This window comes from Anomaloglossus baeobatrachus, chromosome 2 (genome assembly GCF_048569485.1).
Source record: "Anomaloglossus baeobatrachus isolate aAnoBae1 chromosome 2, aAnoBae1.hap1, whole genome shotgun sequence".
Taxonomy (NCBI): Eukaryota; Metazoa; Chordata; class Amphibia; order Anura; family Aromobatidae; genus Anomaloglossus; species Anomaloglossus baeobatrachus.
Genome location: NC_134354.1, coordinates 470,961,110 through 471,033,198, shown reverse-complemented (window position 1 = coordinate 471,033,198; position 72,089 = coordinate 470,961,110). Strand labels below are relative to the sequence as shown.

Genomic DNA, 72,089 nt, shown 5'->3' with positions numbered 1-72,089 from the left:
TCTGGAAAGCCCTATCCACCTCGTTGCGCTAGTGCTTACGATCTCTGAGCTTTGTGGGAACAGTTCATAGAGATCCTGTTCTCCGCAGGTTATTTGCCGGGTCGCCTGAAGCTTCTCCCCGACCTAGGGTCCATGTACCCCGTCTTGCCTTCGGTCCCGGACCAGTGATTAGGCCCAGGCTGCTGACTGTCCTCCAAGCCAGGTCCCAGGTATCTAGCCTCAATCCCCTGCGACTCCTCTAGGTCCAGACCACCGTCTGCGACCTAGTCTGCTTCTCCCCTGGGAGCTACAACTCCCAGCTTCCTCAGAGCTCCTCACAGCTCGAGGGTTACCACTCAACTGACTTAACACCTCCCACATCCCTGCCTGATCCCTAGGTGGGCGACCCTATTCCTGCTTAAGCAGCCCACTGGTGTGCCTGACAGGTGTGGTGCAAGGTGTATCTAGGATTTGTGAATGCTGGTGGAGGCAGTACTGCAGGATGGAGAACCAGAACCATGGGGGGGTTGAATCCTGCACTGAAGAGAAAGAGCGTGCAGTACCCTGTGACGACTTGAATAGTCCAGGGACGTCACACATCCTAGCCACTTTGCACATGGGGTAAAGGCTTTTCAATCACACCCAGACCATGGAGACTAGAGGTGGCCGAAAGATTCCTTTGCCCTATATGAAAAGACTACCATATTACTATTAAAGGCCTGTGATAGTTGGGGACCCTACTGGACACTTTACATTGGGGCCCACAAGCTTCAAGTTATGCCACTTCACGAGCATTCAAGCACTATATAAGTGAGTAAAATAAATATAGTAAAAAACTTAATTACAGAGTAATTTCACCACCCCAAGAGGCAAGTGAAACGTACCTTTGCATTGCATTCTCTAAGATGACAACTTGTTTTCTCAAGGGGTTCTTCAGAAGACTATGTATAGAACATCAGCTGAGTCACTTGCGTCCATATAGTCCAGCATATACTAATACACGTACAGTGCTGGCCAAAAGTATTGGCACCCCTGCAATTCTGTCAGATAATACTCAGTTTCTTCCTGAAAATGATTGCAATCACAAATTCTTTGGTATTATTATCTTCATTTAATTTGTCTTCAATGAAAAAAAAAAGAAATTTGTCATAAAGCCAAATTGGATATAATTCCACACCAAACATAAAAAAGGGGGTGGACAAAAATATTGGCACTGTTTCAAAAATCCATGTGATGTTTCTCTAATTTGTGTAATTAACAGCACCTGTAACTTACCTGTGGCACCTAACAGGTGTTGGCAATAACTAAATCACACTTGCAGCCAGTTGACATGGATTCAAGTTGACTCAACCTCTGTCCTGTGTTCTTGTGTGTACCACATTGAGCATGGAGAAAAGAAAGAAGACCAAAGAACTGTCTGAGGACTTGAGAATCCAAATTGTGAGGAAGAATGATCAATCTCAAGGCTACAAGTCCATCTCCAAAGACCTGAAAGTTCCTGTGTCTACGGTGCGCAGTGTCATCAAGAAGTTTAAAGCCCATGGCACTGTGGTTAACCTCCCTAGATGTGGAAGGAAAAGAAACTTTGACAAGAGATTTCAACGCAAGATTGTGCGGATGGTGGATAAAGAACCTCGACTAAAGCGGGCTTTACACACTACGAGATCGCTACAGCGATCTCGTTGGGGTCACGGATTTTGTGACGCACATCCGGCCACTGTAGTGATGCCGTTGCGTGTGACACCTATGAGCGATTTCGCATCATTGCAAAAACGTGCAAAATCGCTCATCGGTGACATGGGGGTCCATTCTCAAATATCGTTACTGCAGCAGTAACGAAGTTGTTCCTCGTTCCTGCGGCAGCACACATCGCTCCGTGTGATACCGCAGGAACGAGGAAGCTCTCCTTACCTGCCTCCCTGCCACAATGCGGAAGGGAGGAGGTGGGCGGGATGTTCGTCCCGCTCATCTCCGCCCCTCCGCTTATATTGGGCAGCGGTTCAGTGACGCTGCTGTGACATCGCTGTGACGCCGAACGAACCACCCCCTTAGAAAGGAGGTGGTTTGCCGGTCACAGCGACGTCGCAGGGAAGGTAAGTCCATGTGACAGGTCCGGGCGATGTTGTGCGACATGGGCAGAGATTTGCCCATGTCGCACAACCGATGGGGGCGGGTACGCACACTGGCGATATCGGTACCGATATCGCAGTGTGTAAAGCGGCCTTAACATCCAAACAAGTTCAAGCTGCCCTGCAGTCTGAGGGTACAACAGTATCAACCCGTACTATCCGTCAGCATCTGAATGAAAAGGGACTGTATGGTAGGATACCCAGGAAGACCCCACTTCTTACCCCGAGACATAAAAGAAGCCAGGCTGGAGTTTGCCAAAACGTACCTGAGAAAGCCTAAAACGTTTTGGAAGAATGTTCTCTGGTCAGATGAGACGAAAGTAGAGCTTTTTGGGAAAAGCCATCAACATAGAGTTTACAGGGAAAAAAAAGAGACATTCAAAGAAAAGAACATGGTCCCTACAGTCAAATATGTTAGAGGTTCCCTGATGTTTTGAGGTTGCTTTGCTGCCTCTGGCACTGGACTGCTTGACCGTGTGCATGGCATTATGAAGTCTGAAGACTACCAACAAATTTTGCAGCATAATGTAGGGCCCAGTATGAGAAAGCTGGGTCTCCCTCAGAGGTCATGGGTCTTCCAGCAGGACAATGACCCAAAACACACTTCAAAAAGCACTAGAAAATGGTTTGAGAGAAAGCACTGGACACTACTAAAGTGGTCAGCAATGAGTCCAGACCTGATTCCCATAGAACACCTGTGGAGAGATCTCAAAATGGCAGTTTGGAGAACGCACCCTTCAAATCTCAGGGACCTGGAGCAGTTTGCCAAAGAAGAATGGTCTAAAATTCCAGCAGAGCATTGTAAGAAACTCATTGATTGTTACCGGAAGCGGTTGCTCGCAGTAATTTTGGCTAAAGGTTGTGCAACCAAGTATTAGGCTAAGGGGTACTTTGCACATTATGACATCGCAGCTGCGATGTCGGTGGGGTCAAATCGAAAGTGACGCACATCCGGTGTTGCTGTCGATATCGGAGTGTGTAAATCGTTTTTGATACGATTAACGAGCGCAAAAGCGTCGAAATCGTATCATCGGTGTAGTGTCGGTCATTTCCATAATTTCGGAAGGACCGATGATACGATGTTGTTCCTCGTTCCTACGGCAGCACACATTGCTGTGTGTGAAGCCGCAGGAGTGAGGAACATTGCCTTACCTGCATCCCGGCTGCAATGATGAAGGAAGGAGGTGGGCGGGATGTTTACGTCCCGCTCATCTCCGCCCCTCCGCTTCTATTGGCCGCCTACCGTGTGACGTCGCTGTGATGCCGCATGACCCGCCCCCTTAGGAAGGAGGCGGTTTGCCGGCCAGAACGACGTCGCAGGGCAGGTAAGTGCATGTGAAGCTGACGCAGCGATAATGTTCGCTACGGCAGCTATCACAAGATATCGCAGCTGCAACGGGGGCTGGGCTATCGCGCTCGGCATCGCTACCATCGGTACCATCTTGCGATGTCGTAGTGTGCAAAGTACTCCTTAGGGTGCCAATACTTTTGTCCCATTTTTGGAGTTTTGTGTGAAATGATCAATGATTTGATTTTTGTTTCATTCACTTTTGTGTTTTTTCATTGCAAGCAAAATAAATGAAGATAACAGTACCAAAGAATTTGTGATTACAATCATTTTCAGGAAGAAACTGAGTATTCTCTGACAGAATTGCAGGGGTGCCAATACGTTTGGCCAGCACTGTAGGTGAAGAGATAAGAACTCACCTGTGGGAGTGACACTGCTTCCAGTGCTGCCTTCTTCTAAAGCTGGGTTTACACACTGCAACATCGCAAAGGACATCGCTGTAACGTCACCGGTTTGGTGACGCAATAGCGACCTCCCTAAGTCTCTGCTAAGTCTCTGGTGAGCGTTCAAACAGGCAAACCTGGCCAACAACTCAACAGCGATCCGGACCTGCAGAGCGACCTAGCTGGTTGTTGGGGACGTTGATAAGCAGCCTTTTGAAAGGGAAGTTGCTAACAAAGTCGCTGCAAAGTCTTCACACACTGAAACTTCATGCTGCACAGCGGGAAACAAAGGACCTAGGAATGGTCCTGAACGATTTGTAACGATTACTTCACAGCAGGGGCCGGGTCGCTGATAGGTTTCACACACTGCAACATCGCAAACAACATCGCTATTGCGTCACAAAACCGGTGACGTTACAGCGATGTCGTTTGAGATGTTGCAGTGTGTAAACCCAGCTTTAGCAACTGTGGCAACCAGATTTAGGGTATGTGCGCACGTTGCTTTTTACCTGCTTTTTACCTGCTTTTTTGCTGCTTTTTCTTCTGCGCTGTTTAATGCCAAAATGGATGTGTTCTTCTATTCAAGCAAAGTCTATGGGAATTTGGGTTTCTTGTTCACACTATGTTGTTCAAAATGCTGCCTTTTTGTGGCAGAACTTTGGTCAAAAACTCAGCTTTTCAAAGAAGCAACATGTCAATTGTTTTTGCCATTTGGGTTTTGCACTGCAAAGCTGAGTTTTTGACCAAAGTTCTGCCACAAAAAGGCAGCATTTTGAACAACATAGTGTGAACAAGAAACCCAAATTCCCATAGACTTTGCTTGAATAGAAGAACACATCCATTTTGGCATTAAACAGCGCAGAAGAAAAAGCAGCAAAAAAGCAGGTAAAAAGCAGGTAAAAAGCAACGTGCGCACATACCCTAAGTTTGCTCTCCAACCCATGAGCTGTAACGTAGGTACTTGCGTCCCCACACTGTCCTGCCCTATTCCCCAGCAGGAACGCCGACACACTCCCCCTACCGGCAGCTCTGCGGTGGCTGATACTTCCATGCTTACTGCTGTTGGCTCCCAGGCTTAATCCTCCTGAGAGCATACTTCTAGCATGCACGTGCACTTATTTTTAAAGGGCCAATGTGCCCTATTCTGGAAGTATCTCTCAGACTATGGCTGAGAGGCATAGGTATTTAAGACACCCTTCCTTATGGGAGGTGCCTTGGCAACGTGGTCTATATGTTGATAGTTGTCAGGTCCCTTGTGCTGCGTCTCCTCTTACTGTATATCGCTATGCTGTATCACTAATATTAATCTGTGTTCCAGTACCTGACGTACCCGCTGCTGCATCAATCCGTACCAGCTGTATCTGCCGTACCTGTTGCTGCACCAATTCGTACAAGCTGTATCTGCCAAATTTGCTGCTGTATCCATAAATTCCAGCCGTGCCTGTCGCATCAGTCGTCACTGCTGCATCTGCCATTTCTGAGACTGTCCAGTGTCCATACCCCTGGGGTCAGCTGTCGCAGCACTGAGACTCCCTGACTAACACCTGATTGCTACATGTAGCCAAATCTATGCTGAGCATTAGAGGCTCTAGTGAAAACCTGGTGTGCACCATAGTCAAGTCCCGCAGGTGGACTGTGTGCTGCGCCCAGTGGGTCCACTCCCAGCATGCACCCTCAAGCATTACAGGAGTGACTCGCCCACCCCAGGGCTGTGGGACACCCGGTGCCGGGCCGGACTAGTCCGGTGGTAGTCAGTGGTGGCTGGGCCCGGCTCCGTGGCCCTGGTGGGTGTCAGTAGAATATGTGGCTAGATGAATAAAGTTTGTGTTCGTGACGCCACCTGTGGTATGCGGCTATTAAGCCGCCGCTGCTGTGTGAGGCCTCCGGGATGGTGTTATGGCAGCAATGGTGGTACTGCTCCCCACAGGTGGAGCAATGCCCGGGGCACATTTGGTGCTTGTGAATGTCTATGCAGCTGAAATAACAGAGACCACTCCAAGGGTGCAGTTCAAGCTCTTTACTCACAGTTCTTGTCACAGCTGTAGGGACCCTCAGACTGCTGGGACCGCTGTCAGGGACCTCCGCCGTTTCTGGGTGAATCCAAGAGTGAAAGCCGGTGTCCTTCTCTTAGTGTCTCCTTCTCTGCTGTCTTCGCTAGCCTTGCCTTAGTTAAGATGAACCTGGCTTGGCCTCCACTGCAGCCTCCAGGCTGGGGGGTCACCTGTCGGCTGATTACCCCTTTTCTGAAGGTCTGTTGTGGGTTCTGGCCCTGGGAGCTTGCAACGTCCCTGGGCCTCGGTTTTTACTGTTTGGAGATTGTCTTTGCACTCCTCCAGTCTCTAGGGACCGTCCCCTGTCGCAGCTTAATCACTCCACCGATGTCAATGTGGAACAGGCCACCGCAGCCTGCAACTACCCGTAGCTGCCTCTAGGCCCTCGGCTTCGGTACCTAACAAAGACTGCTCGTGGTACCTACAGGACTACCCGCGGCCCTGCGACCCTTTCTTCCTTTACTTTCTCCTTTTCCTTGCCTGCCTCCAGCAGGCCTCCTCCTCCCTCCTTGCTCTCGTTCTTCTTCTCCAACTACATGCTCACTCCTTACTCTCTCACTCCCTGAGGGAACTGACTAAACTTGACCTTCCCTTCTCTATCTACTCTCAGATGGCTCCTCCCACCTCCCCAGTTGCTAAGCTCCCACCCTATGGGAGCAGGGATGGGTCTTACAGCCCCTCTCAGCATGCAGCATGGGAGGGTTACGTGCCACTTTCCCTGGTCCCGTGTGTCCCTAGCAATGGGTGTAGTGTGGATTTACCAGGGGACCGGAGTTCACTCTCTTCCTCTCTCAGAATGGGGCATCACACCGCTGGTGGGGTGCAATGACCTGTGGCGACGGAAGCCTCAGGGGCGCCACACTCCCCCACAGCAAATCCCAGCACGTCCTCGGGCTGAAAAACAACAAAAACATGTGAAGAAACTGCAAAACATTTTTGTATGCAAAACATGAAACAATAAAACATTTCTTCCCTTTATGGGAGGCATAATCACTTTAACGTTGCAAACTTCTTATAAAGAAACTATGTGTGCACTTCCAGTTCATTGCACGGTTTGGGCACATCCCCCTTAATTCTGGTAGGGGGCACAACGGGTGCAACTATATACATTTTCGGCTACAAGTCCAGTAGCCTGGCATTTCGTTTCCTTTCAACACCAAAACGACACAATCAACCAGCCATTAAGTCCAATGGCCTGGTTACATAAGACACATACACATTCACCGGGGCCCACATTCCAGTTCAGTGGCCCGGTAACACACAAACATGGGGGGTGACGTCTTCAAAAAGCATGAGGGGCAGTACAGCAGGAAAGGCTGTCATCTTCGAAAAGAACATTGGGACAGAACACAAGGGACATCTTCAAAAAGAATGAGGGGCAGACAGGGGCTATTTACAGTTCAGCATCTCTTCTCCTTTACTCACGAGCGTAGATGCGAGGGTCCCACTCCGGCATTGCTCCTGGCAGCAGGTATGCCGACGAGATCATCGTCTGGGTCCCCTGGGCGCTGGTCCCCGACCTTCTGCGCTGTTCTGCAGCCTGGCTTGGAGTGGGACTGCTTGCAGGTTTTGTACGACGTTGCTGCAGAGGGCTGCTCGCCTGTAGGGGGCTGTTACTGTGGTCTTTATGGCCCTGTCTTGGCCGGGCTCCCTGCATCACACACGCCATGGAGATCCTGGTCTGCGTCTCCTGAGTGGCTGTTGCAGGACCTCTGCTCAGTTCTGTGGCCTGGGTCTGCCTTGAGGTGGTGCTGCTGCTAGGGGAGATGCTGCGCTCCTGCACTGTGCGGCGCCACTCTGGCTCTTCTGGGGCCGCTTCTTCCCGCAGGATATGTACATGCAGCGCGTACCATCCACGGTCCCCCATCAGCCGTGTATACTCCACCACATCACCCGGCTTGGCATCGCGCCCTGGGTGGCCTCTGGGCAGGTGCTCCTCGATGTCTCTTCGGGCTACAAACACGTCCTTGCCCAGGCCGGGCTCCCTGATGAAGCCCCAGCCACCAGCTTGTCGGAAGTCCACTACTAGGCCCCGTCGCACTGGGCCCTCGGATCCCTTCAGGGCCTTCCTGACCTCTTCTTTGGAGGCCAGATTAGCGACTTCTCTGGCCCGGCGTTTCTCCTCCCGGAGTTCCCGCTCCCTCTGATACTCGATCACCAGCCTCTGGCACGTTAGCTCGTTAGCCAGGGGGGTCGCCTTAGGGCGCAGCGGCCGCTGCAGCCACCTGCTTTCAATGGGCGCTGCGTCCCAATTCACTCCCGGGCCAGAACTCTCATTTCTTCCTGGAGTCGATCCAGCTTGCAATCCTCTCTGCCGGTCCCTGGCGCACCTCTCTGCAGCTCCTCCGTCATGCCTCCGACCTGGGGAATGCTGCCTGGAACACTGCTCGAGTGCTCGACCACGCCACTCGGCTGCTCCCTTTCCCTTCTCGGAGGCGGGGCCAGGGGCTGCACTAGCAACTGGCGCCAGACTGGCGCCCAGCCCATCACGGCCGGCATCACTCCGTTTGCGATAAGGTACATTTTCTTTATCTGCTGGTCTGGCATTCAGACTCTCTCTCTGCCAGCCGGCCAGCTTATCTGGTCGCCATCTCTTCTTCTTCCGCCTTCTCTGGCGGGCACCACTTCGCGCTCTTTTCTTGGACAAGGGGGCGGGGCTTCTCTTCGCGCCCTTTCTTCTTGCACGCCCCGCTTCTTCCCGCGCTCAGTGACTTCAATGGCGGCAGTTTCTCACAGTAAACACAGGCTATTTCACGATTCTTCAGGCGCACAGTACCCGGTGTGACCGGGCACGAAATCCTGTTCGTGACGCCAAAGTTGACTCGCCCACCCCAGGGCTGTGGGACACCCGGTGCCGGGCCGGACTAGTCCGGTGGTAGTCAGTGGTGGCTGGGCCCGGCTCCGTGGCCCTGGTGGGTGTCAGTAGAATATGTGGCTAGATGAATAAAGTTTGTGTTCGTGACGCCACCTGTGGTATGCGGCTATTAAGCCGCCGCTGCTGTGTGAGGCCTCCGGGATGGTGTTATGGCAGCAATGGTGGTACTGCTCCCCACAGGTGGAGCAATGCCCGGGGCACAGTTGGTGCTTGTGAATGTCTATGCAGCTGAAATAACAGAGACCACTCCAAGGGTGCAGTTCAAGCTCTTTACTCACAGTTCTTGTCACAGCTGTAGGGACCCTCAGACTGCTGGGACCGCTGTCAGGGACCTCCGCCGTTTCTGGGTGAATCCAAGAGTGAAAGCCGGTGTCCTTCTCTTAGTGTCTCCTTCTCTGCTGTCTTCGCTAGCCTTGCCTTAGTTAAGATGAACCTGGCTTGGCCTCCACTGCAGCCTCCAGGCTGGGGGGTCACCTGTCGGCTGATTACCCCTTTTCTGAAGGTCTGTTGTGGGTTCTGGCCCTGGGAGCTTGCAACGTCCCTGGGCCTCGGTTTTTACTGTTTGGAGATTGTCTTTGCACTCCTCCAGTCTCTAGGGACCGTCCCCTGTCGCAGCTTAATCACTCCACCGATATCAATGTGGAACAGGCCACCGCAGCCTGCAACTACCCGTAGCTGCCTCTAGGCCCTCGGCTTCGGTACCTAACAAGGACTGCTCGTGGTACCTACAGGACTACCCGCGGCCCTGCGACCCTTTCTTCCTTTACTTTCTCCTTTTCCTTGCCTGCCTCCAGCAGGCCTCCTCCTCCCTCCTTGCTCTCGTTCTTCTTCTCCAACTACATGCTCACTCCTTACTCTCTCACTCCCTGAGGGAACTGACTAAACTTGACCTTCCCTTCTCTATCTACTCTCAGATGGCTCCTCCCACCTCCCCAGTTGCTAAGCTCCCACCCTATGGGAGCAGGGATGGGTCTTACAGCCCCTCTCAGCATGCAGCATGGGAGGGTTACCTGCCACTTTCCCTGGTCCCGTGTGTCCCTAGCAATGGGTGTAGTGTGGATTTACCAGGGGACCGGAGTTCACTCTCTTCCTCTCTCAGAATGGGGCATCACACCGCTGGTGGGGTGCAATGACCTGTGGCGACGGAAGCCTCAGGGGCGCCACAGGAGCACCAAGAAGAAGTTGCATTACTATCATCACTAGCACAACCATGGCAAATGGGTGCTAGATACTCATTATAAGCAAATAAAGTATATGTCAAGCTGATTAAAATCAGTCTACCGTCATACATGTCCAAGAGCCACATAAAAGTTAAAAGCGCATAAAAATTTAGTTATGTTGTCTTGTTATAAATAAACCTTTATTAAAATATAGCATAGGAAAGGTTTGAAGAACATTGATTTATAATTAATAAGCTTGTTTGTCAGCAGTAATAGTAACATGATGGTGTCCAGATTACAGGAATAATCTTCATTAATCTCTATAGATCACTGTATAGTTGAGGAATAAATGATACTACTTGCCAACAGGCAGGGCCGGTGTTAAGAGAGGGCATTGGGGGCACACTGGGCTATTGCCCAGGGCTCCAACTCTACAATGGTCCACCAGTGTTTACAGCCAAAGCGACATTGATAATAGCAATTCTGAATTTCCAATATTGATAGTGCTTCTGAACTTTTGGTGACATCATGGTGATGTGACTGTGTTGTTCCACCAGCTCCTATGCCAGTGATGGTGAACCTATGGCACGCGTGCCACCAGGGGCACGCAGAGCCCATTCTGCTGGCACGCGTGCTGTCGCCTGATCCTGCCGCTTTGATCTGTTGGTGCAGTCACGCCGGTAGATCAAAGCTGTGTTGGAGCAGAGGAGACATTTCTCCTCGCTCTGACACTCCTCCTCCCCCAGGCTGCAGGTGTGTTGCCTAGGAGATGGAGGAGCGTTAGTGAGCGGCGCCGACGTAATGACGTCTTCTGGCCGCGTGGGAACTGAGGACCCAGCGGCGCGCAGCGGGGGAACGTGTGCAGGAAGGTGAGTTGTGTGTTGCTTTTTTTTTATAAAATAAATAAATAAATCTTTATTTTTATATAGCACTAACATATTCCGCAGCGTTTCACATACATCAGGAACGCTGTCCCCATTGGGGCTCACAATCTAGAGTCCCTAACTGTATGTCTTTGGAGTGTGGGAGGAAACCGGAGTACCCGGAGGAAACCCACGCAAACACAGGGAGAACATACAAACTCCTTGCAGATGGTGTCCTTGCTGGGATTTGAACCCAGGACCCCAGCACTGCAAGACTGCAGTGCTAATCACTGAGCCACCGTGCCGCCAAGGTGGGGATGGAGGGGCCAGTGCCAGCATCGGGTGGGGGAGGGGGAACACACATGCCAGCATGGGGTGGGGGAGAAACACACATGCCAGCATGGGGGGGAAACAATGCATGCCAGGATGGAGGAAACAATGCATGCCAGGATGGAGGAAACAATGCATGCCAGCATGGAGGAAACATGCATGCCAAGATGGAGGAAACATGCATGCCAGGATGGAGCAAAATATACATGCCAGGATGGAGGAAAATATACATGCCAGAATGGAGGAAACATGCATGCCAGGATGGAGGAAACATGCATGCCAGGATGGAGGGAAACATGCATGCCAGGATGGAGGGAAACATGCATGTCAGGATGGAGGAAAATATACATGCCAGGATGGAGGAAACATGCATGCCAGAATGGTGGAAACATGCATGCCAGGATGGAGGAAACATGCATGCCAGGATGGAGGAAACATGCATGCCAGGATGGAGGAAACATGAATACCAGAATTGAGGAAACATACATGCCAGGATGGAGGAAACATGCATGCCAGGATGGGGAAAACATACATGCCAGGATGGAGGAAACATACATGCCAGGATGGAGGAAACATACATGCCAGGATGGAGGAAACATACATGCCAGGATGGAGGAAACATGCATGCCAGGATGGGGAAAACATACATGCCAGGATGGAGGAAACATATGCCAGGTTGGAGAAAACATGCATGGCAGGATGGGGAAAAACATGCATGCCAGGATGGGGATAACATACATGCCAAGATGGAGGAAACATATGCCAGGATGGAGGAAACATGCATGGCAGGATGGGGAAAACATGCATGCCAGGATGGGGAAACATGCATGCCAGGATGGAGGAAACATGCATGCCAGGATGGAGGAAACATGCATGGCAGGATGGGGAAAACATGCATGGCAGGATGGAGGAAACATGCCACGATAGGGTACATTTACCAGGAAGGGGACCATTTACCAGGAAGGGGAACATGCCAGGAAGGTGGACATTTACCAGGATGGGGTTACATGCTAGGAAGGGGGACATTTACCTGGATATGGGTACATTTACGTGGATGGGGTAAATTAACCAGGATTGGCAACATTTACCAGGATGGAGGACATTTACCAGGAATGGGGTACATGCCGGGATGGGGGAACATTTAAAAGGATGGGCAATATGTCAGGATGGGGTACATTTACCAGCATGGGGGAACATGCCAGAATGGGGTACATTTACCAGGATGGAGGACATATACCAGGATGAGGTATACTTACCATGATGGGGACAAATATACCAGAATGTAGGAAATATATATCAGGATGGGGGACATAACTACACAATGAAAGGGGAGGGGAGCAACTCGTACGTCTTTATGGGATTTCAAGATGTTCAGACTTTGAACTGTAGATGTGGATTACAGGGTGAAATCTGATTGCATTCCATGCTAAAATCTCTGTCTAATATGCTGCAATTTTTTCCAGAAAGATCAACTGCCTGTCTGGAAAGGGCTCAGCTGCAATGTGTGTTAAAGGGAACCTGTCATCAGAAATTTTGCCTTAAAGCTAAAAGTTTCCCCCTCTGCAGCTCCTGGGCTGCATTCTAGTAAGGTTCCTGTACTTTTTGTGGCCCCTTTTAAACCAAATTAAATACTTTATAAACTTGTACCTTTTGCTATGTAAATTTTGTAAATCGTCCATGGTTTGCTGACCATTGCTGTTCCTCTAGAAGATTTACGCCGCCCCCCAACGCTGAATTTCATATCTCAGGACGCCGTCCCTGGGCGCCCGTGGTCCCGCATATGCGCTGCGCGACTGTAGCGGGACTGTGCACTGTGTGCACGTGTGACCGCTGGTGACGTTTTACGCAGGCACGAGGTTATGGGCGGCGCTGTGAGTGTCATCAGCAAGTGCAGCCCATAACCTCGTGACCGCACTTTCCCCTCTTCCTCCAGCGTTCTGCGCAAGCGCATGCTGGCCAGACAACCCGACGTCACCTCTTTCCCATCTTGCCCTGCTGCAGGGTAAGATGGGAAGGAGGTGACGTCGGGTCATTTGGCCGGCGAGCGCTTGCGCAGAACGCTGGAGGCAGTGGGGGAAAGTGCGTCCACGAGATTATGGGCGGGCACTTGCGATGCAATCACAGCGCCGCCCATAATCTCGTGCTTGTGACACACGTCACCAGCGATCCTGGCGTGGGGGGCACCTCGGGCGCAGTGGGCGGCATCCTGATGGATGAAATGGCGCATGGGGGGACGGCGTCAATGTGCTGGAGGAACAGCATCGGTCAGCAGAGAGCCCGCCCCCATGGACGATTTACAAAATTTACATAGCAAAAGGTACAAGTTTATACAGTATTTAATTTGGTTTAAAAGGGGCCACAAAAAGTATAGGAACCTTGCTAGAATGCAGCCCAGGAGCTGCAGAGGGGGAAACCTTTAGGTTTCAAGCTAAATTTCTGATGACAGGTTCCCTTTAAGCATGCATGAGCGTGATGCCCCCTGCTGAAGAGAAGACTGCAAAGGTAAGGTTACAATCAATTATTTACATAATAGGCTTGGTTGGCACTTCAGAAAAAAAATTGGGTTTAGGGCTACAGTTTGGGCACTTGGCCTGTAAAAGGTTCGCCATGACTGTGCTATGCCATGTGGAAGTCTAGAAGAATTGCAGAGACAGTTTGGTAAGTATTCTCTAGTGTGTGTATGTAGGTGCTCTGCATATACAGTACATGTCTCTGTATGTATGTGCTGTGTATAAATGAATCTGTGTGTAGGTGCTCTGTTTGTGCATGTACCGGTATATGTTTGTGTGTGCTTTGTGTATAAATTTGTCTATATGTAGGTCTTCTGTGTATACATATAACTGTATATAGGTGCACTGTATACAAGTATCTGTATGTATGTGCTCTGTTTACATATGTCTTTATGTAGGTGCTCTGTGTATACATGTATCTGTATGTAGGTGCTTTGTGTAGACATGTATCTGTATGTAGGTGCTTTGTATATACATATTTCTACACATATGAACTCTGTGTATACATGTTTCTGTATGTATGTGCTCTGTGTATGCATATCTCTGCATGTATCTACTCTGTGTATACATGCCTGTATGTCTGTGCTTTGTTTATACAGATAGGTCCAGAAATATTTGGACAGTGACCAAATTAATGTGATTAGGGCTCTATATGCCACTATGTTTTATTTAAAATTAAACAACTGAGATGCAATTGAAGTGTAGACATTCAAGTTTAATTAAAGGGGTTGAACAAAAATATCATGTGAAACCTTTAGGAATTGCAACCATTTTTCTACAAAGCCTCCTCAATTTAAAGGCTCAAAAGGAATTGGACAAAATAACTTTTGCATAAATAAAATGTACATTTTTAAAGGGATTGTCCAGTACTTGGACACCCCTTCTGATTAAAATAAAAAAGCTTATACAAACCTCCAGTGCCAACGCTGTTTCTGCTGTAAGAACCATCCAAACTGCCTTGCTGCATTTGGTTGAATCTGAGCAGAAACTATAGCCCTGTACATTTCAGAATTCATCCGAATGCTTCTGTCTTCAGTCTCATCATCAATAAATACTAGTGACCCGGTGTCATTGGAAACCATGTGTTTACAGAAGCTGTGATGTGCAGTGAAGAGAGCAGACTGTTTGTGAATACATGTCTCACGCTGAGGCTATTGTGTGGAGTGTGTTCTTCTTTCCCCAGTGTGTTGCCGCCTGTTTAGGATTGGTCAGCACAAAAAGAGGAAAAAAGTATGTACCCCCAGTGAAATCATTAAATCTTTCTGGTAACAACCACTTGGTGCCTTTCAGTCTGAATCCACAATATGCATATTCCAATAAGAACAAGCAAAACCATTGCATGTACAGTTGAGTGCAAACTTTTTGTGCCAAACCAGACAAGATACCTATTTATTGAGATTTTGGTATAAACTGACACTTTAAATAAGGTGAAATTTTGTTTTCATAGAAACAAGAAATAATGGAAACACATAATAATAGACTTTCCTGTATAATGCAAGCCTTCTAAATGCGGTGCTTTTGATAATTCTATCCCACCTATATTTTATATGGCTTTTTCTGTACTCCACTATATTTTGTCACCTTGAGACAAAGGATAATAATCGCTCTTCCATGTGCCCTTTTGTTCTGGCTGAAGTGTAGTGGTTAATAACAATGCTGTACGATATGTGGAGATTGGGCTTGCCACTCCACTCAGCAAAGCATGGGTGATGATATATTGGCATCCAGCATGGAAACATTTTGCCTCGGGGTCTTCTCAGTGACTCACAGCTTTATAAAGACTCTGCAAGTGATGTCAAGTCACACAGCAGTAGGAAAGATACTGAGCTAAAACATTTTTAATACTTATTTTTAGACTGGAAATTTATCATTGCTTTTATTCTGTATCTCATGGAAAATAAAAGTGATTCAGGCCTCTCTTTGTTTCAAGTTTCCACAGAGCTGGGCATCTGCTGCTTTTTTATTGCCCTCATCTACCATATAAACTTTATAGTGTTGATGAGATTTTTCTTTACAGAAACATTTATCAGTAAAATAAAAAAATAATCAACTATAAATTGATATATCCATGAGTAACCTCTTGTATGACACCGCACATAAATTGACCATGTAATTTTTAGCCCCATTTTGACAACTGCTGGGTATATTCAAATATACAGCGGGTGAAATAAGTATTCAATACGTAAATTTTCTAAGTAAATATATTTCTAAAGGTGCTATTAACCTGAATTTCTCACCAGATGTCAGTAAGAACTGATCCAATCCACACAAGTTAAAAATAAAAAATCAAACCTTAGATCTCCATAAAGTTAGTGAAGTGTAATAATGAGAAATGACACAGGGAAATAGTATTGAATATGCTTACTGAAATTAATTTACTACTTCATACAAATGACTTTCTTGATGATGATAGCTTTAAGACACCTCCTCTATGGAGAAACTAATCGCATGCATTGCTCAGATGTGATTTTGGTCCCAATCTTCCACACAAACACTCTTTAAATCCCGAAGGTTCCGTGGGCTCCGTCTATAAACGCTGAGCTTTAGTTTACTCCATAAATGTCCTATTGTATTTAGGTCAGGTGATTGGCTGGGCCATTCTAGCAGATTTAGTTTATTTCTCTGAAACCAATTGAGAGTTTTCTTGGCTTGGTGTTGGGGATCATTGTTTTGCTGAAATGCCCACTCTCGTTTCATCTTCATGATCATGGTAGATGGAAGGAAATTTTTATCAAGAATGTCTCTTTACATTTGTCCATTCATCCTTCCCTCAATTATATGAGGTTTTCTTTTTTTAATGTATATGTAAAGAACAGCAGAATGAGGGACATTATTACAAGATGGGGTCATTGCTATAGGAAAGGGAGCAAGATGGGGACATTACTACAAGAAGGGGACTACGGTGAGGACATTGCTACAAGAAGTGGACCAAGATGGGTATATTACTACAAGAAGGGGACCATTATGGGGACATTGCTACAAGAATGGGACCAGGATAGAAACCTTACTACAAGATGGGGACCATTATTACAGAATAATGGACATTATCAAATGATTTTAAACTTCGGCACACTTGTAGAAAAAAGGAGAATTAGAATTCTTGCTGTGTGAATTTTTATTCAGACCGACTCGTGGATAAACAGAAAAAACAATGTTTCGGTTAGATTTAGCCTTTATCAGGGTACATCTAAATGTATAAACAAAATAAAATGTGGTTGTAATTCACCATAATGACAAAATTAATGTACAGTAGAAATGAGGTATATACAAGTGACAGCACAAAAACAAGGGTACATTTGATCAAAGAGGCTAAAGCAATAATAGTATGTTTAAATGGGATGACTATCCCTTTAAATAAGGTGCGAGACCCAGATGCATATGCTTAAATTGGATCACTATCCCTTATAAATGAAATGTGTAGCACAAAAGCATGATTAACAAATACAATGCGTATGAGACAAGCCAACTCTCTAAAAAAGTTATATAACACAGAAGCATGATCTGCAATTCAATCGTGCAGATGAGATGATGTAATGCTTGATTGTCAAAAAGAAAGTCATAAGGAACTATAATTGAAATAATGACTGAAATGACATGAGAAGAATGCATTAGATGTATTGACGTGAGCTTATCTTGGCTGTAAATGTTTTTTAAATTAGTTAAATAAATAATTAAAAAAAAAAAGCAGCATGAGGTCCCCCCAATTTTGATATCCAGCCATGATAAAGAAGACAGCTGGGGGCTGGTATTCTCAGGAGGCCCATGGTTATTGGGCGATCCCGAGCCTAAAAATAACAGCTTGCCGCTGCCCAGAATTGTCGATTCTATTAGATGTGATTTTTCTGGCATTTTACCCGGCTCATCCCGATTGCCCTGGTGCAGTGGCAATCGGGGTAATAAGGGGTTGATAACAGCTCACAGATGCCACTAAGTTCTAGATTAGTAATGGGAGGTGTCTATGAGACCCCCCATTACTAATCTGTAAGTAAAAAGAAATAAACATAAACACCCAAAAAATCCTTTATTTGAAATAAAATGCATCAAAACTATTTTTGTGTGTTTTTTTAGCCAAGAGATGCAGATTTAGTCCTGAAAGTTATACACCATATTCCTGCATCAAATCTACATCTTTTTCTCAAAAATTTACATCAAAAACGCATTGTGTTTTGATGTGTTTTTTTGCTGGAAGATGTAGGTTTGGTGCAGTAATATGATGTATAAATTTCAGCATCAAATCTGCATCTCTTTGCAAAAAAAACTGTGGTTTTTGGGCAGGAGATGCAGGTCTGTGAAGTCAGTGGTCACTTAGTTTAATGATGTCACCTGATGTCAGTTTACTTGCGATCACAGGTGGGGTACCATGGGAACCCCCAGCTGTGACTGCAAATAAACTGAGTAATGTCATCGCTCATCACTGTGACTCAGTCTCTGCCTGAAGCCACAGTACGCGCGCTGTGACTTTAGTACATATATAGCACTGCCAGAACCCTCGTGGGACCTCATATGGATTACGGCAGAACTGGTTGCTTGGGGTTAATAAGAGGGTGAAAGAGGGTGTGAGTTTTATTTCAAATAATGGATGTTTGTTTATTTCTTTTCTCTTACAGATTAGTAATGGGGGGTCTCATAGACTTAGGGCTAAGTGGCAGCTGTGAGCTGTCATTAACCTTTTATTACCCCGATTGCCACCGCAGCAGGGCAATCAAAATGTGCCTGGTAAAGTGCCGTAATTGTCACAGCTAATGAGTGTAACAATTCTGGGTGGCTGCAGGCTGCTATTTTTAGGCTGGGGGGCCCCAACAACCATGGGTCTCTCCATCGAAGGGAGTGGGTGAACCTGTCTGTTAGGATCCTTTCCACCATCTGGGTTGGGTAGGAATATTCTGGTTGCAACTACTTCTGAACCAGATGTAATAAGTCAAATATTTTGGACCAGGAAATTTGTCACCGCAATAGCCCCAACAGTGCACCCATTGTGCCATGACAGTCGGAGTAACTACTAGTAGTGCCAAGATCTCTTTTACACTTGGCATACTTCTTTCCATCCTCCAGAGCCCTTCTGAAGTTCCCCTGTTAGATATGGTGCCAATATGTCCGCTCACTGCTCCATATGTAATTTATCCTATTCCGCCATCCTTTCAAAAACCGTCAGGAACATCTCAACAGCATCACCCTAGCAAAACTCTCCTTACTGTCTTCCGCATATGTGAATCATCATCTTGACTCACGGGTGGTGCAGCCTCTCTGGAATGGAGCGTCTCAACCAGGAGTGTCATCTGCTGCTGTTGCTCTTGCTGCAGCTGTATCTGTTGCCGCTGGAACTGTAACTGTAACAACAACAGTTTATTGGTATCCTGCATATTTTCCATTTCTGCTGCCATTGTTGTTGCTGCTATTGTTATTGCTGTTGGAGATTAGCCTCTAGCAGCTGCTTTATCAGCTGCTCCATGTTGTCTGTTTTTACTCCAGCCACCGCTTCTATACACGACATGCAGTTTCCCAGCGGCACTTACATGTGCCCCTAGGGATTTGTGCTAATGCTTCTGCCTCAACTGTAGAGATACAACTCAATCGGCGGCATTGCAATAGGCATGGGAGGTGACTTTAAATCAAAATGCCCAGGCTGCCTTATTAAAGCTTCATAAAGCAAGCCACACACAAGGAAAATAAATGGCCTTTCTTTTCATGGAAAAAGTACTAGCAAAGGCACTACAGTGTTAATTTAGCACACAAATCCAGACATGGAGATTTCACACAGGATGACTTCTTACCTCTACACACAAACAGCTAATGAATCCACCTGGACTTCTTTATGTCCACCATACCATGCCCCGGGTGGGGATATGTGAGTAGCCAGTACAACCCATCTCACTGACTGCTTGTAAACCTGGCCCTTGTCAGTCCTATTAACCATCTCAGTACTATATGTACTGGAGCTAGTTTCCAGGCGTACATCACAAAGGAGAACCACTCCTGTGATACATATCTCCCCCATAGTCTGGGTGTCATCTTATATCAATATATTTACATATACATTACTTACAGGTGAAGTTAATGTCACCTTCTCTATCTTTTGAATGCACATGTCCAATTGTTCAATGTGTTAGTAATTTTTGCACAACTTGCTTTTCTCTAACAAGGAGCTTAATGGCAAAAGTCACAACAGGTGTTTGATCAATGAATCGCCCAATAAATTTTGGGGTTCAATTAGAATTGGTAATTAAATTATCCTCTCATCATGCTGTTCACATTTTGACATCATGAGACCAAGATGACATCTAACAATTGATCAACAGTACCTCACCATTATGAGGCTTCAAGCAGGATGTTCTTAGATGAAAGTGGTCAATGAGCTTAGTGTCACAGAGTGCCATCAGCAGGTTGCAACAGAGATACAGAGAGATTGGAAGAGTCATAGAAAGGCATAGAAAGAAACGTCCTTTGGCCCATCCCACACAGATGACCGCTTCATTGTAAAAAATGTCCTTCGGAACCGGATGATGAATGCCACATGACTCCAGGCACATTTAAGGGAGATGAGCGGCACCCAAGTGTCATGACAGATCATTCAAAACCATTCATATCAGTGCGGTTTGCATGCTAAACGACCTAGGGGTACCTGACCACACCACGAGGCAGAAATGATTGCCATCATCAAGAAGAGTGCTATGTATCATTCACTGTTGTCACCAGATGAGCCTTTGGTGGTAGTGATGTTACACTGAGTGCAGGTGTGTATAGTCAATACAGAACTGCCCTACACTTTGTGAATGGTACAGTGACAAGCCCCTACTACTTGAATACCATCATTGTGCCTCTGAATGATCAACACAGGCCTAATTTCATCTTTATGAATGACCATGATCCAGCTCATCAAGGTCACATCACTGGGGAACAGCTGCTGGAGACTGGGGTACCTCAAATGGAATGGCCTGCACTTTCTCCAGACCTGAATTGCATATAAAACTTAGGGGATCAGCTGATTTGGTGAGTAGAGGTTTGTAACTCTGTACCACAGAACTTCCAATGAACTGAGGGCCATCATTCAAGAGGAGTAGAATGCCATGCCTCAGCAGACAATAACTCGACTTGTGAACAGCATGAGACATCATTGTCAAACTGTAATTGATGTAACATTATAACTTATTGAGACAATGCCATTTTTGAGGGGTTATACCCACAACTGTTGGCTTTTGTTTCAATAAATAGTCTGAGATGAGGAAAACCCCATTGCATGTCCTACTTTCATGAGAAAATATCACTGTAGTGTGAAATTTTTACATTTTACATAATTTTCACCAAAAAGTCAAATATCCCTAACTTTTTGTTAGTAGTGTATTTTTAGAGTGCACAATGTGAGTAATTAGTAAGGCAACACATGTCTAATTATTTAGGAAACACAATGTGACCAATTACGTATTCATGGGGTACACTGTAGCTAAATACAGTCACGGCCAAAAGTGTTGGCACCCTTGAAATTGTTCCAGAATATGAAGTACTTCTCCCAGAAAATGATTTTAATTACACGCGTTTTGTTATACACATCTTTAGTTTCTTTGTGTATATTGGAACACGAAAAAAAGCAAATTGTACATAATTTCACATAAAACTTCAAAACTGGTCTGGACAAAATTGTTGGCATCCTCAACTTAATATGTGATTGCCCGCCCTATTTGAAGGTGCCTTCTTCCTAAAGCAATTTTAAGATTTTTCCACAGGTCTTCAAAGGGATTTAGATCTGTACTCATTGCTGACCACTTCAGAACTCTCCAGCGCTTTGTTTCCATTCTATTGTGGAGGCTTCTTGAAGTATGTTTGGGGTCATTACCGAGCTGGAAGACCAAAAATTCTTTGGTAATCTTCATTTTTCATGATGCCTTGCACATAGCTAAGGCACCCAGCACCAGAAGCAGCAAAACAATAAAACAACTTTGAATCTTGACTATATTTGATTGTAGGTACTGTGTCGGTACCAAATGTGGCTAATTTCATTAACACTTCAGGTAAGTTGGCCATCAATACAATAACATACAGGGGAAAAAAATAATAAAAAAACAAAACACATTTAGAAAGTAATAATAAGATTTTATGTCAGAAACCTTTGTAACAATTGTGGCTTTTATTAAAACATCTATAATCTATAAAAGATTCCTGTTTATTGAATTGCAAAGTAGAAAACACCAGAAGTACAAGAATATATAGCGAAGAATATATTGACAAAATTAATTTTTTTAATGTGGATTATGAGTAACTATAAAATAAAAGTCACACAAATCAATTTTAAGCACTTAAAAATGGTGCAGATTTTATTAAAAAACATGTGACTGTAAATACAGAAGCTTATCTCCTGTGTGTTCAAAGAGCATGTGAAAATCTTTTCATGGGGTGCTATATCTGCCAGTTCGACCCTCATTTATGTTTATTGCCCCCTGTAGGTATGAAGTATCGGATTTTTTGTATTATAAGATGCACTTTTCCTCCCAAACATTTAGGAGGACAGTGAGGGGTGCGTGTTAAAATCCAAATGTAGCTTACTGGGGGTGGTGGAGAGGGGCAGGGGCAATGCTGCAGCGGCTGTGAACGGGCTGCGGCGGCGTCTGGGGGCTTCAGATAATGGAGACCGGAACCGGTGCGTGCGCAGATGGAGCTCTTGGCTCCAGATTTCATCTGCGCACGTGCCGCCTCCAGGCCATTGATCTCCCAGCATTGGTTTTAAGGAAAATGGCACCTGAAGGTGGTGCGTGTGCATTTGAGATCTTGTCACTGAGCCAAGAGCTCAATCTGCACATGCGCCAGCTCTGGGTGACATTATTTGAAGATCTCACCGTCCACAGCACCAGCACAGCCACCCCAGGATCAGCACAAGCACAGCTGCCCCCTGCGACAGTTTATGGGACAGCATCTGAGACACCCGACGGCTGCATTGCCCGCAGCATCGCCCTGTTCCATCACCGCCCCTGCCTCCTGTGGCCCCGCTCCACCACTGCTGCTGTCCCCCTCTGGTAAGACACCACCGCATTATAACATGGACCCATTTTTTTTTTTTGCTCTTTTTTCTCTAATTTTTTGGTGCGTATTATAATCCGGTGCATCTTATAAACCGAGAAATACGGTATGTTATCTTGATGAGGCACCACATTTTCTAATAGAAACAATATTCCGAGTGACGTATCTTACAATTTTTTTCAAACAGAATCCATGAGAACATTTTCTGTGCACATCCATACTACTTGTGTTTACTGCTTGAGCTCATCGATTTTTTTTGGGAACATCATATTCAGAATCGATGTGGTGTAAATTCCAAATATATCCGTCTGCAAGGTATTTTCTCAGTAAGCACCCACCATTGAGGACTTCTGTCATTTAGTAGCTCATTGCATTTCATTCAGGGTCTCTTCACAACCATTATGAATTCTATAACTCTATTACATAACCTGTAATCATTTGGATATTCAGTACACAAAATAATATTGGATGTACCTGGCCAAAGGACTCATGCCAACTCTTGGGAGTTTTAGTACATTGTTCTCAATCTGCTTTTATTGCAGATTCCTATCTCTTTTATTAAAAGGGTTTGCTTGATATAATCTTTCCCATAATCTCTTGGGCCCATCCACTGGAATGCAGGAGCAGAAGAAAAGCCAAACGTTGGTTAAAAAATAATTGAAGGAACCCTATAAATCTGATTTATGAATTGAGTTTGTGGATAAATAACACTGGCCATCATCCCAGAAATACCTCAGTGGCTGCACTGTTTCCTTGCAGCTGTCTAAGCAAGTTCAACTACTACGCTGATACTGCTTGCACTGAATTATTTGTCCCATTTCCAGGTTTGTCGTTCATGACTTAAAATCTGTGTCATCACAAATAAGAAGCCTTCGTTTTTCTTTCATCTATTTCTGATTAATGACAAGAGCGCATTGATATTTCATTGCCGAATGGGAGGTTTTGTTCATTTGACAACAAGAAATAGAATAGCAAGTGCCAACCCCAAAATAGAAATACAAGAAATAGGGAATCTCTTATTTCATATCAGTTTGGTGGTAAATAAATGAGCCTGCTGTTGAAGGAAGGTGCGGATGCTGGACCGTGAGGGCTTCACATTCCTTCGCCAGATAGAGCCAGTGCTTGTACACCACTTTGTGCGGTGTGAGCGGCACTTACTGTACTCTTCACTACGCCACAGTCAGTCACCATAATAGATGTAGTAGATAGACACAGGAAACTGGAGAACCTTGGCAAAATAACTGTAAACGGTTAGTTACATCTTCCACTTCCACGAAAGACATTGCCACACTTATACAGTTCTGCTACCTCTGTTTCCCGAGGTACACCATCTAGCCTTTCCCGCTAACTGGGACCTAGTCCTCAAGCTGCCAGGTCAATGCCTCCGCTTCCCCCGTTCTTCTCTCTGCAGCTACCTGTAGTCCTCTCACTGCCTCTGATGCTTCTAGTCACTCGAGTTCCTCAGGCCTGTCCCGAGGTACTTTCGCTCTGGACGTACGTCTGGTCCCTGGACTCTTCTAGGACCATCCCAAGGTGAGCCATTGGCTCCGGACTCTTGGAAGATACCTCTGAGTTCCCCAACGGACCCAGTTAACACTGTCATGTCTTTACTCCAGGAACCCCACTGCAGACCTGACTCTCTAGAGACCCATCTCTCTAGCCAACCTTCTGGCCATCTGTCACTTCTCCCACCTTTGTTCCTAGATCCCTCCATTCTCAGGGAACATAGCTTCAAGCTACATCTACACACTATCAAAGACTATCTATATGACATTCTTATACTTTGCATTGCACTTTAACAGCATCTAACAGGTCACACTTCACTTTACCATCTACATAGTTATTACAGCACAACGTATGTAAAGTGCTGTGGAATTAATAGTGCTATATAAATGAATAAATATTATTATTATTATATACTTACAATTGACTTTACCAGGCCTCTGCGCTAAGCGACACAGGCCACTACAGTCTCGGCTCTGCTAGATCAGGGAACTGCATCCTTCCGCAGTAGCACAGTCCATATAAAACACACTTGACATAATATACATAAAACAGTATAAACCTCAGTGGGAAAGGGAGCAACAAAACCATCTCCACCACTGTATTTAAGAAGTCACTGCTGCAGCTCAGATTTGTTGGCTATGTAGTAGTAATGTTTATTTTTTTGTATGCAAATATCCAAAAACTTGAAGACCACTTTTTTGAAAGTGGGAAAAACACTTTTAAGATGTTTTCAGCGGAACAGCGTTGTGGGCACTTTACACATCAGCATATCAAGGGCTACAAATGTTGTTCATAACAGCTTATTCCTTGTTATATAGAAAAATTGGTTAACAGGAAACTTAATCAGTCGACAGTTTTGCAGAACAAGTTCAAAATGACCTTTACCAATCATGTCAGGTAAACTTAATTTGTTTTGCAGAAGTGTGAAATGTGTGTACAAAAATAGATCCTTATGGTAAAATATGTATTCAATTTTAGATTGTGTGCTCCGATATATTCTTTAGATGACATCAGCTGTCACTTTTAAAAGCCCAGTTCTGCACACACATCTAGAGGAAATCATTAAAACCAGTTATATTACACTGTGTCCTAATGCTTTATGGTCTTACCTGACAGATTTAGGACTGTGTACAACAACAAGGAAGAATTACACTTGAATCACTGACACACAGTGAATCATCAACATGCCAACTGGCTTAGTTTTTCCCCACAACTCTCAGACGAAGGGTGCGCTCATATCTGCAGTCATAAAATCGCTCAGTTCGCAGTCAGAAAAGTGTGATGACTGTCATTCGCATGTCACTCCGTATGCCACACAAGTGTGCAATTTTTTTCTTGTCTAACATCCGTTTGACATGCGTGTGCAATGCATTTTTAACATCTTTTACATACTGGCACATACTGTATGTAAACTTAAAAAGCTATTTGACAAAAACAAAAAGCAATCTAATATATAAAGCTGAGTGTATGTATGTGTGTATGTATGTGTGTATGTCCACTAAAGGAATTTGCACTATCGCATTTACAATCACGAAATTTTGCACAGACACCTCATGTGACCCAGGGAACGTCGTAGACTATGTTTTGACGAGAAAATTTAACCCCGCGCTTTACAGTTACTCTCCAAAATCCTGCCTTAATTAAACTGAATGGAGGTGGGAGCTACAGGCTATTAATAGCAACTGTTAGTGGTTGCTATAGTAACAAAATAAACTGTTAGTATAAGAAGCTTATGTGTGAGGTAATAAGATGTAAGTGGGGAGACGGATAGAGAGAGACAGAAAAAGACAGACAGAGACCGAGACAGACCGGGAAAAGAGACAGACCGGGAAAAGAGACAGATGGGGAAAGAGAGAGAGACAGACACACACATAGAGACAGACACAGAGATAGAGACAGATAGACTGATACAAATACAGACAGAGAGATAGAAACAGACAGAGACATAGACAGACAAAGAAAGACAGACAGACAGACAGCGACACACAGACAGAGACTGGGAGAGAGACAGAGAGACAGTTACTATCCCGGGCAACGCCCGGGTACTACAGCTAGTAATATATAAAGATCATGTCAGTAAAGCACTGTGGAATTATTAACGCTAAATAAGTGAGTAAAACAAATATACAAAAAGGTAGATGATAGAAAGATATTAGATATATAATTTGTCAACTCCCTCCTATTATTAACTTTAAACTTTAGTGCCTTTCATGTGGCTCTAAAGGGTGCTTTGGCTTGATTTACTTAATAAATAATTTAAATTAAAAAAATGAAATTACTTACCGGTAATGTGTTTTTTCTGAACCCATGACAGCACTACGAGAGAGGGGATCCGCCCGTCAAGGACAGGAAAGCTACAGGATAAAAAGAGCGGTACCTATCCACATCAGTTGGATTACAGATCATGAAAGGACCTCCAGTAAAAGGAACATCGTTACGACATGCCCACCACCATCAATTCCCACATGAATAGGAGTGAAAAACAAAATGCTGGTAATACACCCAGGTGCAGGGAGGGAATGTAAGGGTGCTGTCATGGGTTCAGAAAAACATTACTGGTAAGTAATTTCATATTTTTCCAGCACCCATGACAGCACCACGAGAGAATTAAATAGACAGAATACTTTAGGGGGACTACAGTCTGCAGAACCCTTCTCCCAAAGGTGAGGTCGGTGAAGGATAAGTCCAACCTATAGTGTTTATAGAAAATGGACGGAGAAGACCACGTGATCCGCCTTACAGATCTGCTCGATGGAGACCTCTGATCTATCAGCGCAGGAAGATGCCATCGCCCTCGTGGAGTGAGCTTTCATACCTGCATTCACTTCTTTACCACTAGCTGTGTAAGTTTCAGAAATGGCCTCTTTGATCCACCTAGCTAAAGTGGATTTAGAAGCCTTGAGGCCCTTCCCACTACTGTGAAACACTACAAACAATGACTTGTCCTTCCTCCAACCCCTGGTGACGGACAAATATTCTTGAAGCAATGCCTGACATCCAGGCAATGCCACCCTATCTCCTCCTGATTTGATGGATTATCATAAAATGAAGGCAAGACAATCTCCTGAGACTTAGGGTCCCGTTACATGTAGCAACCTTCCAGCGATCCCGACAACGATACGACCTGGTCAGGATCGCTGGTATGTCGCTACATGGTTGCTAGTGAGCTGGTAAACAGGTAAATCTAATTAACGACGTAGCAACGATACAGCGATCTGTATAATGACCTCGGCAGTCATTGGGACCCTATCACACAGCAGCTATTCTGACGACTCAGACCTCGATAGAGGCACAGTGTTTCTACCCAGGCATGCCAACGAGGTCGCTCGTCGTTGTTATGGCGTCAAACACAGCAATGCATGGTGCCCAGCGGGACACCAACGATCAAAAAATGAACCAGAACATTCAGGTACGATCGGCGATATCGCAGCGGGGGCCGATCACTGCTATGTTTCACACGTAGCGAGATTGCTAGCGAGGTCGCCGTTAGGTTTTGTGACGTATGACGTTTCAGCAATCTCGCTAACAACATCGCTATGTGTAACGGGGCCTTTACAAAACTGAAAATTTACTTTTAGTAGATAAGCCAGGTCAGGTTTCAGGACTACTCTATCCTCAAAACACTAAGTATAGGGTGGATCTATAGAAATGGCGTGAAGGTTACTAACCCTGCATGCTGAGGTTATGTCAATAAGGATAATAGTCTTGAGGGTCAGATTTTTGAGTGATATAGACTCTAGGGGCTGAAACGGGGGCTTTGTCAAGGCTGACATAACTAGATTAAGATCCCATGAAGGCAAAAGTATACTGCGCTGAGGTATGGATCTAGAGCAGGCCCTAATGAATCGGGAAATCCAGCGGTCTTCTGCTAGGTCATAATTATACAAGGCGGCCAAGGCCAAAACCTGAACTTTCAGGGTGCTGACAGACCCCATTCTAAACCTTTCTGTAGGAACTCTAGAATGAGTGTAACTGGAACCAGGCTATCAGAACTTGCACCTGTGGAGGACAAGAATTTCTTCAACGTCCTTCCGTAAATCTGTGTAGTAATTGGTTTCCTACACTGCATCAGGGTAGCAACTAGACCGGGAGAGAATCCCTTGCCTCCTAAAAGTGACCTCTCAAATTCCACGCTGTTAGATGCAACCTGCAGGTCAGGGAGTGGAAGGCTGGACCTTGAGAGAGAAGGTCTGGTAGTTCTGGCAGAACCCATGGTTATCGACATTCTGGCCAGCCAATAAAACTACAGTCTCTTTGGCCAAAAGGGGGCTATTAAGATAATGGCTGCTCTCTCATCCTGGACTTTCCTCAGAATGGCTAGAATGAGGGCTATTGGAGGGAAGGCCGAAGTTCTACTTGACAAGCAGAGCATCCACTGAGTGAGATCGATCCCTTGGGTCTAGGGAACAAAACCGGTGAACCAGTCTGTTTTTTTCTGGAGACATTTTTCAGGGATACCCCACATCTCTGTTAGCTGTCTGAAAATGGACTTTTTTAAGGTCCATTCTCCTTGATGTAGCTTGCTGCGACTGAAAAAGTCTGCCATAGAATTTTCCTTCCCTCTGATATGTACTGCTGTTAGGGATTTCAGATGATTTTCTGCCAGACCTAGGATTCTGCTTGCTACATCCAAGAGTGATCTGGAACAAATACCTCCCTGGTGATTGAGGTACACAACTGTTGCTTGATTATCTGAAAGGACTGACATGGTGACCCCTTAGAGATGGCAGGAACTGTCTTAACACCTTTTCTACTGCGAGTAATTCTCTGGTATTCGAGGAACCTTGAGCTTCTTTTCCAGACCATACTGCTTGGATCACATGATTGTGCAAGTGGGCTTCCAAACCGTGCAGAGTTGCGTCGGTGGTTACCAGCTTGGAAACTTGGATCATCCAAGGTACACATATTCTTAAATTTTCTGAATTCAGTCACCAATGTAGAGATTGTATTGTGTGAGGCTGGAGTACAATATTTTTGTCCAAGCGATCTCCCAGAACCGCCTGGTGCTCTAGGACAGTGATGACAAACCTATGGCACGCGTGCCAGACTGGGCACGCAAAGCCCTTTTTGCTGGCACGCACGCTGTCGCCACACTGCGCCACTTTGATCTGCCGGTGTGATCGCGCCAACAGTTCAAATAACCACAAAGATAGGGCAAAAACAGGACCTCATTCTTTAATCATCGGGTCACTCCCACATAAAACACTGAAAACCATAACTCAACCCTTCTGGGAGTTTTAAGACCCATAAATAATTATCACCATTGTATTACAGTAAATTCAGAAACTGTTTTGTGTTTAATTAATTTTTATTACTACAAAAAATATATAAAAAACAGTTTATTATATTAAAATTGAATATAGATGCAGTTTATACAGTAAATCCAAACATATCAAGCACATAATTCCAAAAAAGAGGGACAGGATAGAAGTGGGGACACCAGTAAAAAGCCCAAAAGAGGGAGGGAAAACAGACATCAGAGCCTACACCTGACCCAATTAATTTATGGGCAAAAATGCACGTAAAATATCGTGTCTGGAGTAAATGCACAATAATTAAAAATCTAAATAGAAAGTCCCTGCTGTTCCACAAACGGACACTAGATGGCGCTCAAGCAGTGAAATCAATCAGATGTGCCCGTTCGTTAGAGCGATGGATTAAATGCAGCAGACTCCAGGCTTACCCATGTTAGTGGATTGTGAGGCTCAGATGTCAGGTCCCAGCCCAAGCCCGACGCACGTTTCAAGGTAATCTTCGGGGGCCAAAGTGGTGTTTAGCAGAGGAGACATTTCTTCTCGCTCTGACACGCCTCCTTTCCTGGGCCGCAGGCCTGTTGCCTAGGAGACGGAGGAGCGTCAGTAGGCGGCGCCGGCGTCTTGTGGCCGCGCGGGAACTGAAGTGACTGAGGACGCAGCAGCGGAGGAGTGGGGGCTAGAAGGTGAGGTTTTTTTTTATTTTCAAACTCTGTGCGGCTGTGCCAAGGTGTGGGGGGACAGAGCCAGCACGGAGTAAACATGGGAGCACGGGGCAAACATGGGAGCACAGGGCAAACATGGGAGCACGGGGCAAACATGGGAGCACGGGGCAAATATGGGAGCACGGGGCAAACATGGGAGCACGGGGCAAACATGGGAGCACGGGGCAAACATGGGAGCATGGGGCATATACAAACAGAGCACGGAGCAAACATGGGAGCACGGGGCAAACATGGGAGCACGGGGCATATACAAACAGAGAACGGGGCATACAGAGCATGGGGCATACAGAGCACGGGGCATACAGAGCACGAGGCATACAGAGCACGGGGCAAACATGGAGAGCACGGGGCATACAGAGCACGGGGAAAACATGGCTGCAAGGATGGGGGAAACGTGCAAAGAGGGAGAGAAACATGCAAAGATGGGGGAAACATGACTGCAAGGATGGGGGTAAACATGACTGCAAGGATGGGGGTAAACATGACTGCAAGGATGGGGGTAAACATGACTGCAAGGATGGGGTAAACATAACTGCAAGGATGGGGGTAAACATGACTGCAAGGATGGGGAAACATGACTGTAAGCATGGGTGGAAACATGACAGCAAGGATGGGGGAAAAATGCAAGGATGGGGTACATTTAGCAGGAAGGGAAACATGCCAGGAAGGAGTACATTTACCAGTATGGGGGATACATTTACCAGAATGGGGGGGAAACATGAAAGGATGGGGGAAAACATGCCAGGATGGGGGTACATGAACATGCCAGGATGAGGAAAAATGCCAGGATGGGGTACATTTACCAGAAAAGGGGACATTTACCAGGATAAGGGAACATGCCTGGATGAGGTACATTTCCCAGGATGGGGTCATTTAACAGCATGGGGGAACATGCCAGGATGGGATATATTTACAATGATGGGGTACATTTACCAGGATGGGGTACATTTACCAGGAATGGGGTACATTTACCAGGATGGGGCCATGATGTGGACAAATATACCAGAATGTAGGAAATATATATATATCAGTATGGGGGACATGTTTACCAGGAAGTGGCCAGGAAGGGGGACAGAACTACACAATGAAAGGGGAGGGGAGCAACTCGTACGTCTTTATGGGATTTCAAGATGTTCAGACTTTGAAATGTAGATGTAGATTACAGGGTGACATCTGATTGCATTCCATGCTAAAATCTCTGTCTAATATGCTGCAATTTTTTCCAGAAAGATCAATCCAACTGCTGTGTCTGGAAAGGGCAGGGGCTCAGCTTCAATTTGTGGTAAGGACGAATGAGCGTGATGCCCCCTGCTGAAGAGAAGAGAAGACGGCAAAGGTAAGGTTAAAATCAACTATTTACATAATAGGATTGGTTGGCACTTCGGGAAAAAAAATGGGTTTAGGGCTACAGTTTGGGCACTCGGCCTGTAAAAGGTTCGTCATGACTGCTCTAGGATATCCCACTGAAGGATCCTGGTGTGCGCCTGGGCCCAACGGACTGTCAGAATGGCTGATATTAGAAAGCCCAGAAGGGACATTGCCCCTCTGAGAGACACCTGTGTGACATTCATTATCTGTTCTATTTGAACTTGGAGACTTTTCATCTTGGAATCTGGGAGGCGACACTCTTGGGCGCACAAATCCAGGGTAAGTCCCAGAAAAAGCTGAATCTTACTTGGCTTGAATCTCGATTTTTCTTGGTTTATGAGCCATCCTAGTCCTGTCAGGGAAGAACACATGTCATGTAGAAGGGCTGCACAATGGTGAGCAGATCTGCTGACAATTAGGAAGTCATCCAGATAAGGGATGATGAGGACTTCCTTCTGGCTAATACCTCTCATATTAGCTTCCTAAAAAACCTTCGGTGCTACCGCCAGGCCAAATGGAAGGGCCCTGTACTGGAAATGACTGATCTTCTCGCCCATATTCTGGGCTACTCTGAGGAACCTTTGATATTGACTGTTTATTGGGACAAGAAAGTACGCGTTGCTCAGATCTACTACTGCCATGTGACAATGTGGAATAAATATTTCACCATGGATCTCGCCGACTCCATCTTGAAGCTTTCTATATGGAGAAAACTGTTGATGGCTTTCAGGTTTATTATAGTCCGATATGAACCGTCGGATTTCCTCACCAAAAAAAGGGTGGAATAGAATCCCTCCCCCTCCTCGTGTCGAGTAACTTCCAACAAGACTTCTTTGTTTAGTAGATGTTGAATTTCTGTGTCCAAGGCAAGCTGATTTGCCAGTGAGGATCTTAAGAGGTGTAAGTACAAACCTTCAAGGAAGCATTTTTTAAAACGAAAGTTTGAGTCCAGGTCTCACCAGGCCGAGTATCTATTGGTTTGAAGATATTCTTCCCCAGGACAGAAGAAAACAAGAAAGTCTCGAGGTGACCTGCGGAAACAAGTCACTGGGAGGATCTTTTATGGTTCTTCGAGAGTCCCTTAAACATGAACCCCTTCCCCACTTTCTTCTGATCAGACCAACTACTTTGCTCTTTGTGTGGAGCTCTGTGGCGAAATAGTCTTTTTCTAAAGAAACGTCTGGAGGCTGGAAAGGATGGAAAAGGAAATCCCCTATTCTTATAGCTCACCTTCTCTAGGATATCATCTAGGACCGGGCCGAATAAATATACCCCCTGGCATGGGATGGTGCAGAGTTTTGACTGTCTGCATATCAACCGGCCAACATTTCAGGCAAAGGGCTCTTCTGGCTGCATTCAAGAGTGACGCTGACTTAGCTGCTAACTTAGTAGAGTCTGTTGAGGCGTCTGCCAAAAAGGCTGCTGCTCCAAGTGTCGCGGGCGGAGGGGTGGGAACGCCGCTCGCCTGGGAATCGCTGGCGCTCGGGTCCGGTGCTTCTGCTCCTCAGTGGCTCGAGCACGGGGCCGGACCTGGGGCTCGAGCAGCACCTCCTTGCCCACAAGTGAAAAGGGGAGGTTTGTGGTAGGTATTTGAGGATGTCTGTCGTGACGCCACTCACGGGTTGTGGTGATGGTGGGCACCACCGCTGCTGGTGACAGGGAATCCCGGGAACGATGGCGGAGAGCAGCTAAGGTGTTGACCCCTCCGTGGGTAGGGGCTGTTGGTCCCGGGGTGCCGGTTAGGGAGTAGGGAGGAGGTATAGGTGCAGGTGCGGGGAGGCAGCGTGGGCGCGGGTGCAACATTGCGGTGCAGCGCGGTCCCGGATGGCACTGCTGTACTCACTCAGACACAGAAGGACAGAGTCTCTGGTAAACCAAACGGCTGGATGGACGGGGCCCACAGCCGGCTGCGGTGTTCTCACTCTCCCCGGATGGGTTGATGGTGGCTGTCGTTTTCCTGCACCTGTGTATGTGTATTTGACTCCTATGGCTTCCCACGGGTAGTCCGATCCCCAGCGTGTACGTGTCGGGAGAGCCCGTTTGCCCGCAGGCGCTGGCCCTTGGATCTCTGGCCCTTGACGGTGGCACCTATCCGGACGGGTTGGGCTGTTGCCTTCTGACGGGACTTGGGTGGGAATGAACCCCTGAGGTCCAGACCGCAATCAGAGAATTTGACCTTTTCGGCGGCTCCTAGCCTAGTCGGAGTCTGAGTACCCTGCCTTGCTGCTTGGCTTCAATCTGCTTCCCAGTTCAGTACCGGTGGGCCACCGCCCGACCCTGGTCCTACGGTTCCGCTGACCTCCACCAACTCCTGCAGACGGCCACCACCTTCTGCCGACCTTGCTGATCGTGCCTGGGCTCCAACCCAGAAACACAGTTTTTACTCCTCTCACTTCCACTCCCAACTCCTGAACTCAACTAACTACTTTTTCCCGCCTCCAGGCCTGTGAACTCCTCGGTGGGTGGGGTCAACCATCTGGCTCCGCCCCACCTGGTGTGGACATCAAGCCTGGAGGGTGGCAACAAGGATTTTGTTTGACTGGTGTCACCTACCCAGGGGAAGGGTGTGTGTGTGTGTGTGTGTGTGGTGTTACTGTACTGTGACCCCTGGGGGTCCAGGGCGTCACACATGTAATTGGGGAAGTGATGATAAAATCTTTTCTCTTGGGGTTTTCTCTCTTAGCTGGTCATCCAGCTGGTCAATCCACACTACTAGAGGCCTAGCCATACAGGTAGCTGCAATGGCTGGTCTCAAACCACCAGCAGAAGCTTCCCAGGCATTCTTCAGAAAGTGATCTGCTTTCTTGTCTAGTGGGTCGTTTAAACTCCCCATGTCTTCAAACGGCAGAGCAAATTTCTTTGATGCTTTGGCAACTACCACATCTAGTTTAGGGGCTTTGTCTTAGGCTGAACAGGAGGCTTCCTCAAATGTGATATAACCTCTTAAAGGCTGCAAGGCCACTAAACATACGATCTTGGACAGTCTTCTTGGCCTTCTCATCCAGGATGCCCCTAGTGGATCTTACTGCCTTTACTAGCTTACCCATATTTTCAATTGGGAAGTATTGACGACCCCCTGATTCGCTATCCAACGAAGAGAAAGAGAGGCAGAAGAACCACATTCTCCTTCTGACCTATCTGATTTTTCATAAGCAGGGGAGGGAGGTCTAGATTTCCTCAAGCTCTGACTATCTTTAGATAGGGACCTAAGGGAGTCCCTGACCTCTGCCCTAGTCATGGAATTCAGGTTCGAGGCAAATACCGGGGCTTCCTCTGACAGAGTCTGCTGAATACAGTCCCGGCATAGTCTTTTAGTCCAGGAACTAGACAGCTCCTGTTTACATGGGGGCATTCCCTATGCCTGTGTCGTGGGCGGGGAGGGGACGCTGCGCTCACCACGCTCAGGTCCGGCGCTGCTGCTTCGCTTGCTGCTTTGTGGCTCGAGTGGTGGGCCAGATCTGGGGACTCGAGCGGCGCTCCTCGCCCGTGAGTGAAAAAGGGAATGGTTTTGGGGATTTATTGTCCGTGACGCCACCCACGGTTGTGGTGAGGTTGTGACACCACCGCTGCTCTGGACGGGGATCCCGGGAGCGATGACAGGGAGCAGCTTGGATGTTGTTTTTCCCCTCCGTGTGTAGGGGGGTTGGTTGTCCCGGGGCCCGGTGAGGGAGGAATGGCAGGCGGGTTACGGGGCCTGGTGAGGTGCAGGGTCGCGGGGGCAGCGCGGTGCCGCATGGCACGGTGGTACTCACTCAGCCAATGATGAATGCAAAGTCTCCAGTAAAACAAACGGCTGGATGGACGGGTCCCACAGACGGCTGCGGTGGTTCTTCTCCTGGTAGGTTGGCGGTGACTGCCTTTACCTGCACCTGTGTTGTGTTCTCGGTTCTGGTGGCTTCCCACCGGTAACCCGCTCCCCAGCTTGGATGGAGGCTGAGGGAGCCCCTTTTGCCCGCAGGCTCTGGCCCTGGGATTTGTAGCCTTGGCGGTGACTGTATTTCCCTTCACGGTTTGAACGGTTGCCTTCAATCGGATCTTGACTGCTGGGAAACCCCGGAGGTTCCCTTCGCTAACGGATTTGACCGGTTTTACGGCGACTCCAAGCCTGGTCGGGGTCCGTAGGCCCTGCCGAATGGTGCTGGCTTCTCTTTGCTCCCCGATCCGGTACCGGCAGGCTACCGCCCGTCCCCGGTCCTTACGGTTCACGTCAATCAGCCCCTCCTGCAGACGGTCACCACCGTCTGCTAACCTTGCTGTATGTGCCCGGGCCACGCACCCGGACACGGTCAGTCTGCTCCGCTACCACTTCACTCCTCAACTCCTCACACTCAACTCTCTACTCAACTCCTCTTAAAACTGATCTGACTTCCTTTTCCCGCCTCCAGGACTGTGAACTCCTCGGTGGGTGGGGCCAACCGCCTGGCTCCACCCCCTGGTGTGGACATCAGCCCCTGGAGGGTGGCAACAAGGATTTTTGTCTGACCTTGATGTGCCTAGCCGGGGTGTGGGGTGTGTTGCTGTAGTACCTGTGACGTCCTGGCTTGTCCAGGGCGCCACACCTGGTTTTTGAGACATTTTTTAGGTTTGTCGTGAATCTGGAAGGAAACAGAGGCAAAGATGGCTTTACAAAGTGAACTTGCACAAAAATCACTTACCATTCAGATGCAAAGAGGCGGTACTGGGTCAGGCGTGATGCCATCCGACACTTCTCCCCTGGAGGATCTCCTGCTGTCGGGCCTGTTAGACTTTGTACCCTGCTGGCTGGATCAGGCATAACTTTTCCCAGAGTGCTTTCCACCTGACCCCGTGGCACTGCTATCTCGACAACGCTGAGGTTTGCCTCTTTACTGTCACTTCTGAATGGTAGGACAATCCACCTGATCAGGTTGTGGCTGCTGTGATGGTGTTGGCTGCTGCTGCTACTCATCCATGTTACTGGAGGGGTCTGAGGCTGCAGCATACCAGCCTTCTCAATTTGCCGCTCATTTTTTTTAAAGCTGGCAACTCCGTCCCCTGACTTCCAGGTGGCTGACGTGACAAGCCGGAGCACCCAATATAAGAGAACGCCCTGCGCATGCGCAATAATGATGCGCAGCATCAGCCTGCCAATCACAAGATGACATCCTCAGCTCCTGCACTGGACACGCTATTGGAGACCGGAAGCATCGCAGGTGCCATCCACACGCGAGGAGGCCGCCGCCACTGCTGCTGCTGCCAGCCACATGCGAGGAGGCAGCCACACATGAGGAGGCACTGTCCCTGCTCCGGACCTCCTGGGTAAGCAAACAGCATGCAGTGGCACAGCCATCCGCAAAACCGCTCGATGTACTCACCTAGCCCTACTATAGGGACCCCCCACTGCCCCCATAAACTCACCGATGCTGGGGGACATCACCGCTCCAGTCACAGCCCCAATGGGCTTGCGGCGCCGCACTTTGCCAGTGGAGGGAGGTGATCCCGCACGCAGACAGAACCCCCTTGGCCTGCTGCGGAGTTCCTTTAGCACCTCAGCTGGCCGCAGCAAGACCCATGTCTCTGCCAGTACCGGACTGTCAGGGCTGGAATTCCACTCTTCTTCAGTCCTAAGGACCATCCTGAATCCGCCGATTCCTGAAGGCTCTCCTTTCAAGGACAGGAAACCAACTGATGCAGGGAGAGGTACCATCCTTTTTATCCTGTAGGTTTCCTGTCCTTGAAGGGTGGATCCCCTCTCTCATAATGCTGGAAAAAACGACTTGAGGTCTTCCCTATTTTTGATAACCAGCAAAGGTAAAGCGGACAGCTGCTAGCTGTATTATCAGGCTGGAAAGTTCCATGGTAGTTGGGCCCTTCTCAGCATAAAAAAATTCCAGCCTGCAACCTCCCCAGAAATGGTGCATCACATTGGATGGCTCTTCCAATTGCCTTGGTGCATTGGCAAATGGGAAAGTGGTAATTGGGGTTGATGTCAACTGTGACTTGTCCAAAAACACAGCTGACATCAAGCTCTGTTAGGAATGGATAGGTGTCTATCAGACAACCCCATTACTAGCCTAGTAAGTAAAAAGAAAAAAAAACACACACAAAAAGTTCGTTTTAAAAATCACTCCATGACTTTTTCCCAGGTTCACCAATTTATTTAAAAAAAAACCCAAAAACATGCAGGTACGACATAGGCCAGGGAATCTGATGTAGTCCATGGAATTAGACTATTCCACACAATGGAAACCTGAAAGGCAAAAAGAGGGAGAATAAAGAGACTAGTTCCCTAGTTCCCTAATTTATTAGCAAGCAAAGTTTCCACGACGTTCCCAGACTCCGACAATCAAAGGCTATGCTGCCTTAGAATGATGCTTCATAGGTTTTGAGCAGCAGCTACTTCCGGCTCACGCTACATTCTGCGAGACGCGGCGCTTCTGATGAGCGGTGACATCAGTAACATTATCGTTCTCCAGACGTTCAGGGTCATGCTGCGTGACATCTGGCAATTGTGAAAAGTGAAGACATCAGCAACATTACTTACAGCACCGCTCATCAAAGCCACTGGGTCTCGCAAAGCTCAGCGTGAGCCAGGAGTGGCTGCTGCTCAAAGCCTATGCATTGTCAGAATGCTCCGTACTTTGATCAACAGAATGGGGGAACATCGTGGGAAGGGCTGGACTACATTGAACCTTCATGATAACTTTGTTTTCTAATTGGTGAACGAGGTACAATCTTGTTTCTTTTATGTTTTCAGTGTTCTATTTGTGGACTTTGTCGGATGCCATGGACTAAGTCGGACCTGCAAGGCTTTTTTCTTTTTTGAATAAACTGATGAACCAAGAAAAGTCAGTGTTTTTTAAAATAAGCCATTTTTTTGTGTTATTTTCTTTTTACTTACTGGGTTAGTAATGGGGGTGTCTGACACCTCTCCATTACTAACACCAAGGCATCAACCCCAAAATGCATTACCCCAATTGCCACCGCACCAGGGCAATTGGGAAGAACAAAGTTGGGATACACCACATCTGGGGCGGCTGAGGGCTGCTATTTTTAGGCTGGGGAAGGGCTCAATAACCATTGACCTTCACAGCCTAATAATATCAGTCCACAGCTGTCTGCTTTACCTCAACTGGATACCAAAAACAGGGGGGACCCGTTTTTTTTATTAGTTATGTATAATCTTTCTTTATTGAGCAAAAAAAAAAAAACAACAAACATCAAAACATTCATTTCAGGTTACAAACAGTCAGATTTCAATCTTAACAACTACCATATATATCATCAGATACTTTATTAATTCCTCTATTTCAAAATATTCATATATTTCAAGGGTTAACCAATACAATTTTTAGAATATTATACCCCACACCAACCCTTCTCTTAAAGCAGGGGTGGGGAACCTCCGGCCCGCGGGCCGTATGCGGCCTGTCACGACTTTTTATGCGGCCCCCAGGCACATTCCCAGGGACCGCTGTGCTCTGGCAGCAGCCGCGCTTTTCCCGGCTGCCGGCCCTTTAAATCTCACTGCCTGATGCCTTGAGGGTAGATGCTAGAATGTACGGGCTCTATCCAGATCCTGACTTCCAGGACCTGACTGCAGCCCATACATTCTAGGTTTAACCCCGGCCTGTGCTAGTGTGCTCTCTGCTCTGGTGGGCGGGGTAAGCAGCACGCTGCGATATGTCAGAGAAGAGCTGCAGCAGATTACTCACTGTGAGTACGCAACCCATCGCTACCCCCCCCCCTGCTAAGTGCTGTGTACTCCCTCGTGCTGTGTGTACCCCTCAATGCTGTGTACCCCCCAGTGCTGTGTACCCCCTCGTGCTGTGTACCCCCTAATGCTGTGTGTACCCCCCCAGTGCTGTGTGTACCCCCTAATGCTGTGTGTACCCCCTAATGCTGTGTGTACCCCCTAATGCAGTGTGTACCCCCTAATGCAGTGTGTACCCCCTACTGCAGTGTGTACCCCCTAATGTTGAGTACACCCCTAGTACAGTGTGTACCCCTTAGTACTGTGTGTGCTCCCCTAGTAATGTCTGTACCCCTTGGGTGATGTCTATGCCCCCCCAGTGCTGTCCGCACCACCTAATGCTGTCCATGCTGCCACCAGTGCTGTCCATGCCACGGTCAGTGCTGTCTGTGCCCCCTTATGCTGTCCGTGCTCCCCAGTGCTGTGTGCCACCCCTCAGTACTATGTACCCCCCAGTGCTCTGAACTTGCTACTGCTGTCTGTACCCTCCCACTGTTCTATGCCCCCCAGTCTGTGCCCTCCTGTTGATGTCTATGCTCCCCCAGACTTCTCTGTGTCTCCCTAGTGCTGCCACCTAGTGCAGTCCGTGCTGCCACCTAGTGCAGTCCGTGCTGCCACCTAGTGCAGTCCGTGCTGCCACCTAGTGCAGTCCGTGCTGCCACCTAGTGCAGTCCGTGCAGCCACCTAGTGCAGTCCGTGCAGCCACCTAGTGCTGTCTGTGCCCCCTTATGCTGTCCGTGCTCCCCAGTGCTGTGTGCCACCCCTCAGTACTATGTACCCCCCAGTGCTCTGAACTTGCTACTGCTGTCTGTACCCTCCCACTGCTTTCTATGCCCCCCAGTCTGTGCCCTCCTGTTGATGTCTATGCTCCCCCAGACTTCTCTGTGTCTCCCTAGTGCTGCCACCTAGTGCAGTCCGTGCTGCCACCTAGTGCAGTCCGTGCTGCCACCTAGTGCAGTCCGTGCTGCCACCTAGTGCAGTCCGTGCTGCCACCTAGTGCAGTCCGTGCTGCCACCTAGTGTAGTCCGTGCAGCCACCTAGTGCAGTCCGTGCAGCCACCTAGTGCTGTCTGTGCCCCCTTATGCTGTCCGTGCTCCCCAGTGCTGTGTGCCACCCCTCAGTACTATGTACCCCCCAGTGCTCTGAACTTGCTACTGCTGTCTGTACCCTCCCACTGCTTTCTATGCCCCCCAGTCTGTGCCCTCCTGTTGATGTCTATGCTCCCCCAGACTTCTCTGTGTCTCCCTAGTGCTGCCACCTAGTGCAGTCCGTGTTGGCACCTAGTGCAGTCCGTGCTGCCACCTAGTACAGTCCGTGCTGCCACCTAGTGCAGTCCGTGCTGCCACCTAGTGCAGTCCGTGCTGCCACCTAGTGCAGTCCGTGCTGCCACCTAGTGTAGTCCGTGCAGCCACCTAGTGCAGTCCGTGCAGCCACCTAGTGCTGTCTGTGCCCCCTTATGCTGTCCGTGCTCCCCAGTGCTGTGTGCCACCCCTCGGTACTATGCACCCCCCAGTGCTCTGAACTTGCTACTGCTGTCTATACCCTCCCACTGCTTTCTATGCCCCCCAGTCTGTGCCCTCCTGTTGATGTCTATGCTCCCCCAGACTTCTCTGTGTCTCCCTAGTGATGCCACCTAGTGCTGTCCGTGCTGCCACCTAGTGCAGTCCGTGCTGCCACCTAGTGCAGTCCGTGCTGCCACCTAGTGCAGTCCGTGCTGCCACCTAGTGCAGTCCGTGCTGCCACCTAGTGCAGTCCGTGCTGCCACCTAGTGCAGTCCGTGCAGCCACCTAGTGCAGTCCGTGCAGCCACCTAGTGCAGTCCGTGCAGCCACCTAGTGCAGTCCATGCAGCCACCTAGTGCAGTCCGTGCAGCCACCTAGTGCAGTCCGTGCAGCCACCTAGTGCAGTCCGTGCAGCCACCTAGTGCTGTCTGTGCCACAGCCAAGGCTGTCCATGCCCCCCTACTGATGTATATGCCCCAGCCCCCTCCTGTGATGCATATGCCCCAGCCCCTCCTGTGATGTGTACTCCCAGTGTCTCCTGTAATTTATGCACCCCAGCCCCTCCTGTGATGTATATGCCCCAGCCCCTCCTGTGATCTATATGCCCCCATCATCTCCAGACCGAGACAAACCTGGAAAAGCAGCTGTGAGAAACAAGATGATCAATATCACCGAACACACAGTCACACCAAACAGAAGCAGCTCCTGCCTCCACAGTAAGGGTGAGTTAATTAATCGTTTGACCAAATTTTTCAAGTTGATAATGTTGTGCGGCCCCCAAAGGTTAGTAGGAAATTCCAAATGGCCCCCGGCAGTAAAAAGGTTCCCCACCCCTGTCTTAAAGCAACTTAGAACTAAAACTTTTCATGTACCAGATCAAATAAGAACAGGTATAGGCTTATCAGAGATAGGTTAGAGCTCAGAAGAAGGAAGACGAAAGGTGAAAACATAAAGGGTAAACTGGGGAGGGGGGAAAGACTATGGGAAGGGAGGCCACCAACCTCCACGACAAATGCTTAACATCTCTAGACCCCTGAATACAAGAGACATGGCACGCTCAGAGCTCAAGCAACTCCCTGTAGTCATTAGTGTCTTTAAAGAGAATCCATGACTGCCACACTTTTAAGAATTTTTCCTGTTCTCCCTCTGCTTCCGCTGACAAGTCCTCCATGTAGTAGATAAATGCTAGCTACTGTATCCATTCCCGTGCAGATGGGACTACTGTTGTACACCAATGCCTCAGAATGACCAACCTTGCTGCTGTAAGGCAGGATCTCAGCACACCCCCTTTCTGAGACTTAATGGAGCCCGGAAGCATGGATAACAACACCACCTGAGGGGAAGGTCTTATTATCTCTCCAGTAATTTTGGAGTATGTCCTAAAATCCATCTCCCAAAAAGGCTTCAGTTCAGAACATTTCTACCAGATGTGTGTCATATCACCACGACCCGTCCCACAACGCCAGCATTCCTCCGCCACCGCCGGGAACATTTTATGAAGTGTAAACGGACACCAGTACCATCTCACTAGGATCTTATCATTTTTTCTTTAGTATACCCGGCTATGGACATTTTTGTAGGTAAATATAAATTCCTTCTGTTTTTCCTCCTCTGTGAAGGACGTCTCTAACTCTGCTTCCCAATTAGTAATGAAGTTCGGGTCCAAGTCAGCAGAAGGAGCCACCAGACTTAAAATTTTGTATAGAAGAGATATCAGATGAGGGGGTATGGTATCATGAATAAATAACTTCTTATATGTCTAGAGTGATACCTCTGCTGAGGGTCATCCCCTCCTCAATCGCTTACTGACAAAACAGTACATTTGTCTATATTCGATCTAAGACAATATCTGAGGAGGATCTATGTTCTGCAGATCTGAATATGACATAATATTGGTCCCCTGTAACATATGATACATTCGGCAGTTTTCTCCCGCTCTCCATCGCTAAAATGTCTTTTGTGAAAAACCTGAAGGAAATTCCGGGTTTGAAAAGTTCGGGGACATCAATGAAAATGTGTCTTCCAAAGAACTCCTCTGTTTCTCCCTCTCCCACACCTTCAAAGTAGCCCTCATCAGGAATCCCATAGTATTTATGTTTACCCCCTCCCAGCTCCTCAACCACGGCATGTGCTTCAGCGGCACCCAGACACCCACCTGCTCCAAGGCAACCCATTTTTTAGAATCAGCATGGAAGTGCCAGTCAAACATCCGTGCCAACAAAGTTGCCTGATGATATTTGCGAAGGTCTGGCAACCGCTGGTAGAAGTGGAGCATATGAGAATCTGATATTTAATCCTTGCTCTAGAGTGTCCCCATATAAATTTCAACAAGGCGGACCTGAGTGTTTGAAAAAAGGAGCTAGGCAGGAGTATTGGAACCACTTCAAACACATATAAAAACCGAGGGAGTACATCCGTTTTAAACGCATTAATGTGTCCAAACCATGACTTAGGCTTTTTATGATATGCAAGAAAATCTTTTAATGTACGTGTCATTAATGTCTGGTAATTCAGTGAGTAGCGTAGCTCCAGTTTAGCGGGTATAAAAATGCTTAAATATTTTATTGCCATATGTCGCCACTTTAACGGGAAATTAGCTCCCGCCAGAGCCACCTCTGCTGGGCTCAAGGTAACATTCAGGGCTTCAGACTTCGAATAATTGACTTTAAAATTACTTAGGTCTCCAAACCTCTTGAATTCCATAATCAGTGAGGGGAAGGTAATATTTGGTTTCGATATATAAACCAAAAGGTCATCCACATAGACTGATGTTTTATATGTTTGCCGGATAGACCGTGTACACTGGAGTTTCCCCAAATAGCATTGGCGAGATGCTCTATCACTATAACATACAGTAATGGAGACAAGGGACAGCCCTGTCGAGTCCCGTTACAAATTTCAAAGGGCTGTGACAATGACCCATTCGCCTTTATATGGGCCGTAGGGTAGGTATAAAGGGCCAGTATTTTGTGTAAGAAGCCCACACCCACACCTATTTGTTTCCATGCCACTCCTAGAAACCCCTAGTGCACACGGTTGAAAGCCTTCTCGGCATCTATGGATAACAGACCTAGGGGTTGTGACGAGGAGGCTCTTACCATAAGCAGTAGAGTTTTGGTAACATTATCTTGTGCCTCTCTCCCCTGCACAAATCCCACCTGATCTGAGTCAATGACAGAAGGGAGCAGAGGCACTAGTCTGTTGGCTAACATTTTGGAGTATAACTTTATATCAATATTAAGTAAGGATATTGGTCTATAATTAGTGACCATGGACGTATCCTTACCGGGCTTTGGAAAGACCATGATGTGTGTATCTAAAGATTGCTTTGCGAAAGGGACTGTCTCAGACACTGTGTTAAAGATTTTGGTGAGGAATGGGGTAAGTTGCTCCCGAAAAATTTTATAAAACACTGGGGAGAAGCCATCTGGGCTGGGGCTTATACCTGTGGGAGTGTTTTTTTTATTACCGCAGCTACATCCTCCTCAGTATTGTTCGCCTCTAGTTGTGTAACATCCTCCTCCTGCAGAGTCGGAAGCGCTGTGTCCATGATGTACTTATCTATGCAGTCTGTACTACTCTTTGGATCCATATCGGACAGTCGTCCTCTAATACTGTATAAGTTAGAATAGAACCTCCTCAACTCCTCTAGAATTTCTGACGGGCTGTTCACATCCGCTTGCCCCTGTCTTATTAACCTGGGTATAAATGACATGTTATTTCTGGGATGTAAGAGCTGCGATAGGGTCCTGCCACATTTATCAGAATGTTGGTTACGATATCGAACATATTTTTCATTCAGCAATGATCTTAGTTCTTCCCTGCAACTAATGAGTTCCGCCAGAGTTTCTGGTAACTGCCGACTTTTGTGAGTCGTTTCCAATTTATGTATCTTATTGATTAGGTCCGTCGTGCGTACAGCCTTCATTTTTTTAATTTGTGTCCCATGCTTTATTAAAACTCCCCTAACTACGCATTTGAGTGCCTCCCACTGGATGGGCTGATTTGTCTCATCTGAGGCGTGCGTCAACATGAAGGTCTCAACCGTCTCTTTTATATCATTTAGACACATTGTGTCCTTATGCAGGCTTTCGTTGAGTCTCCATGTCCAGGCACGTGCCAATCCATCCAGAGGAGATATAGTCAAATATATTGGAGCATGGTCAAACCATATAGGACTGCCAATTTCAGCCCTTGGTCGCCAATCCAAAATATGATGGGTAATTAATAGTGTTGAGCGAGTATGCTTGTCACTACTCGGTACTCGCACGAGTATCACTGTACTCGGGCTACTTGGCGGGGACCGAGTAATGTGTCTTTTTTTATCTTTACTAGAAATTCATGTGGCCATGTCTAATATTGCCGTGACACCATGAATTTCGGGCTTAGGGCCAGTTGATAATATACAGCTAGCCTTAACCCCATTATTACCCAGCGAGCCACCCGGCATCAGTGCAGCTGGAAGAGTTGGATACAGCGCCAGAAGATGGCGATTCTATGAAAGCGCCATTTTCTGGGGCGGCTGCGGACTGCAATTTGCAGCAGGGGTGCCCAGAAAACGTGGGGGCCATGCGCTGCGGATTCCAATCCCCAGCTGCCTAGTTGTACCTGGCTGGACTCTCAAATATGAGGAAAATCCCACGTCAATTTTATTTTTTTTTAAATTATTTCATGAAATGATTAAAAAAATAAGGGCTTCCCTATATTTTTGGTTCCCATCCGGGTACAAATAGGCAGCTGTGGGTTGGGGGCAGCCCGTACCTGCCTGCTGTACCTGGCTAGCATACAAAAATATGGCAAAGCCCATGTCATTTTTTTAGGGGGCAAAAAACTCCTGCATACAGTCCTGGATGGAGGATGCTGAGCCTTGCAGTTCTGCAGCTGCTGCCTGCTCTCCTGCATATGTCGCGGGCGGAGGGGACGCGCTCGCCACGCTCGGGTCCGGGGCTTCTGCTGCTGCTGCTCGGTGGCTTGAGCGAAGGGCCGGACCCGGGGACTCGAGCAGCGCTCCTCACCCATGAGTGAAAAGGGATGGTTTGTTTAGGGAGAGAGTTCCAGACGCCACCCACAGGACGTGGTGATGATGGCACCACCGCTGCTGGTGACGGGGATCCCGGGAAGGATGGTAGGGAGCAGCTAGGATGTTGTCCCCTCCGTGGGTAGGGGTTGGTGATCCCGGGGCCCGGTGGTGTAACGGGGAGGCTGGATGGCTGGGATGCAGGGGCAGCGCGGCGCGGTGCCGGATGGCACTGGTGTGCTCACTCAGGCAGTCAATGACAGAGTCTATGGTAAATCAAACGGCTGGATGGACGGGTCCCGCAGCCGGCTGCAATGTTGTGCTCTCCCCGGACGGCTGATGGTGGCTGTCTTTCGCTGCACCTGTTACAATGTTCTGACTCCTGTGGTTGCCCACCGGTAGTCCGCTCCCTGGCGTATAGGTACCGTAGGAGCCCGTTTTGCCCGCAAGCGCTGGCCCTTGGATCTCTAGTCTATGGCGGTGGCTGTATATCCTCACGGTGTGGACTGTTGCCTTTTGTCGGGTCTTGGTTGTTGGGAAACCCCTGGGGTTCCTGTCACACTTGGATTTGACTATTGTCGGCGGCTCCAAGCCTGGTCGGGGTCCGATGGCCCTGCCTGTGTGCTTTGCTTCACTCCGCTCCCCGGTTCAGTACCGGCGGGCCAACGCCCGACCCCGGTCCTACGGCTCTGCAGAGTTCCGCTAACTCCTGCAGACGGCCGCCACCATCTGCCAACCTTGCCGTCAGTACCTGGGCTCCTACCCAGGCACACGCAGACGTTTTACTCCTCACACTTTCACCTCCAAACTAGACTGGCTGCTTTTCCCGCCTCCAGGCCTGTGAACTCCTCGGTGGGTGGGGCCAACCGCCTGGCTCCGCCCCACCTGGTGTGGACATCAGACCCCGGAGGGAGGAAACAAGGGTTTTTGTCTGACTGGTGTAACTGTCTAGGGGAAGGGGTGTGTATGTTGTCATGTCTGTGACTACCTGGCTAGTCCAGGGCGTCACACTTACACTATTGGATGGAGCATGCTGAGCCTTGTAGTTCTGCTCCCCCTGCCTCTCCCTCCAGCATACAGTCTAGGATGGAGCATGCTGAGCCTTGTAGTTCTGCAGCTGCTGTCTGCTCTCCTGCATACACTAGTGGATGGAGTATGTTGAGCCTTGTAGTGCTGCTCCCCCTGCCTCTCCCTCCAGCATACAGTCCTGGATGATGCATGCTGAGCCTTGTAGTTCTGCAGCTGTCTGCTCTCATGCATACACTAGTGGAGAATGAAGAACATATTGAAGAAGGAAATGACATCAGACTTTTTTTTTTCTTTCAACAATCTTTAATGGCATTGTTCACTCATAAAAAAAACGCATAAAAAACGCAGCAAAACGCATGAGTTTTTTGCGGCGGGTGCGTTTTTTGCGGCAAAAACGCAGCGTAAAAAAAATGCAGTGTGTGAACTTACCCTAACAGCGTCTCCCTGCAGTCACTGATAGGTGCTATACACAGATCAGTACCAAAAAATAAAAAAATAATTGAAGCAGGGTCCACACGGTATTCTGTTACTGAGGACAGATAAAGCCCATGGCTACAGGCTGCCGACCCAGTCCTGCGCTTATCTTGGCTGTGTATCCAAAGAGGAACTAAGAATAATAATAAAGTTTATTTATATAGCGCCAACATATTCCGCAGCACTTAACAATCAGGTGGTGGCTTGTATAGACAAAAACAAAACAAAATAGTACATAATTCAACAGCCACAGTAGGAATGAGGGCCCTGCTCGAAAGCTTACAATCTATGGGGAAAAAGGGGGGACACAAAAGGTGAAGCACACTTGAAGATCTGGTCGGCCATCGTTACGCTAGTTTATTAGTTACATATAAAGATGAATGACCTGGTCTTTAGACAGTAACCTTTTGAAGTTCAAAGCTCAATGAAGTTACAAAAGCAATTTAGTGCTTTAGTAAGTCAGTAAAAAGTAGTTAGGAGTGTTCAAATCAAGAAATTGATAAGGTTGCCCATACTTTTGCACCGGTCAAATTTTGTTTAAATGTGGATTGCACATTTTCTGTTAGTACAATAAACCTCATTTCAGTCCAGAAATATTACGGAGTCCATCAGTTATTAGATATATGAAACTGGAATAGCTGTTGCAAAAACGCAAATTGTTATAAAGAAAAAAGATTAAACATTAAAAGTAAGAAATGGTGGGATTCGGGAGATGTTTTTAAGATGCAGGTGACATGCGCGAGTGAGTGATTGTATATGGGGAGTGAAGGAGAGTTCTGAGTCAAATATGACCCCAAGACAGCGAGCATGCTGCTTAGGAGTAGTGATTAAATCATCGAAGGTAATTGAGATGTCGGGTGTAGGTTGGTTAGTAGAGGGAGGAAACACAAGAAATTCAGTTTTGAAGAGGTTCAGTTTCAGATAGAGGGAGGATATGCTTTGAGAGACAGTAGACAGACAATCCCTGGTATTTTGTGATATGCTTTGAGAGACAGTAGACAGACAATCCCTGGTATTTTGTAACAAAGCAGGGGTGATGATTGGAGATGATGTATATAATTGGGTGTCATCAGCATAGAAATGGTATTGGAAACCGAATCTGCTTATGGTTTGTCCAATAGGGGCGGTGTATAGAGAGAAGAGGAGAGGGCCCAAGACTGAGCCTTGAGGAACCCCGAAGGTGAGGGGGAGAGGAGTGGAGTAAGAGCCGGCAAAGGAAACAGTGAAGGAGCGGTCAGAGAGATAGGAGGAGAACCAGGCGAGGTGTTTTGAGGCCAATAGAGCGGAGCATAATGAGAAGTTGGTGATCCAGTGTCAAAAGCAGCTGAGAGATCCAAGAGAAACAATAATGAATAGTGGCCGTTAGACTTTGCTGTTAATAGATCATTTGAGACTTTGGTGAGGGCTATTTGGAGTGTAAAGAGCGGAAACCAGATTGAGAGGGATCAAGGAGTGAGTTTTCAGTTAAATAGCGGATTAGCCGAGAGTGAACCAAGTGTTCCAGGAGCTTAGAGATAAAGGGAAGAGTAGAGACTGGTCTGTAGTTAGTGGCACAGTTCTGATTGACGGAAGGTTTTTAAGTAGAGGGGTTATGATGGCATGTTTAAATGATGAAGGAAAGATACCTGATGAAAAAGAGAGGTTAAACATTTTGGTTAGATAGATAGTGACAGCTGGGGAGAGAGCCTGAAGGAGATGTGAGGGAAGAGGGTCACTGGTGCATGTTGTTGGGCGGGAGGAGGCGAGGAGACATTTCACTTCTTCTGTGACAGGCTCGAATATTGATACTGAGCTTGAGGTGTGGGAGAGGAGGGGATCCAGGCTCTGAAGAGATTTTTCAAAGATTTCTTTGCGGATGTTGTTGATCTTTTGTAAGGGCACTTTCACACTTGCGTTGTGCGGCATCCGTCACAATGCGTTGTGTGACACGTGACTGATGCCTTGCAAATAGTGTGATAATAAAGGCAACGTATTCCTGTGAAATAACGCGTTGCGTTAAGTTTCTTTAGCCAAGAGAGAGAGCGAGAGCCCCCATCATCAACGCACACACCCCGGCACTACTGCACCCATCACCACCGCACACACCCAAGCACTACCGCACCCATCACCCCCGCACACACCCCGGCACTACTGCACCCATCATCACCGCACACACGCAGGCACTACCGCACCCATTATCACCGCACACACGCAGGCACTACCGCACCCATCATCACCGCACACACACAGGCACTACTGCACCCATAATCACCGCACACACCCCGGCACTACCGCCCCCATCATCACCGCACACACCCCGGCACTACTACACCCATCATCACCGCATACACGCAGGCACTACAGCCCCCATCATCACCGCACACACCCCGGCACTACCTCAGTGACGTCCCCACTGACAGCGCGATTCACTTCAGTTGCTGCATGGACCTCACAGAAGCGGCGGTGTTCTACTGCCGCTCCTGTCAGCTTCATGTAGCAGAGCTGAAAGCGTCATGGGATATCTGTGGATGACCTGGAGGGTTATTTGGGGATTTTAATAAAGTGGTGAAAGAGGGTGTTTTTTTGTCTTTTATTTCAAATAAAGGATTTTTTTCAGGTGTATGTGTTTATTTACTTTAACTTACAGGGTAATCATGGGGGGGTGTCTCATAGACGCCTGCCATGATTAACCTAGGACTTAGTGGCAGCTATGGGCTGCCATTAACTCATTAGTACCCCGATTGCCACTGCACCAGGGCAATTCGGGATGAGCCAGGTAGAGTCCTGAGACTGTCGCATCTAATGGATGCGGCAATTCCGGGCAGCTGCTGGCTGATATTTTTAGGCTGGGGAGCTCCCCATAACGTGTAGCTCCCCCATCCTGAGAATACCAGCCTTCAGCCGTGTGACTTTATCTTGGCTGGTATCAAAATTAGGGGGATCGCACGCCGTATTTTTTCAATTAATTTATTGTACTGCATGATATAGACCCACCCACCGGCGGCTGTGATTGGTTGCAGTGAGACAGCTGTCACTCAGCGTGGGGGCGTGTCTGACTGCAACCAATCATAGGCACCGGTGGGCGGGGGAAACAGTGAATACGAGATGGAATAATGAATGGCCGGCATTTTCAAACGCAGGATAAGCCGCCAGAGAAGCGTGACAGCTTTGCAGCGCCGTGGCGGTGATCGGTAAGTATGAGAGGGGGGAGAGAGAGACCAGGAGTGATTTTAAGCGATTTAGATCGTTCTGCTGGACATGCTGAGCATGCTCAGTAGAACGTGACAGAATCACGTCAGCGGAGTCCGCCACCATAGTCAATCATTAGACACCTTGGCGGATTCTAACGGAATCCGTCAAGGTGCGTTATTTTAACGACCCAAAAAAAGCTACATGCAGCATTCCCTCCGCCCAACGCTGCGTCAAAATAACGACTCAGCGTCGTCCAGCAGAGGCAATGCAGACACTTGCGTTTCGGTGCGTCATCAATACAAGTCTATGGAGAATAGCGCAGTGCGTTAATGGACTGCGCTATTCTCCATAGCGGTGGATTGCACTGAACGCAAGAGTGAAAGCGCCCTAAGAAGAAAGTGACCATATCATCAGAGCTTAGGTTGGTGACCGGGGTCTGTGCTTTAGGGCTCAGGAGGAAGTGGAAGGTTTTAAAGAGTCGTTTAGGATTGATTGTTGGCTAGTGAAGTGACGAGAGTGGTCAAGTATACTTGCTTAGCCAGATGGAGAGCAGAGTTATAGATTTTGAGCATGAACTTATAGTGAAGTCTTCAGCTGAAAAGGTTTTTCTCCACAGACGCTCAGCACACCTAGAAAAGCGCTCTAGGAAACCTGTTTGAAGTGTGTGCCAGGGCTGCCATTGCCTGTGTTTTTGTTTTTTGGGTTTTTTCCTTGCATGTAGCTGGTGCAGCTTCATCCAGGGCACTCTGCAATGTCTTATTATAATGTGACACTGCAGAGTCTGCACAGGAGAGGGAGGCGATTGAAGCCAAGGATGACTGCAAATTGTTCATTAGCAGCTGGGTAGTGATGGCACTTAAGACTTCTGTATGGGCGATAAGTAGGGGTGTCCCGGGTTTGATGAGAGTTTGTGATGGAAAAGGAGAGGTTATGGTCAGAGTGGGAGAGGGGAATTGGTGAAGTAATGAAGAGTGCAGAGGTGGGAGAAGACCAGGTCCGGCATATTCCCAACCTCATGTGTAAGGCTATGTGCGCACGTTGCGTAAATACATGCAGTTACGCTGCGCTTTGTAGCGCAGCGTAACTGCATGCGTCCCCTGCACAGTCTATGGAGATTGTGCAGGGGCCGTGCGCACGTGGCGTTTAAGAGCACAGCGCTTCGGCTGCTGCCGAAGCGCTGCGTAAAAAGAAGTGACATGTCACTTCTTTCCTGCGCTTTGCCGGCAGCTCCCGCTCTGTCTATGGGAGGAGCTGCAGTCAGAGCGCATGGAATCTGCTTTCACTACGGACATTTCTGCAGCGATTTAAAGCGCAGATGTGCTCTTCAGATCGCTGCAGAAACTTCTGCAGTGACTGTACGCAACGTGCACACATAGCCTTAGAGAATTAGTGAGCTGAGAAAGGCTGAAGTAGGAGGTTAGAGAAAGAAAATGGGTGGCAGATGGGGAAGAGTGGATCATCAACAGGGATGTTGAAATCCCCCATGATGAGAGAGAATGTCACAGGATAAAAAGTGTGGAAGCCAAGTAGAACTGTGCATGCAGCTTTTTTTAATTTAAATTAAAAAAAAATAAAAACCTCACTCCCCCCCCCCAAATTTTCATACCCAGCCAAAATAAAGCCAGCTGGGGCTGGTGTTCACAGGCTGGGGAGGCCCAGCCTAAGCGTATCAACCTCGAGCTGACCGGAATTGTCGCATTCATTAGATGTGACAAGCCCAATGCTTTACCGACTCTTCCCAATTGCCCTGAAGTGGTGACAATCAGGGGAATAAGGCTTAAAGAGGTGGTTCACCTGTATTTTTTATCATCTAGATCGATATATTGAGAAACAATGTTTCTCTCAAATACCTTGTGTTGTCAATAGTGCCTGTGAGGCGTTATTGCAGACCGCTGCTCCCCGTCCAGTGACGTACCCGTCCAATGCTGCCTCGTCACATCCGTGCAGCCGGCTACATTCTGAGCCCATCTGCTCCCTGCTCCTCCTTCACAGCACGTCTCTTGCTTGCAGCGTTCTGCGAGGAGGGAGCAGGAGACACGCCACACTGTGCTGAGGAGGGGGGGGGAGGGGGAGCAAATGGGCTGTGACAGCAGTGAAACACTGCTCACAGCTCAGAGTCTGGAAGACTAGCCAGCTGCACGGATGTGACAAGGCAGCATTGGACGGGTATGTCACTGGATGGGGAGCAGTGGTCTGCAATAGCGCCTCACAGACACTATTGACAACACAAGGTATTTGAGAGAAACATTGTTTCTCAATATAATATTGATCTAGACAATAATAAATATGGGTGAACCACCCCTTTAACTACTACAAACTCTGCCTTTAGTGCTTTAATGAATGACTTTTGGATATTCAATAAAATTGAAATCTCTCATTCCAACGTTGCTCATGGATAGTTTCATATTTTTACTGAAGGCCTTATGGACTGATCACATACGCCAGCATCCATTTTATGGACAGAAGTGCTGGTCAGGCTATGAAGAAAGCTGCATTAACAAGAGAATCTTTACTTGAGATCCATCAGCACACTAGGTCTAACAGAAAAGTAAGAAACTACTTTGCCTTTATCAAAACTCCTCTCAAATTCATGGCCACATTGGAAGTTGAGCATGCAGGGGAAATAAAAGCTGTAGTTTCAAAATTTATAATTACAAAACTACTTTCATACAAAAAAGTTTCCAAGGGTAGCCAACCTCTTTAAATATCAATTAGACACCATAATGCCTTTGTATGCATTACACCTAACCAACTTCTGCAGAGTTCGTGCAGTATGGGTAAAGGTTGTAGCCTCAAGTATGAATAGTTATGTATGCAGTTTTCTAGAGTAATTTGATCTTAAAGGGAATTTGTCACAAGGTTTTAGGGTTAAAGTATTTTGCATTCTCAGTCTAGTCCGTCATAAAGGCTGAACTTTGTTTATTCTTCTGCAGTTGAAGAAAAGACATTTACTATGGAACTTTTCAAAAGTAAAGCCTACTATTGTATGTAACAGTTATAGGCAGAGACCAGAGCAGAACAGTCCAGAGCAGAGGATGACAAGAACCCACAGACACCCGGCTAATCTGCAGTGCAGCTCTGCTCATGCTGCCATATTTCAAAGCCTAAGCCTATTTGGCTGTGTTAATACATCCAGTGGCTGATACATGTGCCCAAGTTTCCTTTGGAGGACAACTACTGTTAAAGGAAGTTTCCCCATGAATGAAGTTTAAATTTAAACAATACATCTTGGAAGTTCAATTAAATGGGGGGGGGGGAATTTTTTAAATTTTTCTGCAAAGGATCTTCTCAATGTGTCCTTGTGCTGTGTCTGGCCATACAGGCAGTGGTCTGATCATTCCACATTGCCATATAGAAGATACACAGATATAGCTGATTAGTATTTCCAGCCTTTGTGCTGTCTGACGTGTATACTTCCTCCCTTGCCTAGATGTGGTATGATCAGACCATGTCCCTGTATGATCAGTAGCTAGGAGAGCCATATTTACAATTCTCACCACAGGCTTTTTTGTTTTAACACAAATAAGGGTAGAATTTAAATATGCAGAGATTTACTGTTTAACCCCCTTAATAAAAAGGCATATGTACATCACTTGTACTGTAGAACAGGTAGGACAAAATTACTCTGCAGCCTAATAGCTTCCAAGCAATGAAGTCTAAGGAAAGTCACAAGATGGGAGTAATGTATAGGCATGTATGATCATTAGGGACATAAACTTATCAAATGCTGTAGCAGCATCTTTCTGGAAAGTTGTACCCACTGACTACTTCCACTTTATCTGCTGCAAGTTTCTTTAGCATTGAACATTTAAACAACACAATATGATAGAATTGTAGCTGTAGACCAACCAATGCAATACTCATGGAAAAATAAAATGCAGAAAGTATGGTGTATAAAGTATTTTATTAATCCAAAGACTGCACGTTGCAAACAATCCTAGGATGACCACCTTCACACTAGGGAGGAAAGAAAACACATTTTAGCCCCATTTCTTAGTATTGTGACAAGCTAGTGAAAGATCAATCTCATGCACATTAAGTACTAGTGTAAAAAGTTATTCCAATCCATCTTGTGTTCATAAAATTGGGGGTAACTTACTGAATGCAAGGAGTGTGAATAACCTATTAATGTCTGCAGTACAGAATTACTGTTCTAAGCGTGCAGATTTGGGCTTTGCACATAAAATCCACATACAGTGATAACTTGGGAGACTAAACTACAATGATTATCTCCTCTATGAAAGACCACAGCACACATGTAGTGCCCACAGTATCCCTAAGAGGATTATGATATTGGTCACAGCGTAAGGACAGTTGGTTTCCAGCCAGAAAAGCCCTCTTTGATGTGACCACTAGGGCAGAGACTTTCCATACCTTCAATATGATGTACATTTATCCTGTAATGGAAGCAAAATTGTATTACTGTAGGTCTTTTACAGGAGAAAACAAATCAAATATTAGCAGCATTATCCTTCAGAAGTCACTGTGCTGTATCCAGCCACAAGTCTTTTGAAGTGTTACTTTATGGTCATGTCCACAGCAGACTACAAACCAACAGTTATAGCCGCTTTGGTAATGACCACATTTTTGAAGCCACTTTATAGTACTGGCTGGAATCTTAATCTGACAATAGGTGTAACTGTCTTTGCCATTGTTATCATGACTATGGGATATTGGGGTGCTTATTAGACACCTATGAAAAGACCACCATGAGGATGCTGCCCTTCATGCATCCATAAAGATAAGCAATTGATACCTAAAGAATATGTCTGTACTTGAATGCAATATATGTCTAATTGTCCACAATATCTTTATATGGAGATTAGGAATAGGTTGAATGGACAGTCATCGTGGAATGGGGCACCCACTCGAACCCTATGGTGTGTGTAACTTATGTCTCCACTGACAGATAGAGGACAGAGTTCCCTGAGGGATAATTAGGATGACTGCCATTACAGTCATGGCTAATAGCCCGCACAGGTTACTATTGAGTGTTCTTTACCCAAGATATCGCTTAGTCTGGTTTGTTATTATAATGTCTGTGGGACAGTATTTGAATTTTAATATTTAAGACCTGAAATTGCCCACAAAAGCAGAACAAACCAGGTGAGCACAGAAAAAGACAGATGTGCATATGTAATTAATTGGGGACCGATGTATTTTAGCCGTAAGTTATGTAACTGCAGCAATTAGCAGTAATTTGTAATATTTACCTGATTTGATGAAACCCCATTAGACATCTGCGAAGAAAGAAACAGGTTAGTTCTGAAAGTCAGCACTTTACATTGAATCACTGTCTCAGCATAAAACCAGGTTTACAAACACAAAAGGCCTGAAAACCAATGATGCCACTTGCTGATTTGCTATTGCACTGGTTATTGAACACCACAACAGGGAGAGCCATTGGGTGCAGATACCATACAGTGCATGAGGGATCTGGCCACCACTTACCTCAGTGTCATTATGCCAGTCCTTAGGGTACAGTGGTCCCAAAAACCTGTTAAAAAAAAATAATGAATGTTATGAACAAGGACAGACACTGGGGTGAGTTGCCCCACTACACTTCAGTGACCAGTCCTGCACGTCAGCTCTAGTCAGATTTCTACGCTTTGTTCATACTTAGGTCACACAGCAGTTGAACTGAAATCATCACATGAACTGAAGGAGAGAATCCTTTATTCCCATCTATAGTTGTATTGATAAAACACTTACCACCAGCAGCTTTGCAAGTGTCAACTCCCACATACTGCACAGCTATACATCAGCTCCAAAGGCATCAGTCTAGAAAAAAGATAAAGAATGCATAAGCAACATGACCACGAAAACACACCACAAGTGTACAAGACAAATTTAGTGTTATGCAGTTAATAACCTACTAATACAGTTTAGCAGGCAAAGCTAACTGCAACCTTTCTCTATGAGGCGTTTCCAACGATTTGAGAATACAGCAACACCCAATCGGATAGACCTCAATACAAGTCACTTCACTACATTTTACCATCAAAATTTAGTTGGGATTACAGTGTTAGTCCTCAACCTCACAATAGCCTGTAATGTCCAGGATGACAAAAGTCAGCCCCATAAAGTCATGCATAACAGCACTATAATGTACCTATCCAGTAAACCTCTAAAGAGGTGGTTCACTACAGTAGTGACCATCTTTGTTAACAGATTCAGAAGGCTTTTTGTAAATACCTTTGTTGCCAATTCAGCTTCTGAGCGGTGCTATTGCAGTCCATTCCTCCCATGAACTGACCCCCCTCAGGGCTCTGTGGACTCTGATCTGGTCATGTCATGTTAACTCCCAGCTGATCTGACAGCACTGCGTCAGGCCCCAGTCTTCCTGAGTGACTGAGCTGTGGGCTGTTTCACCACTCATTACAGCCCACTAAGGAAGACTGGTGCTAGTCTCTGATGTCAGGTCAATGAGAAGTTGACCTGACATCACTGGATCATAGAGGTCACACGATTGGGAAGAGCAGACCACAATAGCACCATTTAGAGCAGTGTTTCTCAACTCCAGTCCTCAAGACCCACCAACAGATCATGTTTTCAGGTTTTCCTCAAATCAGGTTTTCAGGATTTCCTTAATGTTGCACAGGTGATGGAATTATTCCCTTTCTAACATTGAGGAAAACCTGAAAACATGATCTGTTGGTGGGTCTTGAGGACTGGAGTTGAGAAACTGGTTTAGAGGCTGAATTTTACAGAGATGTGGCCACTACTGTAGAATAGTGAACCACCTCTTTAAATGAGAGTAAGCCAAAGCATTGCCTCAGCTGTCAGAATAAGCACAGGTGGTCCGATCAGGCTACACCACCCAAGACGAACAGCCCTCAAAGTCTATACTCACAGCATGATTACTGCCACATCCATCTGCTTGGTCCTACAGTATGTAACAGAAGATTTTGGTTAGATTTTATAGAATTAAGCTACATTACTTTAAAGTAAACGTTAACTGTTCAGAAAATCTTATGTCAGTCACCCCAAATCAGAGCAGTTGAACATTAATAATCATCAGAACAGCCAGCCAAGCAACATTGGAGCAAAAAATTAAAGTGAGCCATCTTAACAGACTTGTTTACTCAAGAAATTGGTCACAAACCACAGTCCGTAGCCCCATGCCCATCTGGCCAATAGGTGACCTGGGACAGTGAAGGGAATGGGCAACAAAGTGACCCAGTCTTCATTAAACTACAAATTTCTAGGGTGGAAAATGCTAAATACATCAATCGCATCTCAACTTAAAATATAAAAGTCCATTACCTTAGTCATTTTTCTGACTACAGCTGCACCTATGAAAAATAAATAAATAGAAATTGAGATACACACACACACACACACACAATCTTTCTGCAGGCCTCAAACAGTAGCTGCAGACAAACACTGATAAGGCAGGGTGAAGTGCCCCAGGGTGCTAAAGTGACCCTTTGCCATATGCTATACATATTTTAATCACAATTTGGGGCACTTTATTGACCTCCACAGGAGCACAGCTCCCCAGCCTCATGACCTCCTCCTTGCTCTGACAGTTAAAAACCAACCACCTTGTTCCATTGCTGGCCTGATCTATGGGCTATCTACTGCACATTAACATTTGTAAGTTGCCTGTGTTTCTTGAAGCTATTTCAACACTGGCTTTGCAATTGCTTTTTGTGGCACCTCAGCCTCCAGCATTTTTTTTTTTAATTTGTACTCTCCAATATAGCATCAAGGGACTTACTCACAGAAACCCCTCAGAATGACCAGAACATGTGCACAGCAATGTTATTTCTACATTGCAGTGCAATGTTCACTTGTGATTTTGCTGTGTTTTTTCCCCAGGTAAACTTCACCTGAACAAACAACTCATGTGCAAATATCCAGGAAAAACCCTTAAAATTCAATATTTTATAGTAGATCTGATAACCCAAGCGTCAAACGATGACATCAAATAATGTCCCTTCCCATAAGTAACACAACTCCTACAAGTCAAGTAGTTGTGGGTTGCAAAAGAAGGTTTTACTCTTAGCACTTCTGTCATGTTTGTACCTAGAGAAAAGCCAAACAGAATAAAGGAAATGCTGTTAACCAAGCAAATATTGCATCATGCCCTATGAAATAAAGTCCAGTGTACCTGATGGGATGTGAAACATACAGGCCATCCACCATTCGAGCAGACTGCTCCATGATGCCCCTGACTGCAGGCTGGGTACACTAAGCCAGTTTACTTGCTTTGCAGCCTCAGTGAGAAGCCTGTTGTCCCCATGTAGACAGTAAAGTATTACTATGTAATGCAGCTTCAGCTTGTGTCCCTGCCTCCTGCTGGTGATCACTTCCACACCATCAGCTCCTTCAAGCAGAAGACAGGCTGAAGCTGAGGACAGTTCAGAATGGAGGGAGGTGTCAGAAGCCATAAAGTATCAAATGACCATGTGTCATGTAAGATTGCATATTCTTAGATGACAGACAAGTGGCTTTTCAGCAACATTGAAGTATCTCCCACTGCTCGCATGACAGTACCCCAACACTCGAAATTCTCTTTAATGCAGTTTGAGATGAGTGAAATGCAAGTAATGCAGCATTCATGTGATAATGACAGGAAAGCTAGGGTACACTGCATCAACATTGCCTGCCTGGGAAGAGAGCCTATTACTTACATGGGGGCACTGGCAACAAACGGAGGTATCCAGGAAAACAATGTTTCCCAGTGGCTTGGCATGTTAGGGGTGCTTCACACAGATCGCTACCGAAATCGCTGCTACGTCACTGTTTGTGACGCAGCAGTGACCTCATTAGCGATCTGGCTGTGTATGACACTGAGCAGCAATCTGGCCCCTGCTGTGAGATCGCTGCTCGTTACACAGCCCTGGTTCGTTTTTTTATTGTCGCTCTCCCGCTGTGACACAGATCGCTGTGTGTGACAGCGAGAGAGCGACGAAATGAAGCGAGCAGGGAGCAGGAGTCGGCATCTGGCAGCTGCGGTAAGCTGTAACCAGGGTAAACATCGGGTAACCAAGGTGGTTACCCGATATTTACCTTCGTTACCAGCCTCCGCAGCTCTCACGCTGCCAGTGCCGGCTCCCTGCTCTCTGCACATGTAGCTGCAGTACACATCGGGTTAATTAACCCGATGTGTACTGTAGGTAGGAGAGCAGGGAGCCAGCGCTAAGTGTGCGCGGCTCTCTGCACATGTAGCGACATTATGATCGCTGCTGCGTCGCTGTGTGACAGCTAAGCAGCGATCATAACAGCGACTTACTAGGTCGCTGTTACGTCACAGAAAATGGTGACGTAACAGCGACGTCGTTATCGCTGTCGCTATGTGTGAACCCAGCCTTAAACAAAAAGCTGTTCACACCTCCCGGGAGCAAATACTGTGTGGGTTAACACTGGCAGGAAGTGAATGCCATGCAAAGTGGCAGCAGGACTAAAGAGTTCATCCTACCAATGCAAATGCAGACCATGGAGTGGCAGGCACTGGGAGGAGGAGTATAGCTGCACTTATTTAATAGCACCACTCCAGGAGGTACTTTTAGCTTACCGCAAGGGTAGTGCTTTAAATTCAGGTCCTCAGCAGTCTTAGGATATGTGCCCATGATCAAGACTAAGTGTCCTGGACGCAGCAGGTCCTGACCTGCAGGGCTGCAAGTCTCCTCTACAGAATGCAGGAGACCGCAGCTGTCAGTACCCATGATCAGGGTTCAGTGTGCTGCGGTCTCCTCGCTGTGTTCTCCCTACAGAGGACGCATGTGAATCCTCAGCAAATAATTGTCATGCTAGGGCTTGGAAAGACCACAGGTTAGTGTTTGCTGCGGGGGAAAAAAAAAAAAAAAAAAAAAAACACCAAGTACAGTGGGCACAAGATTTCTAGAAATACTGTCCACTATGCTTTTAGTGTACAACGCAGAAAAAAAAAAATTCATCCAAAACGCTGCAAACACTGATCGTGGCCACGTGCCCTTAAACTCAACTTCTACAGTCCTGTTTTCACCGATGCCCACATTCTCAGTCACTGCTGCTCTAGTTACATGGAGCATGCTGAAGGCCTGATTCTTAAGGCCCCGTCACACAGATAAATCTTTGGCAGATCTGTGGTTGCAGTGAAATCATGGACATATTGTTCCATTTGTACACAGCCACAAACCTGGCACTGATTGTCCAGAATTTCACTGCAGCCACAGATCTGCCGCAGATTTATCTGTGTGTGACAGGGCCTTCAGATTTGCACTGAGCATCACATGTAGAGAGGGCTGACTAGTGTGGGGAAACTAGTGGCCATTTGCATTTCATGGATGGACTTTAGAAACCCCTTTTACTAAAGACCTGTTTGTGTGTCCAATGTAGTAACGGAACTGAAGCATTAGTGGCCACAACGATTTAAAGCTCATATAGGCTTTTCTCAAATACCTTCTGTGGTATATTCTGCCTCTGAGCAGCGCTATCAGTCCGCTCATCCCCATCACATGACCCCCGGGCTCAGTGACCCATAACATCCAGTGATCTCATGTCAACTGGAAGTTAACCCAACATCACCGAGGCCTGAGTGATTGGGCCAACTGGAAGACGACATGACATCACAGGATCTGAGGTCACGGAGCCCAGGGATCACTTGATTGGGATCAGCAGACTGCAGTAGCCCCACTCAGGTAGAATTTACTACACAAAGTATTTGAGAATAGCTATCTTTAGGATCTTTACAGCAATGTGGCCACTAATGTCAAGTAGTGTCCTTTAATAAAAAAATCCAAAAAAGCAAATTCAGCTCACCGGCTTGCTGTAGTCCCACTCCACTTCCAGGATACAGTGCACGGTAAGGCTGAGGCAGCCAATGTCAGCTGGCCCAAAAAAGTAGTAATCCAGCACGATCCTCAGTATATGAAAAATGTAATCTTTATTCTCTAATATTAAAACTTCAGGGACATACAACAGGTAAAATAAGGTATGGCGCTAAGAACAATGCATTTCGATGTGTCTTAATCACGATTAAGATATCGAAACGCAATCTGAGCTCCATAATGTATTTTTCCAGCTGTATGTCCATGAGGTTTTAATATTGGAGAATAAAAATTACACTTAGAATATTATACTGAGGATTGTGCTGGATTACTACTTTTTTGGACCTCGTTAAGATAGGCAGACAACTGCTGGTGGATCAGGGGGCACAGGGAACCTGACACCAGTTTTTACAAAGAAATCAAAAGTGTCCCCTTCTGCAGCTCCTGGGCTGCATTCTATGAAGGTGCACCTTGTGCCCCGACTCCCCTTGCAGACTCCAAAAAGAACGTTATAAAACAAGTTACGTATGACAATTACCTGTGTGGCTCAGATGGGAGTGTGCATTTTCTACTCCTGTCCCTCCTTGTGGGCTTGTTCACCATCCTCCTTTCTTGATTGACGTGTTGACAGTCCCCATCCATGCTGCTCGGCCAAATGTCACGCCTGCGCAAACACCTCAACGGGGCGTGCGCGAGGGAAACTGTTTCCTGCTCGGCCCATGATTGGGCAGAGCAAACTGCACGAGCCAGGAATGACTATGCACAGGCACAAGATATGGCCAAGCAGAGTGGACGACGACAGCAGCGTCATATCAATCAAGAAGGGAGGACGGCGAACAAGGAGGGACGAAGCAGAAAATGAGCACGCCCATCTGACCAACAGATTAGCTTATGTAATGGTCATGTTTAAGGCCCTGTGCGCACTTACCGGATTTTGCCACGGATTTGCTGCATGTTTCGCTGCAGAAAATGTTCATAACATCTCTGCAGTGAATCACAAGCAAATCCTATGGAGAAAAAAAATCCTGTGCGCACTAGGCAGAATTTGACAGCTGCATGTTTTGCTGCAGGATTCCCGCAGCAAAAACAAGTGCATGTCACTTTTCCGCAGATAGCTGCAGGTTTTCCCTAATCTAATGTAAAAATCACGCAGGGAACAGCTTGCAGAAAAGCCGCACCAAATCCGCAACAAAACGCGACAATCCGCATGCGGATTTGGGTGCAGATTTGATGCGGATTTTTTCCGCAGGTGATAAGATCTTTGAGAGCATGCGGAATTTATGCAAGGAAATCTCATTTCCCAGTGCGCACATAGCCTTAAAGTTATTTTCAGGGTCTGCAAGGGGGGTCAGGGCGCAAGGTGCCCCTTCATAGAATGCAGCCCAGGAGCTGCAGAAGGTGACAAAAACTGGTGACAGGTTCCCTTAAACATTAAGATCCAGGAAAGTGTTCTTCTGCAACCTGTACAATGTTTGCCCTAGACGAGGAACCCCTTTAAATAGGTGATCAATCATTACCATAGTAGTGCACTGCTACAGATGCCTATAATGAGAGGACTAACATGGCCACAGACTCTAGAGGGCAGTATATCCGTGGGATACATACGGACTTACCGGGTCAGGGGACATGATCCACCGGGAACAGCATGTCACAGGCCGCACACATATTGGGGACAGACACCTGAAGGGAGAGAACACAGTATGAGAATCACCATCGGAAACCGTACACCCCATCCACAGCCGGCCAGAGCCGCCTCTTACAGCGCCCCCCGCGGGTGGGACATGTGCCAGGCCTCATTGTCATCACTGCAATCAGATTACATGATGGAAGCAAAACCTGGCAGTCCATATTGCCTCGCTGTACACCAGAGACACATCATGGGAGACTGCGCCCCATAGGAACGAGGCTGCAGCGGCCACATAACGACACTATAACGTGCAAGACACCCAGAAAGCAGCAGTGACACCGGGCACACTGCACAATGGACCCTCACCTCTCCTGAGCAGGCGGCAAATGAGAGCGAGCATGGCGTGTGCGGGACATTTATAGTCCGAGAGGCGCCATCGTTCTCGCGAGAATTTGTTCAAGCGGCAAATAAGATAACGCGAGAATGAGGTGTTGCTCACACAGCCGGGCGGTGATGTCACTGCGGGGTGTTAGATAGGGAGGGGCAGCCCAGAGGCGTCCCGCCCCTCAGCCTGTGCGGATGGTACAGATTGCGCAGGCGCAGTCTATGTGCTGTGTCACAGACAATCTCTCATCACTTCACATTTATGTCCCTGGGAAAAGAAAGGAGCCTGGAAACAACACACATAAAAAAAAGATTAATTTTTAGGTGAAAAATCAAACCTTTTTTGTACTATAAAAAATACACTTAAAACATGGCTTCAACTCTGCGCCAAACACACATCAATAAAGGGGAAATGTATCAATAGGAATGAACAAAAACACAATAACCTGAGATTGGCATAGTATAATTTGGTGCAGACGTGCAGAAAACTTGCAGATAAAAAACAGCATCTATGTTGTGTGTGAACATTGCCTTATATACCTGTATGAGGATTTCTAGGGTAGTTCAGGAGACACACAGCCAGTCCATACTTGGACTAAGGGCTCGTATAGTGGAACCTCCATTAACGAGTAACCCAGTTAGCGAGTATTTCACTTAATGAGCAAAGCTTGCTGTAAATTTGTAACTCAGTTTATGAGCAATCTTTGCCGTACAAGCAAAATACTCACCGCACACAGTTCCGGCTCCGTACATCCACCGCGCTCTCACCCACCCTTACAGTCCGCACATAAACACACAAACACACACGCACATATTATGCTCACCTTACCTTCCGTTCCATCGCCGGCCTCATGGATCTTGTAGTTCACCGCTAAAGGATGTATATCGGGTAACCATCGCGACGAGGAAGTAACTTCCGCTGTCAGCCGCTACGCAAAGGCAGCGCGCTGACCAATCAGAGGCAAGCGGATCCTGCCTTTGACGTCAGGGCTCTGGCAGCGGAAGTACCTCCCTCGTCGTGATGGTAACCAGATACACATCCTATACCGGTGAACTACAGGAGCCAGGAGGCCAGCGATGGAATGGAAGGTAAGATGAGCATAATATGTGTGTGTGCGTGATTTTGTGCGTGTTTGTATGTGTGTGGAATGGAACAATAGGGAACCAGGATGGGACATTTAACAAGTTGTGGAACGAATTGTCTGCATTGCAATGATTTCCTATGGGAAATCTTGCTTTGCTAGACAACTAACTTGGTTAACAAGCACACTCACTGAACAGATTATTCTCGTTAACCAAGGTTCCACCGTATTTTCAGTTCCTCTGCTATTTGTAAAAAACATTTGATTGTACTCTGCCCAATGTTGTCTAATTCTTTTCCTCAGACCTTGGGGTCCAAGAATTGAAAATCACAGCATGCTTGATTTGCCACTGAGAATTGGATGCCACTCGGCCATTCAAGTCTATTTGTCCGTACCAAAAAAAATTGGACAGTACTCAGATGACATCTACAAAAGAGTTAGGAGAAAGGCGGGCATTACTAAAAGAATTCCATCAGATGTATATAAATAAATAAATATGAGACATGCATCCAAGGACTATGCATTAAGGGCGCTTTACACGCTACAATAAATCTTACGATGTGTCGGCGGGGTCACGTCGTAAGTGACGCACATCCAGCATCGTAAGTATGATTGTAGCGTGTAAAACCTCCGTGCAATTGCAATTGAACGAAAATCCGTTCATCCATTCCTCAAAAATTGAACGTGCGGTTGTTCAATGTTCCCGAGGCAGCACACATCGCAGTGTGTGACACCCCGGGAACATTGAACGACAGCTTACCTCCGTCCGCGGCTCCCACCGACAATGCGGAAGGAAGGAGGTGGGCGGGATGTTTACGTCCCGCTCATCTCCGCCCCTCCGCTTCTATTGGCCGGCTGACACGTGACGTCGATGTGACGCCGAATGTCCCTCCCACTCCAGGAAGAGGACGTTCGCCGCCCACATCGAGGTTGTATGGACGGGTAAGTACGTGTGACAGGGGGGTTAATCGTTTGTGCGGCACATTCAACAAATTGAACGTGCCGCACATACGATGGGGGCGGTTACGATCGCATATGATATCGTATGCGAAATCGTAACATGTAAAGCAGGCTTTAGGCACAAATAATGGACAGATCACAATTGAATGTGGAAAAGAAAGAAAAAGGCGCAATACAATGTCTGTGATGTGACAATAATTTTATTGGACCAAGTGCAATATGGAAGAAAAATAATAATAAAATAAAAGTGAGCAAGGAATAAATAGACCAAAAAAGATGCCACCCCTGAAAAGATATATCACACAATGATAGATAGCAATTATACACAAATTACACATATGTAGAACCAATAAAGGACAACAAATTCACAAGGGAGGTCCAATTATACCTCTGCGACATGTCTGCAATACATTATTGTGCAATTAATGAATTATATGCAGTGCTGCTTCATATTATATTGCAGTGTAAATCTGCAGATTGGGTTAAAGCCCTCCAGGGGGTGATGGTAATATTGCATACTGGACACACAAAAACTGACTAAGGCTAGTTTCACACTTGCGTTGTGTGACATCCGCTGGGTCCGTTATTGCGTCGTTTTGACGCATCTGTTTTTTTTCTGGTGTTAACGGAAGAAACGGATCCGTTATTTCACAGGAATCCGTTAACGGTTTTCTGTGGAAAAACGGATCCAGTGCTTCCGCTGCGTCCGTTATGCGTCCGTTAAACGGAATCCGTCGGATCCGTTTTGCTTTTTTTTTTTTGGGACAGCCCATTGGGAGTGCCAGACATTTTTGAGACATATATACATGTGTTCCAACCGGCCATCTGTAGAGGCTGCCACAGAAAGAGGAGAGATGGATGTTATTACCGGGAGGATCGTCCAAGCGTACATCGATTATTCTTATCAAGCAAATGCTTTGGCGTTTTACATTGCTGAAAAGGAGCGGCAACGTAGGAGGCGTCGCCTTCGCCGCTTCTGGGTCCACCCCATCAATGATGTACGTCTATCCCGTGGCCTTTTTACAACCCTCTATTTAGAGCTAAGGAGCCATCCGGACCAGTTTTTCCTATACGTTCGAATGTCAGCGGCGATGTTTGACACCTTGGTGGAGCGGGTGGAGCCTCTCATCCGTCGCAACGACACGTTTTGCCGGCTGGCAATAACTCCTGCAGAGCGTCTTATGATCACTCTCAGGTAAGCCCAAAAATTGTATTGTGCTACCCATCATGTGATGTAATGGTTGTTTTTTGTGACCGTTAACTAATTGTTCTGTTTTTATTTTCCAGATTTTTGGCCACTGGGGAGTCTTACTCTTCGCTGTATTATCAGTTCCTGGTAGGAATCTCTACTATTTCCGGCATCGTAAGCAACACTTGCAGTGCATTATGGGATTCCTTAAATGTAGAATACATTCCTCAACCAACGCAACAACTCTGGATGTCCACAGCAGCCCAGGTTTATGAAATATGTGACTTCCCCAATTGCTGCGGTGCGGTGGATGGAAAGCATGTTCGGATAGTGAAGCCAGCAAACACCGGATCCGAACACTTCAATTATAAAAAATTCTTTTCGGTAGTCCTGATGGCTATTGCCGATGCCAATTTTAAGTTCCTGGCAGTGGACATAGGAGCCTATGGAAGAAGTAATGACTTCCAGGTTTTTAAAACCTCTACCATGGGCGGTAATCTTTATGGAGACCAATTCAGCTTCCCACCACTAAGCCCACTTCCCCAAACGTCTGGTCCACCCCTGCCTTTTGTCTGTCTTGCTGACGAGGCATTCCAATTGGACAAACACCTTCTCAAACCTTATTCAAGTCGTGTGTTGTTATACGAACAGAAAATATTTAATTATCGTTTGAGTCGTGCACGGCGCATGGTTGAGTGCGCGTTTGGCATCCTTACGGCTAAGTGGAGAGTTCTGACCACTGCCATAAATGTAAAAGTTGACACCGTGGATGATATCATTAAAGCCTGCGTTGTGTTACATAACTATCTGTTAACCAATGGAGTTACCCCAGTAGAAGAGGAACTGTCAAATTGTAATCTGCCAGACTACACCAACATTACCTTCCGCAGCGGTAGGGAAATAATTACAATCCGCGACCAATTTGCTGCCTATTTTGTTACTGAAGCAGGGCGACTGGAGTGGCAGGACAGAATGATTTGATGTTTTATTTTCTTTATCCTTTTGTTTTGTATATTTGTTTTATTTCAATACTTTTACTGAGAGATTGTATTAAAATTACAATATTGTATTTTCTAACACATGCTTTTGTTTTTGCTACAGTTATGTAATGCATAACCTGTTTAACATGTTTTTAGTCATTTTCACAAAATTTGTTATTTCATTAAAAACATGAGACAATATATAAGTTGAATAAAAAAGAATTTTATTAAATAATACACATTAAATTTTTTTTATAAATTAAAGTATCTATGTGGGGTGGAGATATCGCTCGTGTTGCTCGCAGGACTGACCCCTTCAACATGCGGTGTATTCAGAGAGGATGGGGAGGGAGAAGGTTGGACAGTTGAAGAAGGTGAGGGTGTGGAAAAACAAATGGAAGTTGGTGGAAAAAATGGTGTAGCAACAGGAGATGGCTGAGGGCTGGGAGATGGCTGAGGGCTGGGAGATGGGTGATGTACGGGAGGTGTATAGGTGGGTATTGCAAAAGATGGTTGGGTTTGGATTAAGAGGGGTGAAGAATTAGAATGATGGTATGGGGAATGGAGTGTAGGTGTAGAAGACAGTGATGAAGGACATGGACTCGGGACAGGAATGACATGTGGAGACAGGGAATGGAGGGATGTTTGGAAAGGGTAAGTATGCTGGGAAGGGATTGTGTGCTGGATGGGTAGTGAAGAGTGGTAATAATGGGGAGGGGGCTGGTAATGGGCAGGGGGCTGCATCGGGGCCGGGGGCTGCATCGGGGCAGGGGGCTGAATCGGGGCAGGGGGCTGAATCGGGGCAGGGGGCTGAGGAGGTGCTGTGGGATGAGGTGGTGCAGTGGTGTTAGGGGTTAGTGGATTCAGTAGCATAATAGCATTCTGGAAAGCCCTCATCACATGTATTTGCTGTTCAGATGGTAGGTTTTCCAGCTGACCAATTACTGAATGAAAATAATGCTGGCTAGGTGTCTGTCTTGCAGCTGAAACCACCTGATCCATCTTGCTGGTCAACTCCTGTAAACTATAGTTTATCAGGTTGAAGCCAGCAATAATTTGGTCAGATAATACTTTAATAAAACTATGGATGGATGCATTCAGATGTAAGAATTCGGCGCTGCCCCTATCCTGTCCCCTCTGTCGCTGTCGCCCAGAACCTAACACGGTTCTAGTATCAGGAGCGTCAGAGGGGTTGGATAAGGGAACACCTACTCGCTGACCAGCCTCATGTAATGAGGTCTGCCAGTATGCTGATGGGCAGGGTGGGTAAGATGGGAAATATGGGAGTGTAGATTGTGAGGGATCAGAGGTAGAGGTGGACGGGATGGAGGGATCAGAAGAAGAGGTGGAAGGGATGGAGAGAGCAGAAGAGGGATCACCAGACATGTTGGAGGGGTCATCGGTACCGGTCACTTGTGGGATCACTCCAGGAGGGTGATGGCCGGATGCAGGCTCCAATGTGTTCGTGAATGTTCTGTGTGAAGAAAAACAAAAAGGAAAAAGAAAAAAATCAATGAAAATTAGGTTAGCAACTTTTCACTGAAATGCTGTTGGAGACAATTTTTTGACAATTAAAAACATTACAAAATCAACCAAAAACAGTTTACTTACCGTCTTGGCAGCATCGTGCTTCTAAGGAACGCAAAAGCTCTGGCATATCCTGATTGGGAGCCATTGCGTCCTGCCGATCCACTTGGAGCCTGCATCTCCAAGTTGTAGTCCCTCCTGAAGCGATCACGTAGTGACCGCCACCGGATTATCAGACGTCGCACTGAAAATAAAATAGAAGCACAATGTTAACCCTTGAATAGGGAATTTGACAACACCGATTTTTGAAGTAGTTTACTTACCTGCTTTTGATTTTGTCCTTTCATTGAGATCCTCCCATCCATCTATTACTTTGGAGGCAACCTGTTCCCAGAGCCGTCGGGTGATGACAGAATCAGCATGGCGGTGGTCTTGCATGTCACACAACGGCTGCCGGGCATGGACGAGGTTGATGAGGAGGTCCACGTCTATACCCGTTTCCCCCTCCCATCAGATTCCTAGTCCTGCTGCTGTTGTGAATCCTGTGGCAAGGACAAAAAAAATATAAAAAAACTTGATATTAGTTATAATGCATTGTACAAATTTTAGTTACCCAAAAATGTTCTACCAAAAATACTCACACGCTGTTTACCACCGCCGCACCCTCGACGACCCCGGGAGCCCCTGGGAGGAACTCTAACACGGACAGGCAGTGCAACCTGAAAAAAGAAAAAATACATTACAGATAGACAAATGTATAGTTTTACTTTTAAATATGTCAGGCATGATATGGTAATGATAGCAACTGATGATTTTTGGGGAAACTTGTCGTGTTAGCATGTCTGGTGTAATGGTTATGATGTCATTGTTGTGGATACACTTACATCCTGTGAGCCTTCACCACTATTTCCTCCACCCTGTCCTACTTCTGGCACCCCCGGTTCGGCTGCTGCTTCCTCCTATACCCAAATTAAAACATTGTTAGTACTAGTTGTATTCAACATATTAAAAAAAAAAAAATGTACTTGAACGTTTCACCTCCACTCGCTGACACCTTTCAGGGGGCTGTCATCAGAAGACATTCTGGCTGGGCTGGCGCTGGTTGCTGCCGCTGGTTGGGCTGGCTGGGTTGCTGCCGCTGGTTGGGCTGGCTGAGTTGCTGCCGCTGGTTGGGCTGGCTGGGTTGCTGCCGCTGGTTGGGCTGGCTCGGTTGCTGCCGCTGGTTGGGCTGGCCGGATTGCTGCCGCTGCTTGGGCTGGCCGGGTTGCTGCCGCTGGTTGGGCTGGCTGGGCTGGCTGGGTTGCTGCCGCTGCTTGGGCTGGCTGGGTTGCTGCCGCTGGTTGGTGTTTGATCTATTGGAGAAAAAAACAACACATTAAAAAAATAAACAGCTTTGGACCACTCACCTGTTCAGTTGGGCTGAAGAAATACTTACATGGGTACCTATAAAGTTGGGCGTCTGGCTGGCTGGGTTGCTGCCGTTGGTTGGGCTGGCTGGGTTGCTGCCGCTGCTTGGGCTGGCCGGGTTGCTGCCGCTGGTTGGGCTGGTTGGGCTGGCTGGGTTGCTGCCGCAGCTTGGGCTGGCTGGGTTGCTGCCGCTGGTTGGTGTTTAATCTATTGGAGAAAAAAACAGCACATTAAAAAAATAAACAGCTTTGGACCACTCACCTGTTCAGTTGGGCTGAAGAAATACTTACATGGGTACCTATAAAGTTGGGCGTCTGGCTGGCTGGGTTGCTGCCGTTGGTTGGGCTGGCTGGGTTGCTGCCGCTGCTTGGGCTGGCCGGGTTGCTGCCGCTGGTTGGGCTGGTTTGGCTGGCTGGGTTGCTGCCGCAGCTTGGGCTGGCTGGGTTGCTGCCGCTGGTTGGTGTTTAATCTATTGGAGAAAAAAACAACACATTAAAAAAATAAACAGCTTTGGACCACTCACCTGTTCAGTTGGGCTGAAGAAATACTTACATGGGTACCTATAAAGTTGGGCGTCTGGCTGGCTGGGTTGCTGCTGCTGGTTGGGCTGGTTGGGCTGGCTGGGTTGCTGCCGCTGCTTGGGCTAGCTGGGTTGCTGCCGCTGCTTGGGCTGGCTGGGTTGCTGCCGCTGGTTGGGGTTTGATCTATTGGAGAAAAAAAACAACACATTAAAAAAATAAACAGCTTTGGACCACTCACCTGTTCAGTTGGGCTGAAGAAATACTTACATGGGTACCTATAAAGTTAGGCGTCTGGCTGGCTGGGTTGCTGCCGCTGGTTGGCGTTTAGTCTATTGGAGAAAAAAAAAAAAAAACACAAAATTTGTAAGGAGTTTTGCCAAATAAAAAAATTTGGTTGCTTATTTGTGAGCCAATGCAAAAACCTCCCCCCCAAAAAAACCCCACACTAATTAAAATTAGCAACATAACAAACCTTAATCCCATTACCAATCAATAGCCACACCCTAACCCACCTCCCATGACCAAACAATAGACCCACCTCCCATGACCAAACAATAGCCCCACCCTTACCCACCTCCCATGACCAAATAATAGACCCACCTCCCATGACCAAACAATAGACCCACCTCCCATGACCAAACAATAGACCCACCTCCCATGACCAAACAATAGCCCCACCCTAACCCACCTCCCATGACCAAACAATAGACCCACCTCCCATGACCAAACAATAGCCCCACCCGAACCAACCCCCCAATACCAAACATACACCCATCCTAAAACCCACCTCACACCTCCAATTACCACATTTGAAAGTTTTTTACAAAACACAAATTGAACCAACAACCATTGTTAACCCCGATTATAAAAAAAACAGCTAAAAAGGCGCAAAATAAATCAACAAAACAGAAATTGGGTACATTTTTATTAGATTTTTTTTTGTTTTTGATTTTTTTTCAAATTATAAATCATAAAAAGGAGCATAAGCTCTTTATTTAAGATTTAAAAATATAAACATGAAAAAAACAAAAAAAAAAAAAAAAATAAAACAGCTAGACAAAATATGGGCACAATGGGGTGATGATTTTTCTCACCTAATGTCCTCCAGGATTCTCCAAGGAATTTCCTCTAGGACTCCAGCTTCTTTCTTCAGCTTCTGTCTTCAGGGCTTTGCTTCAGGGCTTGTCAGCAGGTCAAAGAAGGGAATTTTGTTTACTTACCGTAAATTCCTTTTCTTCTAGCTCCAATTGGGAGACCCAGACAATTG

At 46.8% G+C, this 72,089-nt stretch overlaps 1 long non-coding RNA gene and 3 other non-coding genes across 4 annotated transcripts; all 4 read right to left on the bottom strand.

Annotated features, from left to right (window-relative positions):
• Positions 1-54,261: 54,261 nt before the first annotated feature.
• LOC142290277 (uncharacterized) lies at positions 54,262-63,216 on the bottom strand. Its single transcript, XR_012750259.1, has 9 exons — positions 63,139-63,216; positions 62,759-62,825; positions 57,655-57,683; positions 57,242-57,274; positions 56,101-56,169; positions 55,840-55,885; positions 55,602-55,628; positions 54,763-54,785; positions 54,262-54,345 (listed from the first exon to the last, which is right to left on the bottom strand). It is a non-coding gene; the product is annotated as an uncharacterized LOC142290277 (long non-coding RNA).
• On the bottom strand, positions 55,680-55,816 carry LOC142292823 (small nucleolar RNA SNORA8). Its single transcript, XR_012750842.1, has one exon. It is a non-coding gene; the product is annotated as a small nucleolar RNA SNORA8 (small nucleolar RNA).
• LOC142292844 (small nucleolar RNA SNORA40) lies at positions 58,324-58,453 on the bottom strand. The gene has a single exon (XR_012750862.1). It is a non-coding gene; the product is annotated as a small nucleolar RNA SNORA40 (small nucleolar RNA).
• On the bottom strand, positions 62,925-63,053 carry LOC142292827 (small nucleolar RNA SNORA1). The gene has a single exon (XR_012750846.1). It is a non-coding gene; the product is annotated as a small nucleolar RNA SNORA1 (small nucleolar RNA).
• Positions 63,217-72,089: the final 8,873 nt, after the last annotated feature.